The following is a 51,601-nucleotide window of genomic DNA, read 5'->3' as shown; positions in this document are numbered from 1 at the left end:
AACTACCGCACAACTGTGCTCATTCCATATCCTAGCAAGGTAATGTTTAAAATACTTTCATCTAGGCTTCAGCAGAATGTGAACTAAGAATTTCCAGATGTAGATTTACAAAAGGTGGAAGAATCAGTGATCAAATTACCTACATTCATTGGATAATAGAGAAAGTAAGGGAATTCCAAAAAAGATCTGCTTCACTGATTATGCTTAAGCCTTTGACTGTTTGGATCACAACAAACTGTGGAAAATTTTTAAAGATGGACATACTGAACCGCCTTATCTGTTTCCTGAGAAACCTGTATGCAGGTCAAGAAGCAATAGTGAGAACCAGACATGGAACAATGGACTGGTTGAAAACTGGGAAAGGAGTATGTCAAGGCTGTATATTGTCACCTGGTTCATTTAACTTCTACGCAGAGTATGCCATTAAACTACCAAGTTGGATGAATCACAAGCTGGAATCAAGATTGCCAGGAGAAATATTAACAACCTCAGATATGCAGATGATACCACTCTAATGGCAGAAAGTGAAGAGAAGCTAAAGAGCCTCTTGATGAGGGTGAAAGAAGAGAATGAAAAAGCTGGCTTAAAAACTCAGTACTCAAAAAACTAAGATCATGGCATCCAGTCCCATCACTTCATGGGGAATAAAAGGGGGAAAAGTGGAAGCAGTGACAGATCTTATTTTCTTGGGCTCCAAAATCACTGTGGACAGTGACTGCAGCCATGAAATTAAAAGACGCTTGCTCCTTGGAAGGAAAGCTATGACAAACCATGACAGCGTATTAAAAAGCACTTTGCCAGCAAATGTCCATATAGTCAAAGCTATAGTTTTTCCAGTAGTTATATGTAGATGTGAGAGTTTGACCATAAAGAAGGCTGAGTATCAAAGGGTTGATGCTTTCAAACTGTGGCACTGGAGAAGACTCCTGAGAGTCTCTTGGACTGCAAGGAGATCAAACCAGTCAACCTTAAAGGAAATCAACCCTGAATATTCATTGGAAGGACTGATGTTGAATCTCCAATACTTTGGACACCTGATGGGAAGATCGGACTCATTAGAAAAGACCCTGATGCTGGGAAAGACTGAGGGCAGGAGGAAAAGGCAGCAACAGAAAATGAGATGGTTGGATAGCATCACCGACTCAATGGAGATGAGTTGGAGCAAGCTCCGGGAGATAGTGAAGGACAGGGAAAGCTGGCATGCTACAGTCCATGGGGTTGAAGAGTCAGACATGACTTAGCACCTGAACAACAACAACAACAAGGGGACTTGAAAGCTTCTGACTCAACTCCCTCATCCAACACAACAAGCTCAGAGCTTGACACAGAGCCAGAGACCTGACCCCCGAGTCTGAAGTTCTGCCAGTGCCAGGCTGCTCTTGATATCGTATGACTTTTCACTCCCAGAAATATTCAGCTAGTTGCAGTGTCTCAAAAGGTTGGGAGGATAATTCTTGCATGGTGATCAGTCAAGTTAAACAGAGTTCAGGACTGCCACAAGCTCATTTATCCGATGTCTCTCATGCCTCTTCTCTATCTTTAGTATCCTTAGGGGGAAGAAAGCAGCCTCCCTTCTGAGTGGCCTCTCTACCACTAGCTGTGCTGGGACTGGAATGAGGAGTGGAGAGAGACAGTGGTCTTCAAAATGCAAGTCAGCCTAGACTCAAAAAGCATATCTGTTCTGCTCTAAGATCTGTGCTTTGGAGGCTCTGAAAGACAGCCACCTGGTGGAAAGGGGCTCTGGAAAACTCTCCTGGAGCTGTGTTTGCATCTGCAAGCACAATGCTTTAACTAAGACTCTTTTGCTTATTTCAAAAAGCCTGTCCTATCTCACTAAGTTAATGGCTTCTTGAGTACAAAACATAGATCTGACACTTCCTTACAGCCTCTGGCTCTCTGCACATTATGGTGTGTTCAGTTCTATTTCTCCATTCTCTAAACCATCAGGACAGTTAGAATTTTTATGTTAAAATTCAATCATTATCCTTTTGTAATTGCATTGCTTAGCCCAATTACTTTCATAGCTGTTGGTTGTGTACCTTTGATGAAACTACAAGATCTTTTTTGACAGGATTTGCAGTGCGTTCTCTTTCTGGATTTCTGCCCTGTTCACTCGCCTTATTACATAGGTACAACCTCTTAGAAGAGAGGTTTATTTCTTTGGAAGAGAGGTGGATCCTGAGCCCTTTTCTACTACATGGAAGCAAATGAATTTTTAAATTTTCTACTTTTGGTTCCAGGCACTGTTAATTCCTTGCTCTTATGATTCTCACAATAGCTTAATAAGATGTCATTCCTACAGCTGAAGGGGTAGACTGGGGTTTCAAAGCTGTTTTCCACTGTATGAACTCTCTGGCAAGAAAATGGTAATTTCTAGAGAAACCATCCCTCTCTCTTCCTTTCCATGTCCTTTTCTGGAGCCTAGAACTGGGTTCTGCCAGAGTATTCTGACTGGCTAACAATGGTTCCAGGATTATCAAAGCTGGGATGTGGCGTCACTAATGACATTCTGAGAATTCATAGCATGGTTAACATCATAAAATTCATAAATCTGAACTCCAAAGTTGAATGTGGACTTTTCAGGGCACCATATGGGTCCTTACAGCAGGCTAGGTATGCCTAGAAATCCAGTCCAAGATGTATGCTTTACCAACTAAGGAACGAAAGGCCCTATTTCTGCAAGTCTATACCTCCTGGGGAATATTTCCTATACTTCCTCCAATCTAAAGGCAGTAATATTGTCCTCTCTGTTTAAGGCAAAATAAGCAAGAAAATCGACTTTATTCAGGGTATTGCAACAGGGAGAGTACACCAGATATGAAGATCAGAGTATCTGGTACAGGGGAGATGGGGTTGTCTGAGACTTTCCTAGAAAGGAATGTGTGATGATTTATAGTTGTGATTGATTTGCAATGAGAAGTTTCAATCAGTAACAAGAACAGAAAAATGCTTATCCCTGCATCTAGTTATTTTGGGGCTTCTCTGGTAGCTCAGCTGGAAAAGAATCTGCCTGCAATGCAGGAGACCTCTGTTCAATTCCTGGGTCACGAAGTTCCCCTGGAGAATGGATAGGCTATCCACTCCAGGATTTTTGGGTTTCCCTGGTGGCTCAGACGGTAAAGAATCTGCTTGCAGACCTGGGTTCCATCCCTGGGCTGGGAAGATCCCCTAGAGGAGGGCATGGCAACCCATTCTAGTATTGTTGTCTGGAGAATTCCCATGAACAGAGGAGCCTGGTGGGCTACAGTCCATGGAGTCTCAAAGAGTCAGACACGACTGCGCAACTAAGCACAGCACAGCACTAGTTAGTTTTAGAGAGGCAAAGACACGAACAGAAAGTTGCAAGATCTGAGCAGGTCTTCCGCTTTGTCATGGGTAAACTAGGGGGTCATCTCTAAAGATCTGAGCAGGTTCAGAAGAAAGGGAAAAGGTCTTCCGCCTTGTCATGGGTAAACTAGGGGGTCATCTCTAAGTCTTACAGGTCTCATGAAAAAGAGTGGAGAATAATTTTTACTTGAGAGACAGGAAGAGGGATGGTTCTTTACAGTCAGCTTTCCGACAGGTCAGGTAGTTTCTCAACCATTGTTGTTTCTCACAAGCATGTAGTGCTCAAGTGAAATTCAGCAATGTCACTTCAGCAAGATTTCATCCGGGAACCTTCTGGAAGCGAAAACCTGTACTTCCTATTGTAAACTAAATGGTTTTTTAAGGTGGAAAATAAGTCGTAATTTTAAAAAGAAAGGAAGAAAAATGCCTTGAAAAGAGGCTCTCTTGATCAGGCCACTTAGTAACACACCATCGCTCGCTAGGCTTCGAACTACAAGTCCCAGAGGGAAATGCGCCACTTCCCGTACTAAGGGCGGGAATCAAGAGCCTCGCTGCATGATGGGAACGATAGTTAATTTCCGTATGATGGACAATTTAATTTTAGCGAGTCTTCATTTTTCGGAACAATAGTCCAGAAGGTACTCAAACAAAGCGCGGGCGGAGAACCCATAAAGTAACACTATCATCTCCATGGGGAACAGACCAGGTTCCTCCAAGGAGAGGATTTTAATTGCAGTCGCGGCTCCCGCTCAATTTTCCCACTAGTCTCCTTTCCTGCCATGCCGTGCGTCATTACCGTTGAGTCTTCTCATTGGCCAGAGGGCATGAGACGGCGCCTGCGCACTGCGTTCTTTTGAGGGTCGTGGGCAGACGCCATTTTGGCCCAGAGGTGCTTCTGGGAAGTAGATCCGCGACCCGCGCGCCTTGGTCGCCGGCAGGGTACGGCCTTTTCTGCCGGCGTTTGTAGGTCCAAGTGTGCGCGTCTGCCGCTTTTGCTGCCTTACTCTCCGCAGTCTCCCAAATCTCAGTTGGGCGGGAGCCTCTGATCACCGGGCCGCGCTATCGGTGGTCACAGCGCCGGCAAGGAAGTGACGGGGGCGGCGCGGGGCCCAGACACTCCCCGCCGAGAGCCGCCTGCCATGGACTCGGAGTATTACAGCGGCGACCAGTCAGGTGAGGCGGGGACGCAGGGGACAGGGCCGGGGGGCGGTGCGGTCACTCGACCGGGCTTGGCCACCCACTCGCGCGGGGAAGAGGAGGAGGCCCCAGAGACGTTCTCTCCCGGGACTGGGTCTGATGTTGACTGAGGCGTAGCGGGGAGCGCTGGCAGCCCGGCTGCGGACCCAGAAGTTAGAACCTTGGAGAGGGAATTCCGGAGGGAAAGCCGTCATCGGCGGAGGATGTTGCCGAAATGAGAGCCACTTCTGTGTATCAAATGCTTACTGTGTGCAAAGTACTAGGAATGGCCTATCCTGATAGGGAGTTTCTTTGAGGAGTTGAGAGTGATTTTCGAGAATCCCGGGGAGCTAGCTGTTCACTGGGGGTGCAGGATCTCACCTAGACTTTAAACTTGGAGCTGAGACTGGTTTGACTAAGCCTGCAAACTAGTTTCTCCCATTAAAAACATCGGAGTTGAGTTGGATACGTATTTTAGAGTAAGGTGTGTGCCTGTGGGGCTTCCTGGTCATTTTTGTGCCTTTCCTTCACCTTGAGATCTTTCCCCTTTCTCCTCCCTTAAGTTCGTTCTTTTCCTGTTTATAAACACGGAGCCCCACTTTGTTAACACAGTGCTGGGCACCGGGGAACCAAAGACGAATAAGGCAGAACCTCATGGGGAGTAAAAACATTACTTTTGCTTTCCTATTGTGTTCTAGTTCCAGTGAGTATTCTCTGTCAAAAGTGCTTAACTAAATCTCTAAGCATTAATTGCCTTCTTTTCTGTTTTACGTTCACATCGATTCTAGTATATGACGACGAAGAGTAGTGACTGCAAACACGTTTCCAGACATATTCTGCTGTTTCGCTTTAAACGTTTTCCTGATGTTTTCAAAGTAGTTGTCAGTTCATTTGTGTTTTTACATTTAACGTGCTGAAAGACATGAAAAGTTAGCAATTCCCTGACTTTTTTTAGCCGTTTTTGATGTTTATCCCTGTATTCCTAACTTACGCTATCTTGTTGCATCATTTTTAGGCATTCTGTAATTATTTCCAATTATGTTAGGACAGGGTTTTAACCTCTTCTGCCCCTCTTCACCCCAGTTCTGACCGTTCAAGCATAACTTTAAATTACACTTCAAATTTTTTTTATTATGACTGTCTAATAAAAAGGTTAAATATATGTATATTCAATACACCTTAGCTGAGTAGAATTGTTCTTTAGCATGATAGTGATTTCATTCTTAAACATTTTTTTGTTTTTTGGTTTTCCTGTAGTTGACCGGTTCATATTTTAAATTTTATTTTTATTAAGCTTTTAACCAAGGCTTCCTGTATCCTCCAACAGCTCTAAATTCCTCTCAGTACAATTTTACTCTGTATTTTTAAAGTATTGGTTAAAGATAGGTAGCAGTTTGTTTTATAATAGTATAGTAGTGTATGCTTTTACTTCAAGGAGTTTACCTTGTTTCTGGAATGGAATTCTGTATTCTCTTCATTCATAAACAAATACTATGCCAGGTAGTGTTCTCCACTCCAGGGATTCATCAGTGAACTAGAATCTCTTTTAGCACTTTTATTCAAGTGAGGAAAGAATCACATTAAACAAAATTAACTTGGAAACTCATGTAATCCATGAGTGGTAAGTAAGTGCTGTGGAGAAAATAGACTTTGTTATTTTAACAAAGTTGAAAGTGCACACTGCTATTTAGAATTTGTTGACTTGGTTCTGAGTGGCATTTCTTAAGCTTCACATTCCTTTAATGATATGTTTTCACTGCCACATGTGTCAACAGTACAGGTTATGACTGTTAGTATTTATGTATGTATTGTACTTGTTCACAAATTAGCATTATTATGCTTCATCAGTGGTAACCTTTGCTCTTACATTATTCTTGATTCTTGTGTTCATTTCAGTTGAGGATGTCATCCATCTTACTCCTTAAGTGGGTTTTTGTTTTATTTTTAAGCAGATGATGGTGGCGCTACCCCAGTACAGGATGAACGGGATTCAGGGTCAGACGTTGAGGATGATGTAAATGAGCAGCACTCTGGATCAGACACTGGAAGTGTAGAACGTCATTCAGAGGTATTGGCTAAACAACATCTTTGGGGAGGCTTTTCCCTTGCTTATTCTATGAGACTTGTTTTATTTAGGAGATGTAGAGACCCTGTCACAGGGTCTAGGCGGCAAACCCTTCAAAAGTAATAGAGAACGGCTTTAAAAATAAATAGGGATAGTCTGGTTACTTATGAAATCATAGGGAGTAAGTACTGATTGAGTCTCATTTTGGATATTAGGCAGTCTCAACTTTGCTTATTGATTCAGAAAATAGGTCAGTTGTTTGATATTTGACTAGGCTTCCTCATTCCCAGAATGATGTCTTAATGAGACAGTGAGGATTTGCAGTCTGAAGAAATACCAATTGAAACAGAAAGTTATGGGGGTTATCATCTATCATTTTAATTTGCTTGCCTGGTTATGCAGTCTTGTACAGCACAATGTTAACAAAATGGAGGCTTTTTAAAAAATTCAGCTGTAAGTTTTCAGTGAAACACAAACTGAAGTGTAGGAATGATAAAGATGGCCATTATGCCATATATTTTGCTCAACTACACATGCACAGAAAATTGCCCAATTTTAGGTTAGTACATGCAATAATAGATGCAATTGTTAGAGATTGTATTATTGACTCCATCCTTTGATATGTCTCTGCTGCTGCTGCTAAGTCACTTCAGTCGTGTCCGACTCTGTGTGACCCCATAGACGGAATCCCACTAGGCTCCCCTGTCCCTGGGATTCTCCAGGCAAGAACACTGGAGTGGGTTGCCATTTCCTTCTCCAACGTGTGAAAGTGAAAAGTGAAAGTGAAGTCGCTCAGTCGTGTCCGACCCTTAGCGACCCCATGGACTACAGCCTACCAGGCTCCTCCATCCATGGGGTTTTCTAGGCAAGAGTACTGGAGTGGCTTGCCATCGTCTCTAGTTTAGCCATATATCCATTTATTGAGCAGCTGCTGTGTGTCAGGCTCTTTTGACATATCAGTGACTTAGTGAGGTTCCACTGCCACAAAAATCCTTGTGTTCGACTTGTTTTCCAGTAGCAGAAGAAAGACATTAAACAGTATACTTTAAAAAAAGAAAATTGTGTAGTTTGTTAGAAGATGATAACTGCTGTGAAGAAAGAAGAAAGAAAGAATGGAGTTAAGGGTGCCGGGATGGAGGGCAGGCTTTAGTGTTAAATAGGGAGGTACTTGTAGGCCTTATTAAGAAAGTGACATTTGAATCAAGATGTGAAAGGAAGTGAAGGAACAGCTGCATGGCTATGTAGTGAATGAACATTCCCAACAAAGATCTAAGGTGGGAGCCATTGTGGTTGCAGTAGAATAAATATGGGGCAGATGAGATCAGAAGTGGGAGAAGGGCTTATCTTTCAGTTATTTTGGTGTCATTTTGGTTTTTTGTATACTATTAAGCACTTGGACTAAATTCTAATTAATATATAATTGATAGGTAGAAATTATTAGATAATGTAAATGTTGTTATAGTATAGTTGGTGTGTAACATCTTTATTTCCCATTTTGGAAAACAGCATCAGGAGATTGACTCATGGCTTCATGCTTCAGTTATAAGTTTGTTATAAATGTAGTGTTGACTTACTTTCTTTAACTACTTTTTTGTTTTAATGAGATGGATTCTAAATAAATGTGCATGTTGTAAATTTAGAGATTATATGAAAGTTTAAAAAAGAAATTAAAGTCAACATACTCCTGTCACAGAAATGACTATCAACTTTTTTTATTTCTCCTGCATTTTTATTGTTATATAGAATATATGTATATGTTTTAAGTTACTTGAAATATATATATGTCTGTATAACATTTTTATCTCTTCACTTAAGATTTTAAATACTTCCCCATGTCATTAAAGATTCTCACTAAGTGTAATTTTTAATGGCTGCTTAATATTTCATAACATGGATGAACTATTACTTATTCAACAGTTCCTAATTGTTAATATTTAGACTGTCTAGCTACTGTCAGTGAAGTCTGCCATGAACATACTTTTGTGCTTTTCACAAATTTTCCCCTCCAGAAGGGTTATCCTAATTACTAGTAGTTTTGAGTGGCAATTGTATCCTTGAAAAAGTACAGTTACATTATATGGAGCATTGCAGATTATAGTCCCATAATTTGAAAGATGTGTATTAGTTTCCTATTGCTGCCATAACAACTGGATACAAATTTAGTGGCTAAAAATAACCCCAGAGATTTGTTTCTTAAAATTCCAGAGGTCAGAAGTCCAAAGTGAATCTCACTGGGTTAAAATAGGGTGTCATTGGGGCTGTGTTCTTTCTCTAAGAGAAATCTGCTTCCTTGCCTTCTCCAGCTCTACAGGACACTTGAACTGGTTGGCATATGGCTTCTTCCATCTTCAAAGCTAGAGCTGTAGCATCTTCAGATGCCTCAGACCTTTGCTTACTTCCTCATATGTCTGTTTCTCTGACTTTCCTCCCTCCCCTGCTTAACTACTACTACTAAGTCGCTTCAGTCGCGTCCGACTGTTTGCGACCCCATGAACTGCAGCCTACCAGGTTCCTCCGCCCATGGGATTTTCCAGGCAAGAGTATTGGAGTGGGTTGCCATTGCCTTCTCCCCCTGCTTAAGGGTCCCTATAATTATTAATATATTGGGCCTACTCAGGTAATCCAGGATAATCTCCCTATCCTTAAATATATCTGTACATTGCTTTTGCATATTTACACGTTCTGTGGTCATCTTTTGTAGGGCATTATTTTGCCTGGTGCAACTTGATTTTCCAAATAATGTTTTTCCCATTTGGATTTTTGAGTTCTACAGGCCAGGGCTTGTTTGTTTTTTAGTTCATTTTACCTGTAATACTCACTCTGCATGTGTTTCTTTAGATCTTTAAGGAAAGTGTTGAAGAAGATCAAGATAATATTTTAAAACTTAAAGTTAATACAATCAATATGATGAAAAAAATAGCAAAATCTTAAAGTCAGGATTAGTAACAGTGCTTTAGTGGTCCATATTGGAACCTGAAGCAAAGAAAAAATAAATAATACATATCCCAGTGTTTAAATTTTGATACTTTGTTCATCATGGATTTTTTTTTATATGGCAAATTTGACCTTTAAAAATAACACCTTTTTTTAACACAGCTTTATTAAGCTAAACTTATATACCATACAATTCACCCATTTAAAGTGTGCAATTCAGTGATCTTTAGTATATTCACAGCAGTACAACCATCACCATAGTCCTTTTTAGAATATTTTAATCACATCAAAAGGAAACCCTTTAGCTGTTAACTCTTTACCATTCCCACCCCCCAGTTAGTCAGTCAGTTCAGTCACTCAGTCATGTCCGACGCTTTGCAACCCAGTGGACTGCAGCACACCAGGCCTCCCTGTCCATCACCGACTCCCGGAGTTTACTCAAACTCATGTCCATTGAGTCGGTGATGCCATCCAACCATCTCATCTTCTGTCGTCCCCTTCTCCTCCTGCCTTCAATCCTTCCTAGCGGTAGGGTCTTTTCCAATGAGTCAGTTTTTCACATGAGGTGGCCAAAGTATTGGAGTTTCAGCTTCAACATCAGTCCTTCCAATTAACGTTCAGGACTGATTTCCTTTAGAATGGACTGGTTGGATCTCCTTGCAGTCGAAGGGACTCTCAAGAGTCTTCTCCAACACCACAGTTCAAAAGCATCAATTCTTCGGCGATCAGCTTTCTTCACAGTCCAACTCTCACATCCATACATGACCACTGGAAAAACCATAGCCTTGACTAGACGGACCTTGGTTGACAAAGTAATGTCTCTGCTTTAACATGCTCTCTAGGTTGGTCATAACTTTTCTTCCAAGGAGTAAGCATCTTTTTATTTCATGGCTGCAGTCACCGTCTGCAGTGATTTTGGAGCCCAGAAAAATAAAGTCTCCCACTGTTTCCACTTTCTCCATCAATTTGCTATGAAGTGGTGGGACTGGATGTCATGATCTTAGCTTTCTGAATGTGGAGCTTTAAGCCCACTTTTGCATGCTCTCGCTTTCCTCAAGAGGCTCTTTAGCTCTTCCCTTTCTGCCGTAAGGGTGGTGTCATCTGCATATCCGAGGTTGTTGGTATTTCCCCCAGCAGTCTTGATTCCAGCTTGTGCTCCCACCCGCGGCACCTCCTTATTCTGGACATCTCATATGAATACAATTATACAGCATGTGGTCTTTTATGACCGGCTTCTTTCACTCAGTGCTTCCAGGGTTTGTCCAGGTTGTATCATGTGTTAGTATTTCTTTCCGTTTTGTGATCAGTAGTATTCCATTCTTTGGATAAACCACATTTTGTTTATCCATTTGTCAGTTAATGGACATTTAAATTGTTTCCCCTGTTTTTTTCACAGTTGCTGCATCAGTTGACGTTCCTACCAACAGTGCAGAGGTGTTCCCTTTCCTCCACATCTTTGCCAACACTTGTTATTTCTTTTTGATGAGAGCCATTCTGGCAGGTGTGAGGTGATATTACTGATACTGTGGTTTGGATGTGCCTTTCCCCGATGATGAGTGATCTTTTCATGTGTCTGTTGGCCATATGTATATCTTCTTTGGACAAATAGCTATTTAGATCCTCTGCACATTTTGTTTTTGGGTTATTTGTTTTCATAATGTTGTCTTGTGTGAATTCTTTGTGTATTTTGGATATTAACCCCTTAACAGATATGTTTTTTGCAAATATTTTATCCCATTAAGTAGGCAACCTTTTTGTTTTGTTGATAGTTTCTTTTGCTGTGCAAAAACTTTTTAGTTTGATATAGTTCCATTTGTTTATTTTAGTTTTTGTTTCCCTTCCCTGAGAAGACGTGTCCAAAAAACTATTGCTAAGACTGGCGTCAGGAGTGCACTACATATGTTTTCTTCTAAGAGTTTTATGGATTTAGGTTTTACATTTAACTTTTTAATCCATTTTTAGTATATTACTGAATATGGTGTGAAAGTAATCCAGTTTGGTTCTTATGCATGTAGCTGTTCAGTTTTCTCAACACCATTCATTGAAGAGACTGTTCTTTCTCATTGTATATTCTTGACCCGTTTGTTGTAGATTACTTGACCGTAGGTGCTTTGGTTAATTTCTGGGCTTTCTATTCTGTTGTGTTGATCTGTGTGTCTATTTTTTATGCCAGTACCATACTGTTTTGATTACTGTAGCACTGTTGTATAGTTTGAGATCAGGGCATATGCTATCTCCAGCTTTGTTCTTTCTCAGGGTCTGGGCTATTCAGGTTTTTGTGGTTTATTTTAGGATTATTTTTTCCTAGTTATGTTAAAAATGCCATTGCAGTTTTGAAAGGGATTGCACTGAACCTGTAGCTTGCTTTGGGTAATATGGTCATTTTAACAGTATCAATTTTTCCAGTCCACGAGCACAGATTAGCTTTCTGTTTGTGTCCTCAGTTTCTTCCATCATTGTCACAGTTTTCAGTGTACTCTCCTTGTTGGTTGAATTTATTCCTAGACTTTTCATTCTTTTTGATGCAGTTATAAACGGGATTGCTTTCTTAATTTTTTCTGTTTTATAGTTCATTTTTAGTGTAAAGAAATGCAGCAATTTTTTGTATGTTGATTTGTACCCTGCAACTTTCCCAAATTCACTGATTAGTTCTAGCAGTTTTCTGGTGAGTCATTCAGTTCAGTTCAGTTCAGTCGCTCAGTCGTGTCCAACTCTCCGCGACCCCATGAATCACAGCACGCCAGGCCTCCCTGTCCATCACCAACTCCCGGAGTACACTCAAACTCATGTCCAGAGAGTCGGTGATGCCATCCAGCCATCTCATTCTCCGTCGTCCCCTTCTCCTCCCGCCCCCAACCTTTCCCAGCATCAGAGTCTTTTCCAGTGAGTCAACTTGTCGCATGAGGTGGCCAAAGTATTGGAGTTTCAGCTTTAGCATCAGTCCCTCCAATGAACATCCAGGATTGATCTCCTTTAGAATGGACTGGTTGGATCTCCTTGCAGTATAAGGGACTCTCAAGAGTCTTCTCCAACACCACAGTTCAAAAGCATCGATTCTTCGGCGATCAGCTTTCTTCACAGTCCAACTCTCACATCCATACATGACCACGGGAAAAACCATTGCCTTGACTAGACGGACCTTGGTTGGCAAAGTAATGTCTCTGCTTTTTAATATACTATCAAGGTTGGTCATAACTTTCCTTCCAAGGAGCAAGCGTCTTTTAATTTCATGGCTGCAATCAGCATCTGCAGTGATTTTGGAGCCCAAAAAAACAAAGTCTGACACTGTTTCCGGGTTTTCTTTATATATTATGTCATCTGCAAATAATGACACTGTTGCTTCTTTCTGTTTTGGATGCCTTTTATTTCTTTTTCTTGCCCAGTTACTAAGACTTCCAATACAGTGTTGTATAAAAATGGTGAGGGATGGCATTTGTGTCTTTTCCTGATCTTAGAGGAAAAGCTTACAGCTTTGCACCATTGAGTGTGATGTTGTCTGTTGGCTTGTCACATGGTCTTTATTATGTTGAGATACATTCTCTCTTTACCCAGTTTGTTGAGAGTTTTTGTTGTTAATCCATGTAAAATCTTGTCTACTTTTTTTTTTTTTGCAGCCATTGAGATGATCATGTGATTTTTAGCTTTCATTTTGTTAATATGGTATGTCACGTTAATTTGTGGATATTGAGCCATCCTTGAATCCATGGAATAAATCCCATTTGATCATAGCATATGATTGTTTTAATGTCATGCTGAATTTAGTTTTTTAATAATTTTTTGAGAATTTTTGCATCTATGTTCATCAGGGATATCGGCCTGTAATGTTCTTTTCTTATGTCCTTGTCTGGTTTTGGTATCAGGGTAATGCTGGTTTCATAAAATGATTTTGGAAATGTTCCCTCCTCTTCAGTTGACACCATTTGAGAAGGACTGGTATTAATTCCTCTAAATGTTTGGTAGAATTCACCAGTGAAGCCATCTGGTCCTGAACTTTCCCACGTTGGGAAGTTTTTCATTATTGATTCAGTCTCTTCATGGTAATCCATTTGTTTAGATTTTCTGTTTCTTCTTGATTCAGTCTTAGTTTGAATGTTTCTAGCAGTTTGTTTCTTATAGATTGTCCAATTTCTTGGCATACAGTTCTTTAGTTTTTATGATCCTTTGTATTTGTGTGGTGTCAATGGTAATGTTGACACCTTTTCTTTCCTTTATAGTTTAACTTCTTTCCATCCTCTTTTTCCCCCGCCTTGGTAAGTCTGGCTAAAAGTTTGCCTATTTGTTTATCTTTTTAAAAAACAATTCTTAATTTTATTGGTCTTTCTGTTGTCTTTTAGTCTATTTCATTTATTTTTGCTATAATTTTTATTACTTCTTCTTATAACTTTGGGCTTAGTTTATTCTTTTTTTCCAGTTCGTTGAGGTATAAATTTGTTAAGATATTTCTTTTTTCTTAATGTAGGCATCTATTGTAACCTTCCTTCTTAGAACTACTTTACTGTTTTCCATAAGTTTTGCGTATTGAATTTCCATTTTCATTTGTCTCAAAGATATTTTTTGAATTCTACTTTGACTCATTGGTTGTTCAGTAACATGATGTTTGATCTCCACATATTTGTTTTCTTCTTCTAATTGATTTCTGCTTTCATACCATTGTGGTCAGAAAAGATGTTTGGTATGATTTCAATCTTCTTGAATTTATTAGGACTTATTTTGTGGCCTAACATCTGATCTGTACTGGAGTTTGTTCTATGTACACTTGAGAAAAATGTGTACTCTGGTTCTGTTGAGTGAAACATTCTGTAAATGTCTCTTCAGTCCATTTGGTCTAACCTGTGGTTTAAGCCCAGTACTTCCTTATTGATTTTTTGTCTGATCTGTCCATTATTGAAAGTGAGAGGTTGAAGTTCCCTACAATTATTGCATTGATATCTTATTTCTTCTTTTAGGTCTATTGATATTTAGGTGCTCTGATGTTGGGTGCATAAATATTTACAAATGTTAAATTCTCTTGTTGGAGTAACTCTTTTATCATTATATAATGATTTCCTTTATATCTTATAGTTTTTGCTAAAAGTCTATTTTCTCTTATTATAAATATAGCTAATATAGCTACCTTTGCTTTCATTTGGTTTCCATCTGCATGGGATATCTTTTTCCATCCCTTTTTTTCCTCAGCCTGCATGTGTCCTAAAAGCTGAAGTGTCTCTTGTAGACAGTGCATAGCTGAGTTTGTTTTTTCCCCATCCATTCAGCCACTCTGTCTTTTGGTTGGAGAATTGAGTCCATTTACCTTTAAAGTGAATATTGATGGTTAGGGGCTTATTATCGCAGTTTTGTTTATTGTATTCTTACTGTTTTGCCGTTTGTGTTTTCTTTCTCCTGCTCCCTTCCTTTCTGGCTTGATGATTTTCTGTAGCAGTGTGCTAAGGTTACTTACACCTTTTTGCTTTGTGGCTTACCATGAGGCTTATGTAAAATGTCTTTTTTTTTTAAGAGGGTATTAAATCTTTTATTGATTGCACATGATAATGGATGATACACAAGCTTCATTCCCATCTATAACTTTATCTGGTATCATCATTCAATTTAGATATATTGCATAGGATGTCCCAACAATCATTAATAACCAAAAAAAAAAGAAAAAACTCCATGACTTTGCATGGGTGACCCTTTTAATGGTGAACTCCAGGTCATAACACAGTAACTATCAGTTCAACTACACCAAGGTTCTGAAGACAACAGCTTCTCCACCAAGCAGGTTGTAAATAAATTTCAAATGGAACCTGGCATCACCCTCAAGGAATTCTAACTTCACACTGTTGGGGTAGTTTACCAAAATGGCTTCAGAGTAGACTAACTTTACACAGCACATTAAAAAAAAAAAAAGACATCTATTCAGCGGCATGATCAGACTATTACATTTAGCAATCAACAGCATGGGTGCAAAAAAAAAAATCTACATTAAAACCCTTTGTTGGAATGCTTTCCACAGAACAGAAACTAAAATAACCTGTTATATAATTAGTCACAAGTACAGTGCTTGAGTTTTTTGCCCATACACATGAGTATTGTCTAAAATATGTCTTGTTTGTAGCAGCTAGGCCCTGCCACCACTGTGCTTGGCTGAATTCACAAATCTCTTGTAACCTGTAGCTTCCCTGTCACGTCTCTGGCTCTCCTCTCCTGCTAAGCTTTGTTTCCTGGCAGTAATTAAAACCTTCTGCCACTGCCATAGCTACTGCTGCTGCTGGAACCACCATAGCCACCTTGGTTTCGTGGTTTGGCAAAGTATTGGCCTCCACCACCATAGGGGCCAGAACTTCTGCCTCCAAAGTTTCCTCCTTTTCATGGGTCCAAAATTTGAAGATTGATTGTTGTAATTGCCAAAATCATTGTAGCTTCCACCACCTCCAAAATTGCTTCCGTCATTACCAAATCCATTATATCCATCCCCACTGCCACCATATCCGCCACCACCAGGGCTGCCACCAAAGCCGCCTCGACCACTGAAGTTTCCTCCATGACCAAAGTTGTCATTCCCACTGAAACCACCTCCACGACCACCACCAAAGTTTCCAGAACCACTTCGACCTCTCCGGCTGGATGAAGCACTGGCCATCTGTTGCTTAGACAGGGCTTTTCTCACTTCACAGTTGTGGCCATTCACAGTGTGGTATTTCTGAATGACAGTCTTGTCTACGGAGTCATGGTCAGCAAAGGTTACAAAGCAAAGCCCCTCTTTTTGCCGCTGCCTCCGTCAGTCATGATTTCAATCATTTCAGATTTCCCACACTGTTCAGAATAATCTCTCAGGTGATGATCTTCAGTGTCTTCTTTAATGCCACCAACAAAAATCTTTTTCACAGTTGAGTGGGCACCAGGTCATTGAGAATCTGCTCTTGAGACGGCCGTCTTTGGTTCCACAACTCTTCCGTCCCCCTCGTGTGGCCTTGCGTTCATGGCTGCATCCACCTCCTCCACCGTGGCGTAGGTGACAAACCCGAAGCCTCTGGAGCACTTGGTGTTTGGATCCCTCATTACCACACAGTCTGTGAGCGTTCCCCATTGCTCAAAATGACTCCTCGGACTCTCATCAGTTGTTTCAAAGCTCAGTCCTCCGATGAAGAGCTTCTGCAGCTGTTTGGGCTCTTTGGGAGACTCTGATTTAGACGTGACGGCAGTGGAGGCGGGGAAGACTTCAACGATGCTTTCTCGGCGGTGTCCACAGTCAGAAAGGCTAAAATATCTTATACCAGTCTCTTTTAAGCTGATAACTTCAAGTACATACTAAAGTTTTTCCTTAATGTAATAAAACTTTGTTCCCATCCACCTTCTTTATACTGTCATTGGGAAGTGTTGAGTGTTAATCGCTCAGTTGTGCCTGTCTCTTTGCGACCCCATGGACTGCAGCCCACCATGCTCCTGGGTCCATGAGATTTCCAGGCAAGGATACTGGAGTGGGTTGCCATTTGGTTGTCATTGGGAAATGCACATTATGTTCTTATATATTGCACGTTCAGCAATACAGTATATACATATTTATGCACCGTTGTTTCCATCAGTTACATCCAGAAAGGAAAAAATACGGATTTTATCATCACACAGTTACCTTTACTGGTGGTTTTGTTTTTTTCATGTGGATTCACTCAGGTCACTTGCTTTCATCCTAAAGAACTTCATTTAGCAGTTCTTGTATGGTAGGTCTGCTAGACAAATTCTTCCTCTTTTGGTCATCTGGAAAAGTTTTCTCTTTTTTTTGTTAACTTTTTTTTTGAAAGATAGCTTTATTCAGTTTTTCTTTGAGCTCTTTGAATATGTTATCCTACTGCTTTCTGGCCTCCATTGTTTCCATTGAGGAGTCGGTTGTTAATCTTATTGTGTTGTTGTTTTAAGTGATTCAATTTATGTTTCTGTATATGTTTTGTATTTGATGTGATACTGTCATCATGCCTTTATTTCTTTAAGCGTGTTTACAATGGCCACTTTGAAGTCTTTTTTGATAAATCTGGTATCTGGTTGCTGTCACAGAAAGTTTTTGTTGTCTGCTTTTTTCCTGGTTATGGGTCAACTTTCCGGTTTCTTTGCATGCCTTTTCATTTATTGTTGGACACTGGATACTTTGAATTGTTTAATGACTGGCTGGGTTATTTTAGTGAATTCTGTTTCCTCACCCACAGCTTCAAATCTCTGATGTTGCATCCTCAGATGTGCAATTTGGGACATGCTGACTGTCGCCTGGGATGCTAGTAATATTAATAGGGCTCTTTTTTTCCTCTTTCTGTGACCATCATCAGTTGTTGCTGCTGCTGCTGCTGCTAAGTCACTTCAGTCGTGTCCAACTCTGTGTGACCCCATAGACGGCAGCCCACCAGGCTCCCCCGTCCCTGGGATTCTCCAGGCAAGAACACTGGAGTGGGTTGCCGTTTCCTTCTCCAATGTGTGAAAGTGAAGTCACTCAGTCGTGTCCGACCCTTAGCGACCCCACGGACTGCAGCCTACCAGGCTCCTCCATCCATGGGATTTTCTAGGCAAGAGTACTGGAGTGGCTTGCCATTGCCTTCTCCATCAGCTGTTAAAACTCCACTAATGGCTCTGTTTTTTTCATGATTGCCCTGTGGCATAAATTCCTCAACAAGTTAGTCTGGCTCCTCCCAGCTATATTATTACCTGCTTATCTCCTGCAAACTAGCTGGCTTACAGTTTATCTATATTTTGAATCTCCTCCTAAGTGCATTTCACCACAACTTCCAGTGAAAGTGCCTTAGCCTGAACTTCCCCAAGTTTGGTTACAGATGAAGTTGGTTTCTTTGGGGAAAAATTAGAAGCTATCTGGTTTACTGCCAGCTTTTTATTATTTATGTATTTATTTGGCTATGCTGGGTCTTCGTCTCTGCATGCAGGCTTTCTCTAGTTGCGGCTAGTGGTGGCTACTCTCTAGTTGCAGTGCATGGGCTTCTCATTGTGGTGGCTTTCATCTCGTTGCAGAGCACGGGCTCTCGACACACAGGCTCAGTAGTTGTGTACAGGCTTAGTTGCCCCACAGCATGTGGAATCTTCCCAGACCAGGAATCAAACCTGTGTCCCCAGCATTGGTGGGCTGATTCTTAACCCCTGGACCACCAGAGAAGTCCTACTGCCTGCTTTTTCCCCAAGCAAACTCTTTGAGCCAGGGATCTGGAGTTTGGGGAGGGAAAGGGCGATGGCAGGTTTCTCTGTGAGTGACATCCCAGTTTCAGAAGCTGAGCTTTCAACGTGGGGTGGGAATTGGATAGCAACCTGGAGTGCTCCTGGCTTGCCTCTCTTGGCATGGAACCACTGTGCACAAATTCAGGCAAAGTTGATGAGGGCTCCAGTATTCTCAGTGTGCTCTGTCCCCAGTAGAGCCTTCTTACTGTGATTGGGAGCCACCAGTTTCAACTGCACTTGCTGGGATCTTACCTACAGCAACAGGTAGCTGAAGGCAGAATGGGAAACACTGACATCATGCTTTTCCTGAGAAGAAACCCCTCCCTCGGGAGCTAGAGGAAGAGAGTACCCTGGTTTTGAGTTCAGCAGCCTGGAGTAGAATCATTTTCTTGCTGATCTCTGAGGGTGGAAGTAAGGAGTAGTATTGGTTCAAATACCAGCTATTTTTGCCTTTCTTACCAAATTTTTGTAGACTTTCTTGGATAGATGCTTCTTTATTTGTTCTTTGTCTTTAGTACCATTTCCAGAGGCTTTGAATGGTTGTTTTTATTTTTTTTTATTTACACTTAAAGGTGTGTCTTTTTATTTCCTCTCAAATTTTCTTTCTTTGGCCACACCCCATGGCATACAGGATATTAGTTCCCTGCCCAGGTATCAAACCCTCACCTACTGCAGTGGGAGGGCTGAGTCTTAACCACTGGACCCCCAGAGAAGTCCCTGAATGGATGTTTTTAAGTACTCCTGACCGATTTCACTGTAGAGTGGGTCTGTAGAGCTTTTCATTTTCATACCAGAAGTTTTCACTTGGCTTCATTTTTGTCTCTCTTTACTAGTTGGTTGAAGCTATGTTTCCCAGTTCACATTCCAGAAGAAGCCAGGATGCTTTACTTGTTACTCTATTAACACAGTCTCTACTGGGCCCTTTGGCTCTTTGATCTCATTGGTTCTCCTGCCCGTGTGTGCATGTACCTACCCTCACGGAGAGCCGCCCAGTGCTAAACAGATGATTCTGAGTGAGCCAGCTGTTGGCATTTAGAGGCAGTCCTTTATATTGCAGGACATTTAGTATCTTGGTTCCAAAGCATTAAATAAAATGGTAGTAACATATCCTCTCCAGTCATTGCCAACCAAAGGGCCTTTGCATTCACAAATGCCCCCTTAGGGGAGGATTCAGAACCACCCTCAGGTTGAGAATACAGAAATGGACAAATGAGGCATAGAAAACATAAGAAAGGAAGCAATAAATATCCAACCAAATGAAAATTAGTAATTAAACTATAAAGAGAACATTTCTAAGAATGGCAGTGCAACCATTAAAGTTGTTTCCAAAAAAATATTTTGTGAAATGGGAGAATTCAGTGTGTTACTTGAAAGATACTGGCCATTAAATTGTGATTCTAGATCCTTATTTACTGTTTTAAAGTAAATTCACGCAGAGAAGAGATGGGAAGGAAGTTCCTTGTAAAAAATGTAAATAATGGTGATCTTTGGGTTGTGTTGTTGAAGGCGATTTTAATATACTTTTTCTGTGTTTGCACATTAATATTTGAAATCAAAGGACAATAGCTAGAATAGCTGTCCCATCATTTTATGTAGTTACCTATTTTTATTAGCATGCATCAAATAACTAAATCTATTTAAAAATGACATAAAGGGCACATACAAAGGACTGTAGGAGGATGGAGGGTGGGCTAAGTAGACTCTGAGGAATGCCTGACATTACCAGATGGAAAAGTCAGCTAGAGGTGATGGTGAGGATTCTAGCTGAAGAGAGCCACAGGTCCAAAGGCCTAGGACTGAGAAGGACTTGTGTTTCAGCAGTGAGTATTATGGCTGGAAAGTAGGTTTACTCCTAGGTGTTTTATTCTTTTTGATTAAGTGGTAAATAGAATCACTGCTTGAGGTTTCTCTTTCTAATCTTTTGTTCTTGTGTATAGAAAGGCAACAGATTTTCTGAGTATTAATTTTGTAACCTGTGGATTTAGCACATTGACTGATGAGTTCTGGTAGTTTTCTGGTAGCATCTTTAGAATCTTCATGTCATTTGCGAATAGTGACAGTTTAACTTCTTTGGAAACACAATTTTTTAAATAAAGTAATTTGAGCATGAATGCAACCTAGTTGTAACTAGTTGCCAGTTCTAATTTTTGTTGTTATATTTGAATATTCTCTTGAGCAGCATGAAATTAGTTGTGGATTGTGATCAGCTGGTTTTTGTTCCACAGAAAATATATGGAAAGTAATGTGCATTTTAGAATTCAGTTTATAGGTTTTATCTGCATAGAAAAGTAATGTTCCCCTCTTGAGGGTCTCACAGGAAAAAATAGTGTATGGGGCTATTGAGAAAGAGGTTGTTTGGAAATAGTGCCTGGCTTCTCCTTTTTTGCTGACTGTAGGCAGAGGCTAGTAGGCACAAGTATCCATCTTTGGTTGAAGTTGGTGACAGCTCCATTAGCCCCAGTTTTACTTTGAAGTGAGAAGAGATAGCAGTCTGCAATCACTTGGGTCTTTCCACAGAAAGGTTGTGCTAATATAAGGAAACCTTTCCTATGAGGAGTACATTGAAGCCCGTAAAAGATTCTTTTTAGACATTGCTCTCCTTGTTTACCCTATTTGTTAGCACTTCTTTCAGTTCCATTTATATGTCCTTTGTTTTCAGCCCTTGTCTTTGAGTCTACCAAGTTAATGAGAAAAACATATTTTGCTTTGGTTCTTTTTTGTTAAACATTATCTTGTGGGGTTTGTTTTATTTCTATACTGAAGGTAAAAGATAGGTTTTGAGTTACTTTTCTTAAATGGTCTCTTATCTTAAGGTCATTCATATTATGAAGATAAATGTAAAAAAATCACCTTTTAGTGAGGTGAGGTAGATGCACAAGATGCCCTGGTGACATGAAAGGAATGACTGACCAGCTCAGCCTGCATAGATGATGTATTTGAGCTCTGTCTTCAAGGGTGAATGTTTTATAATTAGTAATTAATATTTGGTTATGGATGATTAGCAACATATATTGAGTGCTCACAGGCACATGCATTTGGTCCTCTGAATAGACCGACCTCTAAGTTATAAATACTATTTCTGACTCTGTCAGATTGAGGACTTTGGGAAATTAAGATAATTCCCCTAAATCTTTCAGTAGAAGATGAGCCATGAGCCTAGATGGCCTAGATCTTTTAGACTCTAGAGTCCACATTGTGAGCCGTCACATTATGTTGCACAGAATCCATCTACCCAGAGAGAAGGATGAAAAAGGCTTCAGGAAGGGGTTGCCTCGTGCTGAGATATGAAAAGGACAAGATGAGGTGAAAACATGGAGTAATGTAGTGAAGTTTCATGTGTCTGCAGTAAAATTTTACTGTGCAGTTAAGAGTCACTTGCATTAGATGTCAACATGCAGATTCTTTGACCTCTTCCCCAGATTTGCTATCTAAATACCTGGAGATGAGAAGCACAAAATCTGTGTTTTCACCAAAGCTTCCCAGGTGATTCTTAATGCAAGAGTTTGGGAACTGTTGGTGCAGTGCATAGAATTGATGCTGGTGAAAGGGCAGAAGCGAGTCTGGAGAGGTAGGTGGGAGTTTGCGTCATCATTATAAACTTCTTATTTATTTGTTTTTGGCTGTGCTGGGCCTTCGTTGCTAGGTGGACTTTACTCTAGTTGCGGCCAGCAGGGGCTGCTTTCTAGTTGGAGTGCGCAGGCTTCTTATTGCACTGACTTCTTGGGGAGCACGGGCTCTAGAGGGCGCGGGCTTCAGTAATTGTGGCTCCCAGGCTTTAGAGCAGAGACTCAGTAGTTGTACACAGGCTTAGTTGCTCTGAGGCATGTGGAATCCTCCCAGACCAGGGGTCAAACCTGTGTCTCCTGCATTGGCAGGCAGATTCTTTACCACTGTGCCACCTGGGAATCCCACTGTTTATTTGTTGATATCAAATATGACTTTTAAAAAGCACTCTTTTTTTGGAATTTTTTTTAAGTTTACAATTTAATTACTGAAACCAGTCTAAAGTTTTTTTAATAGTGTTTTGAAAACTTCTGAGTTTTGCCATATAATTTCTAATAAACTCTTTTCCCAAGTCTTATACTGTATTCATTATACATTATAATGAATGTATAGCTCATTATACATTGTTGATGTTAACATTACACATGTCTCACTTGAGTCTATCAATCAGTACTTTCTTACCGCAGTGATTTCTCACTTTTCCTCCATTGTGCCACTCCTGATGGGTAGATACTCAGGTTCTTATAAATCTCCTCAAAAACTGATGAGAATTCATAAGTTTCACAGTCGTTATCACATGTCATGTCCTTGGTCGGGAAGTCTAGGGTAAAGTGCAATAGATGCATTTTGGAATGACTGCTCGGTTCGTGACGTCTCTTTCTTTGAGAGTATCTCCCAATGCTGCACCTCTGCTTTGGCTATAACCCATTGAGCCACAGAGTCAGGACGTCCTCTATTGCAATGACCTGTTAGATCATGTCTTCTGGGGACTTAAAATTGAGGTCCAAGGCACCAAAATTTATCAATGGTGAGAGCTAAGTCTCTAGTGAAAGGTCCTTTAGTTTCCTTTCTGAGCTGTCTGAACTGCCCTGGTTCCTACCCTTCTAGAGCCTTTAACTATTCATCCCACTATGATTCTGGAAAGATTGGTCTGGAGTTAGCCTGAAATGATTTGTGTTGTTTGCAGCTGAAATAAATTGAGTCATAAGAACATGTTGTTAAGAGTTATGTCATGAGCATGTTATGGAAAGCATTCCAAAAGGCAGTTATCAGTTTTCCCTTTTGCCTCCTGCTTTAGTTACCTCTGCTTGTACCTTTATGTTTTGCCTTCCACCTTCAATAATGTAGTTAACTTCTTAACTCTGTCATCACAAATTGGTTAAATACCTGTTGTCTACACACCTTTTATGGCTTAGTTTCATGTAAATCACTTCCTGGCTTTCAGAATATCACCTTCATAATAGTGTATATTATACTATTGTTACGATATATTTGGCCAGCTCACTAGATAATATTTCCTTAAGGTCAGGCACTGAGACATGTTCAGCCTTGATTCTTAGCACCTTGTACATAGTAGACTTGAAGCAAATACTTGTTGAGTTAATTATTCCTCACTTTAAATTATTAACATTTAATTCTTACTATTCATTCAACGAATTCTATGATTTTGTGTATTCCAGATGCTCTTCTGTGCTCTGAAGCCCAGAGTGTGCCTTCTTAGTGAGGACAACAGGCCAAAAAGTGCCTGCCTTCTTAGGCGTCACACTCTGGATAGTTGATTGTTTCATCTATGTTCTTTTAAAATATAAAAAATTAAATTATGAAGTACAGCCAAAAGTAAGCTTCTAGCAATATATGGAGTATGGTATATCCATATCTTGTATGGTATGAAAAAATTCTGTTATTTCTCCTGTTCTAATTTAATAGATAAATGGGACAGGGTGTATGACTGACAAGGAATACAGTGCTCTGCTGTGAGTGACCCATGATGATAAAAGAAAAGTACCTCTGGGGAATTTGAAGTTGATGATTTTTAAAAACTTCTTGAATATGTTATATTTGAATGAACATATTTATAGCAGTTACTATGTCTTTAGAACTCTACTGTCAAGATGGCAGTGAAATACAGAGGGAGAAAAGCCCTCAAATTTTTATATTATAAGCTTATTTTATAAACCTTTTATCTTGTCACTGAATTGTCTTAGTACTTGATTATTTCATCACATGATATGGTAGGCTTATACTTTGTTTCTCTGCTGCTTGAGAATTGATCTGTACTAAAGTAAGTCTAGGTAATATTCGTCATATATTATAAAGAAAAATACTGGCTCAACATATTTTTAAGGAGGAAAACTCAAACACAGAAGTACTTTACTTTTTAAGCCAGAATATTAATTACCGTATACTGAGAGTTCAGATACTAGAAGGGAAAACATTCCCCACATTCTAGTTGTTAGTATTTTGATATGTTTAGTTTTATGTTTTTCTCTGCATTTAAAAAAGCACAGCTATAATATACTTGTATCACCTTTGTAGTCTAGAGTTTTCACATTACTTCATGTGGTGTTATATGTTGGTATTGTTAGGTTAGTCAGTGTTCTCCCTAAAACTTAAATTTTTGTGCCAGGGTTACTTGAATGTATGATCAAGACTGCTCTAAACCTCAGTTTTCTTATCAAGAAAAAACACTGTTGTGAGGAGAAAACCAGCAGGAGAGAACCTAACCCTTGATATTTGGCTCTGTGAACTGCTTGCTCCCCGTTTGTTCAGATTCACTTGGGAGAATGTGCTCAATGTACAGTTTGGCCCTTTAAGTAAAGTTTTATAATTCTTTTCTTTAAAATAGCTTTAACCTTATGAAACCAAAGACTGTTCCTTTTTAAAAAAGAACTTGGGTATATTTTTGCCTATATTTATTTAAAGAATTTATTTAGGAACTAGAATTATATGAGAAAGTTAAGGTTTATTTTTTGTTGCTGTTTTTTAATTTAGCTTTTCAAAATATAACTGCTATAGCGTAGGTATGCTTTACAGATTTCATGAAGTCAGATTATCTTTCCTCATTTTGATACCTAAACCGTATTAGCCATTTCACAGATCACTGGGCTTCTTTTAAAGTGGGGTGTTTCTATATATGTATACTACAAGAATTCTATATTTAAGCAGGCATACTCCTACATTAAAAAAAAAATAGCTGAAAAGTTTAACATTTTTACTACCAAACTTTTTTATTACTTTTCTAATTTTTTCTCCCTTAATTTTTCAGAATGAACCTAGTGATCGAGAAGACAGCCTCAACAAAAGACATCAGGTGACAGACTCTGACAATGATGACCCCTCAAATCTTAATGCCAGCGACTCTGAAAGTGAGGAACCCCAGAGACAGAAGGACAGTGACTCTGAATCTGAAGAGCGTGCAGAGCCTCCTGCCAGTGATTCTGAAAATGAAGACGTCAATCACCATGGGAGTGACTCCGAGAGTGAGGAGACCAGGAGATTACCTGCCAGTGACTCTGAAAATGAGGAACTGCTTAATGGGCATGCAAGTGACTCAGAAAATGAAGATGTTAGGAAGCCTCCTGCCAGTGATTCAGACGTTGAAGAGCTCCCCAAAAGTCCTGCCAGTGACTCGGAAACAGAAGGTGCTCCAAAACCTCAAGTCAGTGACTCAGAGAGTGAGGAACCTCCGAGGCATCAAGCCAGTGACTCTGAAAACGAAGAGCTCCCTAAACCTCGAATTAGTGATTCTGAAAGTGAGGAGCTTCCCAAGCCTCGGATCAGTGACTCAGAAAGTGAGGAGCCTCAGAGGACTCAGGCCAGTGACTCTGAAAACGAGGAGCTTCCCAAACCCCGAATCAGTGACTCAGAAAGTGAGGACCCGCCAAGACACCAAGCTAGCGACTCGGAAAATGAAGAGCTTCCCAAACCCCGTATCAGTGACTCAGAAAGTGAGGATCCCCCACGGCACCAAGCCAGTGACTCGGAAAATGAGGAGCTTCCCAAACCCCGAATAAGTGATTCAGAAAGTGAGGACCCCCCAAGGAACCAGGCCAGTGATTCTGAAAATGAGGAGCTTCCCAAACCCCGAGTCAGTGACTCTGAGAGTGAGGAGCCTCAGAAGGGACCTGCCAGTGATTCAGAAACTGAGGATGCCTCCAGACGCAAACAGAAACCAGAGTCTGATGAGGACAGTGATGGGGAGAATAAGGGAGCGGATACAGAAGTGCAGGATGACTCCCTTCCTGCAGATGCCCATGTAGACAGGAAGCGGTTCGACAGTTCCGACAGCGAGGAGGAAGAACCTAAAAGGGCCAAAGTTGACAGTGATGAGGATGAAGAAAAAGAAGGGGAGGCGGAGAAAGCAGCAAAGCGAAAAGCTGCTGTGCTTTCTGATAGTGATGGTGAAGAGAAAGCATGTAAGGAATTGTTTTGGGCTGTTTATCAGTAGTTTTACTTATTGTCTAAACTTGTAACTATGAAGCATAGTTCTGGCTTATGCAATCTTAGTTCCCCGACTAGGGATTGAACTCAGGCCCTTGGCAATGAAGGTGCAGCGTCTTAACTACTGGACACCAGGAAATTCCCTCATTGGCAAGTCTTAATATTAAATTTCCTTTGAATTGTTTTAGCAGTATTTGTTAAGTTCTGACTGCTTCAAGTTGATAAGATAGACTGCATGACAATGGCAATATGAAAGATTTCCGTGAAAATTTTTTGTTTGTTTGTTTTTTACTAGAAAGGGTAATGTTCAAGGAAATATGTTTACATGAAAACTCATCTGTATCCAGAGTTAGCGGTGGGTCTCTTTGACAGCTAATGCACTACATCCCATCCATACAGTGACTGAGCTCCCACGGGTACCTGTCTTCATTTGTTAAACGTCATTGAATGCCGGGAAGTTTGTGAGGTACTCTTAGTTAGAGACTCAGTGTCTCCACAGAGTATTCCAGTCTTTACTACTTGGTTACTTTTTTATGAAATATCTTCTTTGGAAAAGACACTCCCTTATAACCTGACAGTTATTAAAGGAGGAGGGAAAAGAGCAACATGTGTGCAGTTTGAAATTCCAGATTGAGCAGCGATGCATAATTGAGGAACGGGGATTCCACAAAAGAATATCCAAGCCTTAAGAGTTCTGCTAGTACTAGGCAGCATGGAAAAGATTCTAGTCTTATTTTCTTCGTTCCCCCAAAGGAAAGGTAGCTATTGATGCCCACTTTATTTTGGTGAAAAACTTCACCTTTTGGCCTCTTTTTCCTAACATCTTCCTAATTGTAAGATGACTCTTGAGTGAATCTTTTAAGTTTTTTTTATTCTAAACTGTGTGTTATAAGACCTTTGATTTTTGCCACATACTGCCATTTTAGAGCACCTGTTGTACTTACTAACACAGTGACCATGGTGAATAAGATTAATGATGGTTTTCTTTTTCAGCAACAGCAAAGAAGAGTCGTGTTGTCTCTGATGCAGATGACTCTGACAGTGATGTTATATCGGACAAATCTGGCAGAAGAGAGAAGACGATAGCATCTGACAGTGACGAAGAAGCAGGGAAGGAACCGTCTGATAAGAAAAATGAAGAGAAGGACCTGTTTGGGAGTGACAGTGAGTCAGGGAATGAAGAAGAGTAAGTGGCAGTGTAACCTCAGCTTCCCAGGGTTCATATAAGGCTGAAGGGAGGAGGTTGTCTTTCACGTTTTTTAAACTTACATTAAAATTCTGTGTTGAAGCGTAATACAGTATACCCTGCCTAATTGCGTGGCTGTGGGAGATATAGGATTTTAATTCCTCAGCTACTGCTGCATGCTATAGCATGGGTAAATCTCAAAAACACTACCTTAAAAGTGAAAGAAGTATAGGGGGCATGTTATCTCATTCCACCTATGTGAAGTGCAAGAACGGGCAAGACGAATCTGATGGTGGGTAGAGTGGTGGTTGCCTCTGGGGTATTTATGTACTGGACTCACTAGGAAGGGTCACAAAGGAACTTTCTGGGAGATGGAGTTGTTCTGTTAAGGTAATCGTTACATTAAATGTGTGCTTTTGTCAAAACCCATTGAAGTGGACACATGAGACCTGCATATTTTACTATATGGGTAAATTATACCCTAGTAGAAAAAGATTTCATGACTCCTATGCAAATGAGAAGAAAACAAATGAAAATTGTTTATATTTCTTTTCTAGAAATCTTATTGCAGACATATTTGGAGAATCTGGTGATGAGGAGGAGGAAGAATTTACAGTAAGTATAAGATGGAAATATTTCCTCTTTATTTATGTTTTTTCTTGTTTGTTTTTATGGCAGTGGTAAGATTCCAGTAAGTAAGAATAAGCAACTATGATGTATCCAGCAGAATAATCTAGAAAAAAGGTATTCAGAAAATGAAATGAAAGAGTCTACAAAGGCATAAATGGAATATAACAGGCAAAATTGTATTAAGGGCAGGAAGGAACACATTAAAGTACAATGAAAGGCACTTTATAATGCTAAAGATAGAGATTCACAATAGTTATGGAACTTCTAATTATAGCAATGGCAGGCAGTGTAATTTGTCCTTCTGCTTTTGTCTACAAAAGCTAGACAACATGTTTCAAAAAGTTGTTCATCATCATAATATAAAAATGAGATAAAACCCAACAGAAGGTAGAAACCTAAAGAGGTAAGCTCAGCATTTAGAATTGCTTTCTCTGGGCTATCCATCTAGTCAGGCTGAGAGGGTAAGTTTATTTTCAGTTGTCTCAAGGCTCAAGAGACAAAACTTTGAGGTCAGGGCCGACTGAGGTTAGGTGACCCTGAAAACCCCATGTTCTAGATTGAGACTCCTCTAAGATTAAGGGTGAACTAGAAGTTAAAATAGCCTTTGCTCAGGTTTTGGGCTACCTTTGAATGATCTAGCAGCATGGAGAACCTCAGTCTCAGAAGTTTGATTACCGTGATTAGCCCATCGGTTGGCTCTCAGGAACCTGATATATTAAGACAGAAATCCTTTCAGGACAGGGACTTCCCTGGCAGTCTAGTGATTAAGATTGTGCTTCCACCACACGAGGCTTGGATTTTATCCCTGGTCAGGGAACTAAGATCTCACGTGCCAAAACGTTAAAAAAAACCTTTCAGGACAAAGTTAACATAATCATAGACCTCAAATTATTTCTGTAGTTTTTCAAATACATAATACACACTTAACAATTGAAAAGAAAATAGTAGTCACAACAGACAGTAGAAATAGACCTAAGGGCTCTAGATACAGAAATTTTAGGTAATACATATGTTCAGCAAGATAAAAGATTAAAAAGTTTCTTAGAGCAAATAGTTGTGTATGTGTGTTTAAATATTTGGAAAAGAACCAAGTAGAAATTCTGGGGACTTTTCCTGGCGGTCCACAGGTTAAGCATTCGCCTTGCAGTGCAGGGGATGAGGGTTCGATCCCTTTTCAGGGAACTGGGATCCCACATGCCGCAGAGTAGCTAACGCCCGTGTGCTGCATCTCCTGAGCCCGCACGCTCTGGAGGCCATATGCCACTACTGGAGAGTTAATGGGCTGAAAGGAGAGATCCTGCGTGATGCAGCAAGGATCCCGTGAACCACACTGGGACCCAGTGTGGTTAAATAAATTAATTTTTAAAAAAAACTCTGAAACTGTGAAAATACAGTAACTGAAATTTAAAACTTGGTGGATGAGTTTAACAAAAGATTAGACAAGAAAATGAGTGAATTGGAAGGTAAGTTAGAAGGAACACATTGTAATCTCAAAATACTATTGGAATGTGTAACTTCCAACCTAATAGGGAAAATGAAATAATAAAAGTCAATCCAAAAGAAGGCAAAAAAGAGAAAAATAAAGGAAATACGGAACAGGGGGAGAGTTAGAAAGTAGTACATGGTAAGATAGCAGATATAAACTTTGATAATATCACACTGAAATGTATTAAGTGCTCCAGTTAAAGAACAGATTTAAAAACGAGCATATATATACTCATTTCTTTATCCAAAGCAGAAGATAAACGTTGAAAATAAAAGAATGGAAAAGGATACTCTCTCAACACTAACCACTAGAAAGCTAGCTATGTGAATATCAAAGAGGTAGACTTTAAGGCAAAACCCATTGTTCAAGATAAAGAGGGTCACTTAATATAGGAAAAAGGTTTTAAAATTGTACCTAGCCATGTACGTAGTAACATGGCTTTAAATACATCTATGCAAAGCAAAAATCTACAGAACTGCAAAGAGGATGCACAGTTCTGTAAGTGAAATGTAAACAATAGAACCATCAGACCAAAAAATACCGCCAAAGATAGGAAAGAGTCTCTTTTTTTAATTTAAAATTTTCATTTAAACTGGACCTTCGTTACTGCGTGAGTGCTTTCTGTAGTGCAGAGAGCAGGGGCTGCTCTGGTTGTGGTTTGTGGGCTTCTCAGTGTGCTGTCTCCTCTTGTTGGGAGCATAGGCTCTAGGCATGTAGGCTTCAGTAATTGCAGCATTCAGGCTCAGTAGTTACGGTGCATGGGCTCAGTTGCTCTGAGGCATGTGGAGTCTTCCCGGACCAGGGACTGAACCCGTATCCCCTGCATTGGCAGGAGGATTCCTATCTGCTATACCACCAGGGAAGTCCGAGAAGTTTCTCTTTTTATATAATCCAGATATAGAAACCCTTTGGAGACTATAAAAGATAAAAATATCTTCTATTCAGCAGCTTGCCTTTTCACTTTCTTAATGGAGTCTTTAATGAGCAAAAGTTTTTTAGTGTAAATCCGCTTTACCAATCTTTTACTTTATGTTGAAAGTTTTTCGAATTGTAGGAAAATTTTGCCTATTCCCATGGTTATAAAAACATTCTTGTGAGTAATTCTTTAGAATCTTGCTTATCTTTTCATTTAATTTATATTGTCTATCTAGAATGAGATTTTACATGCAGTTATGTGGGCTTTCCTGGTGGCTCAGTGGTAAAGAATCTGCCTGCCAATGCAGGAGACACAAGTTCGATCCCTGGTTCAGGAAGATCCCCTGAAGAAGGAACTGGCAACCCACTCCAGTATTTTTGCCTGGAAAATCCCATGGGCAGAGGAGCCTTGTGGGCTGCAGTCCATGGAGTTGCAAGAGTCAGACACAACTCAGCAACTAAAAAACAAGTTCAATATGTATAAGATAGTCAAGATTTCTGCCCCCCGACCCCCTAGTTGACCCAGATTATTCTTTTCCACTACTCTGCAGTGCCATCTTTGTCATAAATCAAGTGTGTATATATCCTCTAGTCTTTTTCTGAATTATCTTTTCTGTTCCATTGGTCTGTCCTTGTACTGTTAACTCATAACTCTTGATATATGGTTTTTTATGTCCTTTAAGTTTGTTTTTCTCAAAGGTTGCCTTGACTTTTCTTGGTTCTTTGCATTTCCAAATAAAATGTAAACTTTTGCCAAACATAGAAACTATAGACAGCATTTTCTGAATGCAGTGAAATTAAAAGTCGGGAGCAAAATTAGCAAATAAAACACCCTTGCCATCCATAGAAAATTATAACTTACTTGTTAAACAATTCTTATGTTGAAAAAGAAGTCAGTACTTTCATTACTAAAGCAAGAGAGGATGAAAGTAGATGAATTTAGAGTATAATTCAAGATGGTAGAAAAATAACAAATCCAAAGAAAATAGAAAAGAATTCACTCAATGAATATTATTACCCTGTATGCCAGAGATTGGACATTGCCCTCATGGGGTTTATATTCAACATTAAGCCACATTTACAAGGACAAGATATATTTTTATAGTGTGGAGAATGGATGTCAGTTGGATTTCAGGTTCAGTTCAGTGAGAAAAACAGCATACTAGGGAAAGCATTGGGAAGGCCTTTCTAAGTATAATATGAAAGTTACAAGCTATGAAGAAAAGACTGGCCATTTAAGTTAAAAAATTGTGCCTGGAAAACATTACCATAAACGAAATCAAACTGTATTCCAAAACTGTACAGGTGTGAGGATTGTGCTGTTCCTGTCACATAACAAGGGCTGATTTCCCTAATTTTTAAAGAGATTTTCTATACCAGTAAGACAAAGATCCAGTGGGAAATTGGCCACTGGATATTGAGAGTTCACAGAGAAATAATAACAGATAGCTTTGAAACCTGAAAAATGCCCAGCCTTACTCAAAATAAGTGGATGCAGAGAAGACTACAGAGATGTCGTTTTTTTCAGTGCAGAGATTGCTAATGTCAGTGCTTGATAACCTGCTATAGTCCTGAGAAGGTGAGGAAACAGGTTCACCTGTGCTTTGCTGGAAGGAGAGTTAATGGTATAACCAATTTGCAGACAGTTTGCAGATATTTCTCAAGATTTCAAATACACATACCTAAATGTCAGTAGGGAAATATTTAAATTATGTCTGCAGTGGTTTGATGAAATCATCTAAAGTCTTAAAAACAAAGAATGTAGTAAGTAGAAGTACTTCTGTAAGCATAAGAGTTTCTGGAAGGAGACAAGAAAACCAGTAACGCTAATGGCTAGAGTGGGAGGGAGATTTTTTGCTATATATCTTTTGGTATCCAAGAGCAAGCAGTTACAGGGAAGAGTCTGTAATGAGGTTGTGATAACTGACTAACTTACCCTGCATTTAGGGTTTTAACCAAGAAGATTTGGAAGAAGAAAAAAGTGAAACACAGGTAAAAGAAGCAGAAGATTCAGATTCTGATGATAACATAAAGAGAGGAAAACAGTAAGTTTGTTTTATTTTTTTTAAAGGACTTTGTTAAAGAGAACTTTTAAAATGAGATGAAGACTAACGAACTTTGTCTTTCTTATTTTGGTTCCTGATTAAGTGTAGGAAAGACTCTTCCGTTTTTGTTCTCCCGTCCACTTCTGTCTACACAGTTGCTATCTGAAAATTATTTGCACGTGTTATTTTTCTTCCATTTGCCCTGTGCTCAGCTATCTTTGTGGAGCTATTTGATTGTCAGGCTTTTTAAGTTCATATCTCAACTTACTTTTCAGTCTGAAAAGTAGCCCAGTAAAAGTTTGTTGAGAAAGAGAAATCACCAGAGAAAGCTGATTTAGGAGTCCCGGAGGGGAAAGTTTTAGATACAGAATACTGCTTGATTGTATTTCACATACTTTTGTTGAGATGATTGGAATCTGTGCAGAAAAATCTGGTGTCTTGAAAGGTGCCACACATAGAAAGATCTGTTAGTTACTGTCAGGGTTATAAAGATGATACTGTAAATAATAGTTTCCATCTTAATTCCTAGTGACATGCAAAAATTAAGCTGAGAGAGTTTCCAACACCTTTGGAAATGAAATTATATAAACCGTATCATCTTACTTACTTTAGTTCAGTTCAGTTGCATATTTCCATCTTTATCTCAGTCATATTATGTTTTGAGAGAGGTACACATTATGTACTTCTTGTTACTAAGAAACAGCAATTTTTTTGCTAGTTAGTCCTATATAAGACAGAAGTATTTAGATGATTGAACACCACTCTTTCCCTCCCTGCAAAAGGCAATGCAGTTAAAACTGAACCATGGAGTGACAGGTAAAACTTGAAATTTGAAATGTGTATTATGTGTAACAGTTGGGATAGAAAAATTGAGCATAAAATTTATGATCACTTGTTCTGTTTAAAAACAATTTTAAAACTACTTTTAAAAAAAGTAGCACTTCATTGAGTTAGAATTTTAAAAATTGGTGGTTCTTAACTCATAAAAGAAGATGTGTATTTAAAAGCGAATTTATATTTTACTTGATTTTGTGTTACTGCTTAGCATGGACTTTCTGTCAGACTTTGAGATGATGTTACAGCGGAAAAAGAGCATGAGTGGCAAGCGCAGACGTAACCGTGATGGTGGTACTTTTATTAGTGATGCTGACGATGTTGTGAGTGCCATGATTGTCAAGATGAATGAAGCTGCTGAGGTAAGTCACTTCCAGCTTCATCCTTCTTTTTCTTATATGATTGGTTATATAGCCTGTTTTGCTTTTTGGCCACTCCTTATGGCTTGCAGGATCCGAGTTCCCCAACCAGCGATTGAACTCATGTCCTTGGCAGTGAAAGCACCAAGTCCAAGCCACTTGACCACCAGGGAATTCCTGCCTTTTTTTTAAAAAAAAAAGGCTTAATTCTTGTTTAATTTACATTAAAGATACTTAATTTTTTTAGGATAAGCATTTAATGTTCTAAATGTTAAGCATGGAAATTTTTAGTAGTATGTTTTAGGGGAAAAAAATGAAGACTTGAGTATTTAGTAAAATGAACCTTTTTAGCTGAATTGGTTTGCCTTTTTCATAATATTTTGCTATTTTATTTATTTATTTGGCCACACAGTATGTAATTCCTCAACCAGGGTTCAAACCTGCACCCTTTGCACTGGAAGTATGGCATGTTAACATCTGGACTGCCAGGAAAGTGCCTGGTTTTCTGTTTTTATGGAGGAATGATTTTGCTCTCAGGTTTGGCTAGTTTACCACAAAGTGATGTTTCTCACATACAAAAAAATTATAAACTTATGCCTAATAGGTTTTAAACTCATGTGTCATGCTTTGCCTCTGATTAAGAGATTACATTTAGTCCATTGCATTTTAAAATTGTGCTTAAATTGTAAAAATTGGCCAAATACAATGATTAAAGAGGCACTTGCTGAGGTATTTTGCTATGTGTATAGGATTTGTTCCAGAATAATTAAGGGGAAAGCAGCTAGAGAGATCAGTAAGCAAGATTGGCCATGTGTGTTTAATTGTTGAAATGTGTGTGTCAGGAGTGTATCATTTTGTTTTCTGTGTTTGTAGAATTTAAATATTCTGCAATTAAAAAAGCAGAGGAAATTCCTTGGTGGTCCAGTGGTTAGGACACCAAGATTTTGTTGCCAAGGGCCTGGGTTTCAATTCCTGTTCAAGAAGCTTAAGATTCCCATAAGCCTTGCAGTGTGGCCAAAAAAAAAAGTAGGAAAAAAAAAAACCCAAATATTCTTTTTTTACAAACCGCATAGCTAGAATATTATTTTTGATGATAAACTTAATTTTTCCATGTATAATTTGTTTACATTGAATGAACTCTGAAAACCTGACAGTTGTGCTAGTATTTTAAATTAAAATTGTTACTCTCAATTTGTAGTTGTTAAAACTAATTATTCTAACAATTTTGTGGGTTTTGGCTCTACAAAATGCGTATACTGTATGTAGAAAAACCTCTAGTGTCTCAGAGAAATTGCCACTTTGTTATGTTTAAAGCTTAGAATTATAGTGTTAATAATTTGCTATTTTCAGTTGTTCTCTGACAAATATGGTGTATTAACACATATATATGGAATCTAGAAAGATGGTACTGATGAATCTATCTGCAGGGCAGCAGCTGAGACAGAATAGGCTTTTGGGCATGGAGGGAAGGAGAGGGTGGGACGAACTGAGAGAGTAGCATTCAAACATACACATTACCATATGTAAAATTAGATAGCCAGTGGAGATTTGCTGTATTCCTCAGGGAGCTCAAATCCAGTGTTCTGTGACAACCTAGAGAGACAGGATAGGGTGGGAGGAGGGAGGGAGGTTCAGGAAGGAGGGGACATACGTGTATCTATGGCTGATTGGCATTCATATACGGCAGACACCAACACAATGTTGTGAAGTCATTTTCCTCCAATTAAAAATAATATTTTTAAAAAGTAAAAAAAAAAAAGCCATTGCTTTCTTTTTACTTTTTTTTAGAAAAATCTTTTTCTTCCTATAGGAAGACAGACAGTTGAATAATCAAAAAAAACCAGCACTGAAAAAATTAACATTATTACCTACTGTGGTCATGCACCTTAAGAAGTAAGTATTCTGTTTTCTTAAACAAGTGCTTTCCTTTTAGTGGAATGAGATTCAAGCTATGTAGTGGTGTTCTAGAGACATTAAAGAATGATTGCCTTCTATCAGTTTACAGAGAAATAGTAATGAATAGAATTTCCTAAATTATTACTTTCTCACAGGTTTTTCTTAAACTTTTATGCCTGATAAAAACAGAACAAATAGCAAGCTGATGTTAATGAAAGAAAACTTGGAAACTGCTAATTGTGTTCTTTATATACTATAAATTGGGTCTGTTTTCTCAATATGATTGAGAGCAGAGCAAATCCTGGAAGACTACTTGGCGGATGTATTGAACAAGACTCCTGCAACCTGTTGTATCATGAATTTTATCTTTGTATTAGTACACCAATGAGCCAGACACATGGTCTAGGACTTTCTACTGGAAAATTGCTACCTCTATGCCAACAGAGAAAATTATCTGTGCCAGACTTCATATATATGATATCATGTTCCCTGTTAACATAATTGATCTGGTACATAAAAGGAAATTTGAATAGTAATCAGTATTTCGTTGTGATTTTTTTCTGCTGGGAGAGTGGTGGTATTCCTGCCTGCAAAGAATAGCATAATTCTGGGTTCTCTATTACTTGAAACAGTTTGAGGATCACTGTTCTCCTAGGTTCAACATAAGTTTTTTATGTGTGATGATTGAAGCTCATTATGCTACTGTCTGCACCACTCATACTAGCATTAGCCTCCCCTGTAGGTTAGTGTGTTTTGTGGGGGGTGGCAGGTTACCATTAACAAACCATCTTTCTTTGTGTATCATGTCTGTTTCTTGAAAATAGGAACTAAATTTCATAGAGCTGTTGAAATCTATGAACAGGTGCTCAGTAAATAAATGTGTAATTTTTTTTAAAGCAGTTTTTGGAAACATCACTAAATATATAAGAAAATCAAAGGAAGCTACAGTAGAACCAGCGTTCATAGAATTGACCTTCTTTTCCTTTATTATTATTTTAGGCAGGACCTTAAAGAAACATTTATTGACAGTGGTGTGATGTCTGCCATCAAAGAATGGCTCTCCCCTCTACCAGATAGGAGTTTGCCAGCACTGAAGATTCGAGAAGAGCTGCTGAGGATTCTGCAAGAGGTGAGAGGCAGCTAATCTGACTTGTTAGCTCTTCATTAATTATCTGACATGGCTTGTATTATCATAACCTCTGCATTTTACTGTGTATTTTTGTATTCTGTCTGCCATAGCCTATCAGAAGAGTTGTATTAGGTATGTTTATTAGGAGCATACCAAGTAAAATGAACTTAAAAGGAAGGCCTTTTAAAACTTTTTGTGACTATGGTATTGAAGAAAAAAGATCTTGAAGTAGCTTTGGTTTATCTGAGAAGAGTAGTATGGTAGTGGGTGTGTTTTAGGGAGGCATTTGAAGTAGAAAGAGCACCAACTTCAGCCTTAGATGTGCCTTTAAATCTTGGTCTGGGCCACCTTTATGTGGCTATGACACCTTGGGCAAGCTGCTTAACTTCTGAAGGAATTCCCGAGGAACCTGCTATGTGCTAGGTATTTTTTAAACGTATAGGTTCATTTATTCCTCAGAGCAAACCTGCAGGATAGGTGTATTGTCTCCATTTTACAGATGAGGAAATTAAGACTCAGAGAAGTTAAGTGACGTCCAAGATCACAAAACTAGCAAGTGGCTATGGGTTCAGATGTAGGTCTGTTTGGTTCAGAGATCTGAGAGGACCCTTGATTTGTTAAACTGACAACCTCTAAGGATGCTTAGTTTACACTTTCTCACACTGTTAAGTTTTACTTCAACTCAGTGGTAGTACTGAACTCTGAACCCCTTATGGGAACACAGAGTATCTTTGTGTTCAGTGACTATAAATACTGAAAATAGAACTTTTTTGTCATTTGCTCTGTTGTGAATGAACCAGGTGTTGCAGGCCCACTAGAGTATATTGACAGGACCCCCAGTTTCTTAATGATTAATATGTGTGTGTGTGTTTATGTTCCCCAGCTGCCTAGTGTGAGCCAGGAGACCCTGAAGCATAGTGGGATTGGACGAGCAGTGATGTATCTCTATAAACACCCCAAGGAATCAAGGTCCAACAAGGACATGGCAGGAAAGTTAATCAGTATGTACATGTTGGTTTCTGTTTCTTGTGTGTATGTTTATAGAGAGACATGTATATATAAACTAACTGTATTTTCACCAGTCTTCTTTTAAAATGAGTCTCTGAAACGAAGTAGAAAACTTTTTGATACCTTCTTATAGATACCAAGCTTTTTATCCTTAGACTTAAAATGCTTCTCAGTATATTTAAGTATGCTATCCCAGTGTATAACAAATAAAATCATGATTTTCTAATTATGGATCAAGAACATGTAGAGAGAGGGAGATTAGAATATAGGCCCTAGAGTCAGTCATACCTGGGTTCCCGTTTACCTCCTCCCTGCCTTACTGCATATGCTTGCGCTAGTGATTTAAGCTATAAATCAGGTTTCCTCCTGTAAAACAGAGAACTGTGTTTAATTTAGCTTGTCTTAAAGATGAAACAAGGTGTATATAACACATGGTGCCTAGAATACAGTAAATCCTCAAGAAATGTTAGCTGCTTCTGCTATTGCTGTTACTTTTATAACGATCTCCAAAGCCTTTTGTGTTTATCTTAATGATACCAGAGAAATCCCAAGAAGTCTTAACTGAAATTCATCTAATCAGTTGCTGTATTGAACACCACGTGTGTCTTCATCCCCCTGCTTAATTCTTCCTGTGCTTTGTGTTGGAAAGATTTTTAAATTTTAAGACTAGATTAAAATAGTAACTACTTTTAGATCTGAATTGGAGAAGGAAGAGGCAACCCACTCCGGTACTTTTGCCTGGAAAATTCCATGGATGGAGGAGCCTGATGGGCTGCAGTCCATGGGGTCACAAAGAGTCGGACAGGACTGAGCGACTTCACTTTCACTTTGACTTTATATCTGAATACAGTAGTTACTTGCCTATTGCTATTTTAAGATTATAAAAAACTTTTCAAAGAAAGTTAATTTTTTTAATAAACTGGAGGAGTATTACATCTTGTTATTAACCTGCAGTTTACTGCCTATTAAATAATAAGCTTTGATGGTTTGCAGTGGTTTTCAACCTTCTTTTTGCCCTAGGCAGAGGGAAGCAGGCTGTTCTACTGATACCCATGATGTACTACAAGTGATTCTGAATCCAGAGATGGGGAAGGCATGTCAGTCTTTAAAGAGATATAGACCCCCTGAGACTCCTTGCTTTCTTCTTAGTTTGATGACGCCTGTGTTCTGTCGTAAAGGTCCTTTATTGTTTTGATAGTGTATACCAGGGGAACCAGATCAGACAGCAGGACATGAGCAACTGGCAAGCAAACAAAACTTCATTTGTATTGACAGCTGCTCCTTATCACTTGCATTACCACCTGAGCTCTACCTCCTGTCAGACCAGCAGTGGCATAATAAACATAATGCACTTTAAATCATCCCAAAGCCATCACATGCACATGCATGTCCATGGAAGAATTGGCTTCCACAAAACTGATCCCTGGTGCCAAAAAGATTGGGGACCGCTAGCATATGGAGTGGATAGCCATTCCTTTCTCCAGGGGATCTTCCTGACCCAGGGATGGAACCCAGGTCTCCTGCATTGCAGGCAGATTCTTTACTGTCTGAGCCACCAGGGAAGTCCATGTAATACAGCAGTAAGAACAAAAACATCAAATGGCACCTCTGGCATTTTGCTGGCTAAACTGTGCATGTAGCACATTTTTGTGTGTGCACTTTGTTAACAGCTTTCCTAGACTTGATGAATACAGGCCCAACGTCTGCACTATCAAAAGGTAATTTTTAAAGATTTAAACCACTTTGACAACTAATAAAGGAGCTTGTTTTTGGTTAGAATAAGAACATAGAGAATTTCAAGATTTTCGGTTTTCAGTATTTGTAAACAATGTGATCAACATAATATCCAGAATATACAAACAGTTCATACCATTCCGTATTTTTAAAAAATCAGAAAATGGGCAGAAGACTTAAATAGACATTTATTCTGTAAATGGTCCTGAAATAATGGTGTCTTTAGGGAGAGAATATTCTGAATGCCTAGACTATGACATTACCATAGGGTGTGATTATTTCAAGAATGCCACTCTGTTGACTAAATAATTAATTTGCCTTTGTTGTAGATGAATGGTCTCGGCCTATATTTGGTCTTACCTCAAACTACAAAGGAATGACAAGAGAAGAAAGGGAGCAGAGAGACCTAGAACAGATGCCCCAAAGGCGAAGAATGAACAGGTATGAGGGAACAGGTATGAGTAAGTGAAGTAAATACTATTGCTCTGATAACTCAGGGTTTTTGGGTTTATTTATTTATTTATTGGTAAATAAAGATGATTAATAAACCCATAAGATGATAGGAGTTTGTCTTTCCGCTTGCTATCTCTTGTAGTTCATAATACTGTTTAAATGTGAGTAGTGTCTGGTGAAGCTTGTCACCTGCTCCCCTCCCAGACTTTTCTGTTTGCGTCTGGCCTCTGCTGCCGTTTTGGAGGTTGTTTCTGTTGTTGCAACCACTTACAGAAACAACTTTCTTAGTCCCATTTCCAGATTCTTAGGGGGGGGAAATATTACTGGTTAAATTTGTATCCATAAACTGGATACAGTTGCATCTAGCAGGATCATTACAGGTGAATGAAACCTGATGTGCAAATGATGACTGAAATAAATAGTACTTTTATAAGATTAGGAATTATTTTCTCTGATCCAGTATAAAGGAGCTAACTGTGATCTGAGTTTGATATTTCACTTTGCTCTTTTCCCCTTAATTGTACAGTTCTAACATTCCTAGTGTCTCATCAATTACTTTTTTCCCAGCACTGGTGGTCAGACACCCCGAAGAGATCTGGAAAAGGTGCTGACAGGAGAGGAAAAGTAAGATTTTTTGGTATTGATTTTCTTCTTAGACGATGTTGTGAATGTTCTTGCTGCCTTAAGAAAAATAGCAAATGAAAAGATGGTTCAGAGTGGTGGGGGAGGATATCTTGTGTAGCATTTATTGAATATCCATACTGTATTGGTGCTCTGGCGGCTACAAGAAGATTGAAAAATAGTTCAAGTAAAGATTTTGTTGCCACTTGCTATATAATAAACTGTGTTAGGCTCCAGAAATACAGAAAATCATATTACAAGTATTCCATTCTCTCAAAGTCTTTGGAGGAATCAGAGGCAAAGGGCAGAGCTTAAGCATAGATGTAGGGTAAGCACTCAAGGCCTATTTTAGGGATGGCTAGTAGCTGAAATCAGATTGATTGTATTCTTTGCAGCCAAAGATGGAGAAGCTGTATACAGTCAGCACAAACAAGACAGGAGCTGACTGCAGCTCAGACCATGAACTCCTTATTGCCAAGTTCAGACTTAAATTGAAGAAAGTAGGGAAACCACTAGACCACTCAGATATGACCTAAATCAAATCCCTTACGATTGTACAGTGGAAGTGACAAATAGATTCAAGGGATTAGATCTAATAGAGTGCCTGCAGAACTATGGACGGAGGTTCGTGACATTGTACAGGAGGCAGTGATCAAGACCATCCCAAGAAAAAGAAATGCAAAAAAGCAAAATGGTTGTCTGAGGAGGCCTTACGAATAGCTGATCAAAGAAGAGAAGCTAAAGGCAAAAGAAAAAAGGAAAGATACACCCATTTGAATGCAGAGTTCCAAAGGATAGCAAGGAAAGATAAGAAAGCTTTCCTCAGTGATCAGTGCAGAGAAATAGAGGAAAATAATAAAATGGGGAAGACTAGAGAAACTTAGAGATATCAAGGTAACATTTCATACAAAGATGGGCACAATAAAGGACAGAAATGGTATGGACCTAACAGAAGCAGAAGATAGTAAGAAGAGGTGGCAAGAGTACACAGAAGAACTATACAAAAAAGATCTTCGTGACCCAGATAACCACGATGGTGTAATCACTCACCTAGAGCCAGACATCCTGGAATGCGAAGTCAAGTGGGCCTTAGGAAGCATCCCTAGGAACAAAGCTAATGGAGGTGATGGAATTCCAGTTGAGCTATTTCAAATCCTAAAAGATGGTGCTATGAAAGTGGTATGCTCAATATGCCAACAAATTTGGAAAACTCAGCAGTGGCTACAGGACTGGAAAATGTAAGTTTTCATTCCAATCCCAAAGAAAGATAATGCTAAAGAGTGTTCAAACTACCGCACAATTGCACTCATCTCACATACTAGCAAAGTAATGCTCAAAATTCTCCAAGCCAGGCTTCAGCAATACGTGAACCTTGAACTTCAGAAAACACAGAGGAACCAGAGATCAAATTGCCAACATCTGCTGGATAATTGAAAAAATAAGAGTCCCAGAAAAACATCTACTCTTGCTTCATTGACTATACCAAAGTCTTTGATTGTGTGGATCACAACAAACTGTGGAAAATTCTGAAAGAGATGGGAATACCAGACCACCTGACCTTCCTTCTGAGAAACCTGTATGCAGGTCAGAAAGCAACAGTTAGAACTGGACATGGAACAGCAGACTGGTTCCAAATAGGAAAAGGAGTACGTCAAGGCTGTATATTGTCACCCTGCTTATTTAACTTATATGCAGAGTACATCATGTGAAATGCTGGGCTAGAAGAAGCACAAGCTGGAATCAAGATCGCTGGGAGAAGTATCATTAATCTCAGATATGCAGATGACACCACCCTTATGGCAGAAAGTGAAGAGAAACTAAAAAGCCTCTTGATGAAAGTGAAAGAGGAGAGTCAAAAAGTGGGCTTAAAGCTTAACATTCAGAAAACTAAGATCATGGCATCCAGGCCCATCACTTCATGGCAGATAGATGGGGAACAATGGAAACAGTGACAGACTATTTTCTTGGGCTCCAAAATCACTGCAGCTAGTGACTGCAGCCATGAAATAAAAGACACTTCTTCCTTGAAAGAATAGCTATGACCAACCTCGACAGCATATTAAAAAGCAGAGACATTACTTTGCCAACAAAGGTCCATCTAGTCAAAGCCATGGTTTTTCCAGTAGTCATGAATGGATGTGAGAGTTGGACTATAAAGAAAGGTGAGCACCAAAGAATTGATGCTTTTGAATTGTGGTGTTGGAGAAGACTCTTGAAACTTTGGACTGCAGGGAGAGCCAAGCAGTCAATCCTAAAGGAAATCAGTCCTGAATACTCATTGGAAGGACTGATGTTGAAGCTGAAACTCCAAAACTTTGGCCACCTGATGCGAAGGATTGACATTTGAAAAGACCTTGATGCTGGGAGAGATTTAGGGCCGGAGGAGAAGGGGACGACAGAGGATGAGATGGTTGGCTGGCGTCACCAAGTTGACGGGCATGAGTAAGCTCCAGGAGTGATGGACAGGGAGGCCTGGGGTGCTGCAGTCCATGGGGTCACAAAGAGTCGGATACGAGTGAGCAACTGAACTGAACTGAGTAAGCTGAAGTGATAGGGCTGTAACTGTGGTGCCTGAAGTGGTGGAAGATAAGGTTGGAAATGCAGATACTGACCAAACTCTGAAGTGCTGTAAATGAAGATGAGGGATGTTTACTTCTCTGGTTTCCTAGAAAGTTTTTTGAGCGTGGATGTGAAGTTCAATTTGATTTGGAATGCACTGCTGGCGGCATGCTGTGGGATGGGTTGCAGGGCAGAAGAGCTGAAGGTACTGATAGAGGTCAACTGAAACTGTAATGGAGAAGCAGAAAGTTGAGAATTCGCAGGCGCAAAACTGCCAGGAGTTGGTGACTTGGTGGGCGAAGAGCTGGCTAGAGTTGAAGATACCAACCAGAATTTTAAACTTAAGTAACTGAGATGATGGTGTTACCCTTCATTAGAGTGGAGAGGAGTTGATGTGAAGTCATAGGTGAGTTTTTTCTTGAACATATTAAATAGAAGGTAAATGAGATAGTCCTGTAAATATCCTGGGTCTAGAGCTGGAATTTGAGCTAGAGACATTGATAGTTATCTCCCTAGAAAATATTGCTGAATCATGAAATTAACAGAGTGAAAAATAAACTGAACGGGGAATTCCCTGGTCGTCCAGTGGTTAGGACTCGGTGCTTTCACTGCAGTGGCCCGAGTTCAGTCTCTGGTTGGGGAACTAAGATCTCGCAAGCTGCACACTACAACAAAACAAAACCAAAAAACACACTAAATGCATTAAAAAATAAAGTAAACTGAATGTTTTGCAAAGGGGTGTAGCCACCGAAGGCCAGTGAGGAGCTGTGATCCTACACATTGGAAGAGAACCTAGAGAAGGACAAGGCTGCCCCCGAGGGGCCTGTGGTGGAGCGTAGACTTCAGAGGGGCCGTGCAGGGAGTGCTGGCAATCATGCAGCACCCACATCACAAAAGGAAAACAGGAAATGAGTTGGAGGGAGCACATGTCATTTAGTTGTGGATACGTTTGCTGATAGTGGCTTCAGGGGAAAAATAAGAGTTGTGGGAAATTTTCTAGTCAGTTGATCTATTCACATATATGAAAGTTATAGAAGCTTAATATTTAAGAACAGAGCAAACCATACAAGGGAATAGAAACAGTTTAGAATCTTTTAGCCTTCTCTTCCAACCCCCACCCCAACATACACACATATCCAATCTCCATTTACCAGTGGAGATAGTTACCTAAAAGTTGAGTGATTCGAATTCCCAGACACTGAATAGGCTTTACTTTTGAAGGATGGCTTTCTTACTTTAGTCTAGCATGGTAGTTCTCAAATTTGTATGTGACATCATTAAATGCTGGCAAGGATGCAGAAAAACTAGATCACTCATCTACTGCTGCAGGGAAAATGGTACAGCCACTCTGGAAAAGAGTGTGGTAGTTTCTTATGCAGAAACACATACACAGAGATGACTGAGTGCGAGTGAAACGGGAAAATGTGACTGAACATTGATGGGTGGCAGCAGCACCACTGTCCTGCTTGCCATAGTGTGCTGTAGTGACTTGCATGTTGGCTTTTGAGAGAGACACTGGACCTCTCTGTATTAATTCTTAAAACTGCATGTGAATCTATAGCTCAAGTTTTTTTTACAAGACAGGAAACAGACGAAAAGATGACCGTATGAGTTGCATATGCACAACCGTGTAAACTGCTTTATGGGCGTACTCAGTTTCGGAGGTCATTGTGACTGCCTGACTATTCATCACACAAGTGAACGCAAGGGAGTCCATTAGATCAGAGAAACTGAGATTCAGAGTCCTCATGGAGGAGCCAGCCTTAGAAAGGAGAGAGGCACGATTATATCTGAAGCTGGGAAGAGGGGATAAGGAATCCTGCAGAGGAAGTTGGCTTTGTGAGGAAAGTCGAGCAGTTGATAGAGCAATATGAGTGATGATGAAGCCATCTAAGACAGCTGGACATGGATGGGGTGACGTCGGGAAGAGCAGAGGAGGTTTGACATAGATGTGCAGATGAGTGGCATGGGCCCAGCTAAGGCTGGCTACATAAGCAGCATGCTCTTCTTCCCATTCTTAGGGCTCTTAGACCTGGAGATCCTGGATTCTGCGCCCGGGCAAGGGTCCCCATGCCCTCGAACAAGGACTATGTTGTCAGGCCCAAGTGGAATGTGGAAATGGAATCGTCCAGGGTAAGTAATCAGTCCAGGACAGCAAGATGGATCTGAAATGCAGATTACTGTTTGTCTTTTACTTCATATTTGAGAACCCTTAAGCAGCTCTTAAGGTTTATCTGATTTGAAGAGAGCTATTTTCTCTTTATCTAGCCAGATAGAGACCATTATTACTGGAGCATTACTTCAGACTTAAAGAAACATTATCAGTTGGGAAGTTTCTTCATATTAGCTCCTTTTATTTCAACTGAACCTTGAAGGCTAGAGTATTTTGGTGTAGTCTTTTTTTTTTTTTAGAACCCTGAGAAGCAGAACTCACCTGCTTTTGCAGCCTACCCCTCCTTTCTGTTGAGCTGTTTTAAGTCCGTCTGTTATGAGGTGTTTAGGGTAGACACTTTGTCGCCGTCACTGTCAGTACTACTTGGTGATCCTCATTGCTGCTCAGTAATCTTTTTTTATTCTCCATTCAAACTACTCTTTCTAGCCTGGTATTCTTAAAAAGGGCCTAAGCCGATTGGAAAAGCATAAGAGGAGATTTGCAGAACAGAAACGACTCAGCAAAGTGCACCGTGCTGTCAAGTTCAGCATTGAAGGCAACAGGATGCCCCTGTAGGCCTGGCCCTGCCAGAGCGTTATCTGGGAGGTATCCCCAAGGAAGCATGCTCTGTGCATGGGCTTGAGCAGCTAGAGTGGAAACAAGTGTGTGTGTGTGTGCTTTCCTAACCAGAAAAGGCCAGGCACCTAGTGACATTCTAGTCATCTTGAATATTTAGAAATTGATATGAGGTTCCCTTCCTTTATCAGTACCCCAGTACATAATTAACCTCACTGATAGATATTTTGGTCTTTCTGCCTAGTACCCTTTTTATTAAAAAGGTTTTTGTCAGGGTCCAGACTCATAGTGGTTGGTCTGCCTTAGAGGCATATAAGCTGGTTAGTAACATCTTGGTGGAAGGGAGGTGGCTTCCTGTTGTCAGTGGCTCAGTAACCTGCCTTTGAAGGCTCACTGCATAAATCCTGACACTGAATATTTAGGAGATAATTAATATACATTTGGTCCATGGCTGGAAATGAAAACGACTTTGGAACGTTCACAAAGCCAGACCCACTGACCTGCTGTGCTCCCAGGTCAACAGCAGCACTTTGCTGCAGTGAACAGTTGAGAGTCTGGGTGTGTTGCCTGCCTTTTGTGCCTCCTCAGTTACCCCTACTTGGGCAGCTGTTTGCACAGACACACTCACTTTCCTGCCGGTTCACTTTGCTATTAAGCTACTCGCAAGACCAAGCACACAGTTTTATTTATTGAGAATAAATAAAGGGTAGAAGAGCACCGGTTCAGTGCTAAGAATTCCTTCATCTCTACTTCATTCCCTTTTTTCTCCCCACTACTCCTCTTTTTGGTCACACCTTGTGGCTTGTGGGCTCTCAGTTCTCTGACCAGGAATTGAACCCAGGGAGGGAAAACCTGGAGTCCTGACCATAAAACCACCAGGGAAGTCACCTCCTTCCCTTTTCTCTCTATTTCTGTTTCCCTTGACATCCCTCCTTCCCCTCCCCACCACCCCTGTTTTTCTTTACCTTTACAACTCTCACTGGCTCTAACTTTCTTTTATTCTTCTCTTTCATAATATATTTTCTAAACTTCTTTTAGAAAATCAGGATCTACAGTAGGGCAGAGAAAAATGTAATAAAAAGTTGTAAAGGCCAGTCTCTTTGGGAAGGGCATGAGCCTGTCTGCTGGTGTTGATAGTTTGGACCCCACACTCCCTGGAGGTGGGAAGAGGTGGCCCATCCTCCTGCTAGACTGAGACATGACCAGCGTGAGGAGAGGGCAGTTCAGAGCTCTCCTTTGTCCAGCATTCCCAAGATCAGAATGGACTGCTACTTATCCTGGCCTGTCTGGCTTATAGAGCTCTGTCTGAAAAATAATAACAAGGCATGTTTTGGGAGCTGGTCTCGTAGCTCAGTTGGTAAAGGATCTGCCTGCAATACAAGTGACTCAGGTTCGATTCCTGGGTTGGAAAGATCCCCTGGAGAAGGGAATGGCTGCCCACTCCAGTATTCTTGCCTGGAGAATCCCATGGACAGGAGAGCCTGGCAGGCTACTGTCCATGGGGTTGCAAGAGTCAGACAACTTAGCGACTAAACTGCAAACCACCACATCCCATGTTATATTTCAGAAAATTATCCTGACACTATTTCCCTGTTAAGATTCCTAACATATGCCCTCAAGGCTCTCACACTGTACAGACACTAATGAGTGTTACTGGAAAACATGCTTCCTAAGAGAAAACTGAAGTAAATTAATGGCTTTCACATGAAACTCTTTTTGTTTTAAGTGTAATTTTTATTTTTGAAATTACATGAGTAAATACACTATAGAATAAACCCCATTCCCCAAAATCTATTCTTCCTCCATGTAAAGCACCACTGTTAACAATTGTGATGTATTAAATGTATTTTCAGTAATGTTTTAAACTTAGTTTTTCCTGCTTATAATTGTAGAAAATTTTGAGATTATAAAAAGAATCACTCACCACTCAAAAGCAATTTCACAAAAATTTTGCCTTGTTTTCTATTTATATTTTAATATAATTAAAATTATATTTATATAATTTTGATCACTTCCTCTCATTAAACCACCTTATATATTTATCATTTGTAATGGCTGCATAAACCTATCATGTAAAAATATACTAATAATTTGCTCATTCTTCTATGGTTTCTGATTTTTCACTTCTAAATAATTCAATAACCACTACATTGTATGTTTATATGCTAATTTATTCAATGGAATGCTTTTAAAATGACATTAAAATGACAAAGCAGTGCATGTTTTTATGTAAATCTTTAAATACAAAAAGCACAGATGAATTTAGTGTCACTTGTAATCCCACCACACCTTATATTAACATTCTGGGTTATTTCTTTAATCCTTTATATATGTGTGCATAAACATATTATTACTGGTTTGGGGTTTCTTTTGTTGTGGTGGTAGTGTTTTAACTTTTAAGCAAAATTGTGATCATATTCTTTTATACCTTGTTAGGCTTGTGTTTTACTTAACATGGTAAAAATTCATTTGAGTAAACATTCTTCAGTGACTGAATATTGTATTATAATATGATTGTACCATATTTTTTAAAGCAAACCCATCTTGCTAATCTTTCAGGCTACTGTTGGTTTTTCACTGATAAAGTGGTGCAGCATACAGTTTTACTGTCCTTGGTGGTGTAGGGTTAAGAAAGCAAGAGAGAAGTTACTGAATTTGACATGCTAGGTACTCGGTTTTGTGTGTTTTCAGACTTGGGGTAGCCAGGCATTTGCCAGCTGCAAGTCCTATGATCTGTAACAAGGGGCAGATCAGCGCAGCCCGGGCATGTCCCAGATGCTGGGGGTAGAGGGCTCAAATAGTTACGGAAGGTGCTGGGAGTGGACAGGAAGCCCAGGCTGATGTGCAGAGCTGCTGGGAGTTGGGCGGCTGGCAGAGATCTGAGCAGATAAGGTTTCCAGTGTGCACTGACTGCACATACTAAAATCGGGGCACATTGTCTGAAAGGAAGTCAGATACCTGTGACTGTCCAGAAATCTGGGCTGTTGCTTAGGGTGATAGCTCTTTATCGTCTGATAATGAATTTTTACACCCCTCACAGCACTAGTGCCAAATACTAAAACTGATGTTAATACAATATTCGTAATTGGGATGTACATAGAAAATCTAGGATGGATATCAGTGTAGCTCTTATTCAGAAATGATTTATTAGAGAGCCTTGCTTATGTCTGAGGTGGAAGCTGAATCTAAAGGTGAGATAAGCCTAGGAGGGGTTCCCCACTCAAAAGAACTTCACCACACTAGTGCCAGCCCTAAAGTATCTCCTAGTCTCTCCCTTCTTTTAGCAGTCTTTGAATTAAGCTTCACAGGTAATTCAGTAGTAAGTATCTGGGGAAAAGAACTGAAAGAGCTCATCTCTTCTTAACTACTCAACATTCATGAGGATTGGGATTGCTGGCATTACTGTACCAAACAAGAAGAGTTTGCCCTGATCCAGCATAAATGGCAGACCTTTTCAGCATTTCTTAAAGGTGTCAATTTCTTGGAGACCACACTTTTTTGAGACATAACAATCTTTTCAAAATATAGAATAAATTACCTAACAACAAATCTTTAACCATAAAAGGGCAAGTAGAAAGAATGCAAGAAGTAGTAAGCCCCTTGGATCACAGACTTAATTTACTTTTCTTTTTGTTTGCAAAGTAGTAGTAGTAGCCGATGTTTATTTTGAGCCCTGATTGTGTGCTTGTATTTGTTATTATTACCTGATTCACTTCTCCCAGCAGTCCTGGAAGTCGTTCAGACAAGGGGCCTCATTTGCACAGGGTTATAGAACCCTGACTATTTCTAATCTGAAACTAGAGCTCCAGCAAGCACTTAGCAGTTCTGATCTCATTCATTACGCTTAGGGTTTTTTCTCGACGACTTTCCTTGCCTTAGAAGATCATAATTTTTTATGCCAGCACTGTTTGAACTTGTGTATGTCAAGTGGTCACCTCCGTATTTGGTCTTTGAAAAGGAAAAGCATAATCAAAATGTAATCTGATGAATTAGTTTCATTCCTCCCCCATTTCTCTCTCCTAGCAAATTTCTGTGAACTTGAGGCAAAATTAAAAATACAGCACAGATAGCAACAAAATTATTCTTCTCTGAGAGAGCTTAATATGCATTTCTGACACTGCTGTGTATACTTGCTCTGTTGTTCCTGAGGTCACCAAAGCTTATTCTGGTTGTTCCAGAGCTGGGAACTCTTCAGTCTGCTGACTTTCAGATAAAAGAAGATGAAAGACAAAACTAAATGTATGTGTTTCAAAAATTTTCTCTTTAATTTTTACCCCACTCTTAGTTTCAGGGGACCTCCAAGAAGGGTATCAGTCGACTGGATAAACAGATGAGAAAGTTCACAGACATCAGGAAAAAAAGCAGATCTGCACATGCAGTAAAAATCAGCATCGAGGGCAATAAGATGCCCTTGTGACTGCCTGGGAGGTTCCCTGTCACAACTCTTCAGAAATGCGCAATGGACTCTTTGGAGCAAGATGATATTTTAAAAACTTTTTTAGTGTACCTGTAAATGATTCAGCTTGTATCAAATGTCATAGGATTCGCATTTCTCTCAGTTATATTTAAAACCATTTGTTGTGCACTTTGTACAGAAGAATACTAGTCATACTTCTATAAACTTTACACAATAAAATACCATTCTGGTTTTGGGGGGGCTGTCTTTTCTTTGTCTTCAAGGGTGCATTCTCTGCCGGGGTGAGAATTGGTTCTTGGTGAGTGAAGAAAAATTGTAGCTGTTACAGTGGTCTGACCCTTCAAAGTTCAGCCGTCCAGTTCTGGTATGGTTTGTCTGGCCTCCCTCCCTGGTTCCTCACTGTGTGCTTCTTAGGACCCTTTGGATTTCCTGGGTACTAGGAATGTCTTTGTGTTGCTAATGAGGCAAGTCATGGTGTAGACTCCTGGGTAGCTAGGATGGGGGCTGGGCACCAGAAAGGACCTACCACACAGAGGGTTGGAATTTGGGCAGGCCCCGTGGTGGGTGGGTGGGGACCCTGGAGACTGACCTGACCTAGTTGTAATGCCCCATGTTGTAATCGGTTGTGCCCACATAATGAGGCCTCAGTTAAAAGCTCGGGACACTGAAGCTCAGTGGAGCTTCCTGACTGGTGAACACACTGATGTGCCGCAATGGCGATGTGCCTTGATTCCACAAAGAAAGGGTGCAGCAGCTCTGCATTTCTTCCTGGACCTTACCTCATTTTCCATGTGTCTTCATTTGGTTGATCCCATTCGAATCCTTTATAATAAAACTAATTATAAGGGCTTCCCTGGTGGCTCAGACCGTAAAAGTGTCTGCCTACAACGCAGGAGACCCGGGTTCGATCCCTGGGTCGGGAAGATCCCCTGGAGAAGGAAATGGCAACCCACTCCAGTACTCTTGCCT

General features: G+C 39.8%; 1 protein-coding gene and 1 pseudogene across 4 annotated transcripts; one reads left to right on the top strand and one right to left on the bottom strand.

The window, feature by feature from the left end:
- Window positions 1-4,191: 4,191 nt before the first annotated feature.
- Window positions 4,192-50,869, top strand: IWS1 (interacts with SUPT6H, CTD assembly factor 1). Of its 4 annotated transcripts, none has more exons than XM_055397254.2 (15): window positions 4,192-4,500; window positions 6,456-6,571; window positions 25,458-26,607; window positions 27,626-27,818; window positions 28,376-28,433; window positions 32,797-32,894; window positions 33,940-34,090; window positions 35,898-35,980; window positions 36,983-37,112; window positions 37,996-38,113; window positions 40,184-40,295; window positions 40,875-40,931; window positions 45,509-45,620; window positions 46,087-46,245; window positions 50,501-50,628. In XM_055397254.2, the coding sequence occupies exons 1-14, from the start codon at window positions 4,467-4,469 to the stop codon at window positions 46,213-46,215; spliced, it is 2,541 nt and encodes an 846-aa protein (XP_055253229.1). In that variant the 5' UTR covers window positions 4,192-4,466; the 3' UTR covers window positions 46,216-46,245; window positions 50,501-50,628. The 4 variants fall into 4 exon arrangements, with proteins under 4 accessions (XP_055253229.1, XP_055253227.1, XP_055253226.1 ...); XM_055397252.2 differs by having other exon boundaries at window positions 6,453-6,571; XM_055397251.2 differs by lacking the exon at window positions 46,087-46,245 and having other exon boundaries at window positions 4,193-4,500; window positions 50,501-50,869.
- Window positions 15,560-17,725, bottom strand: LOC148778630 (heterogeneous nuclear ribonucleoprotein A1-like; annotated as a pseudogene).
- Window positions 50,870-51,601: the final 732 nt, after the last annotated feature.

This window comes from Moschus berezovskii, chromosome 2 (assembly GCF_049115385.1).
Source record: "Moschus berezovskii isolate FMDL1 chromosome 2, NW_MosBer_1.0, whole genome shotgun sequence".
NCBI lineage: Eukaryota > Metazoa > Chordata > Mammalia > Artiodactyla > Moschidae > Moschus > Moschus berezovskii.
Note: the sequence above shows the minus strand (reverse complement) of the source record. Positions and strands in the feature narration are given on the sequence as shown.

What these genes read in the sequence shown, in the direction of transcription:
- IWS1 (XM_055397250.2), top strand. Translation starts at nt 4,467, where the DNA reads ATGGACTCGGAGTATTACAGCGGCGACCAGTCAG. An exon ending in GTGTAGAACGTCATTCAGAG is followed by an intron (nt 6,572 to 25,457) that starts GTATTGGCTAAA and finishes TTAATTTTTCAG; the next exon opens with AATGAACCTAGTGATCGAGA. An exon ending in TGCTGAGGATTCTGCAAGAG is followed by an intron (nt 37,113 to 37,995) that starts GTGAGAGGCAGC and finishes TATGTTCCCCAG; the next exon opens with CTGCCTAGTGTGAGCCAGGA.